Source organism: Solanum dulcamara, chromosome 1 (assembly GCF_947179165.1).
Source record: "Solanum dulcamara chromosome 1, daSolDulc1.2, whole genome shotgun sequence".
In the NCBI taxonomy this organism is placed as follows: domain Eukaryota; kingdom Viridiplantae; phylum Streptophyta; class Magnoliopsida; order Solanales; family Solanaceae; genus Solanum; species Solanum dulcamara.
Window position 1 is genome coordinate 74,709,450 of NC_077237.1, and position 72,089 is coordinate 74,781,538.

At 34.9% G+C, this 72,089-nt stretch overlaps 2 protein-coding genes and 1 pseudogene across 2 annotated transcripts; 1 reads left to right on the forward strand and 2 right to left on the reverse strand.

Annotated features, from left to right (window-relative positions):
- Positions 1 to 2,343, reverse strand: part of LOC129894143 (uncharacterized) — a 2,565-nt pseudogene extending 222 nt beyond the window's left edge.
- Positions 2,344 to 11,719: 9,376 nt separating this feature from the next.
- LOC129900526 (ubiquitin carboxyl-terminal hydrolase 6-like) lies at positions 11,720 to 30,693 on the forward strand. The gene is made up of 18 exons (XM_055975554.1): positions 11,720 to 11,864; positions 13,626 to 13,771; positions 13,934 to 13,969; positions 14,047 to 14,154; positions 14,738 to 14,838; positions 16,082 to 16,208; positions 16,669 to 16,728; positions 16,840 to 16,907; positions 17,117 to 17,167; positions 21,404 to 21,512; positions 22,093 to 22,181; positions 22,461 to 22,530; positions 28,591 to 28,671; positions 28,784 to 28,879; positions 29,043 to 29,091; positions 29,962 to 30,081; positions 30,173 to 30,247; positions 30,425 to 30,693. The coding sequence occupies exons 1-18, from the start codon at positions 11,855 to 11,857 to the stop codon at positions 30,478 to 30,480; spliced, it is 1,452 nt and encodes a 483-aa protein (XP_055831529.1). The 5' UTR covers positions 11,720 to 11,854; the 3' UTR covers positions 30,481 to 30,693.
- Positions 30,694 to 31,737: 1,044 nt separating this feature from the next.
- On the reverse strand, positions 31,738 to 40,066 carry LOC129888855 (putative pectate lyase 2). The gene is made up of 4 exons (XM_055963898.1): positions 39,803 to 40,066; positions 32,543 to 32,898; positions 32,274 to 32,409; positions 31,738 to 32,165 (listed from the first exon to the last, which is right to left on the reverse strand). Exons 1-4 carry the CDS (start codon positions 40,049 to 40,051, stop codon positions 31,932 to 31,934), a joined length of 975 nt encoding a protein of 324 aa, XP_055819873.1. The 5' UTR covers positions 40,052 to 40,066; the 3' UTR covers positions 31,738 to 31,931.
- Positions 40,067 to 72,089: the final 32,023 nt, after the last annotated feature.

Sequence of the window (72,089 nt, forward strand, 5' to 3'; positions counted from 1 at the left end):
CTCTGTTTTTGCAATGCCAAGAACCAAATAGAATTCTAGCCTCCTCCAAGAACTCTAATATAGATTGTCGTGCCTCAACAAGGAACCCATTGATACATTCGGTGATGTTTGAAGTCATTATTCTTCCTCTATTTATTGTTGAATGAACTCTAGACCATTTTTCATACCCAACTACCTCAAGGTACTCCTTAAACCTGTAATCAATTTTTTCTACCTTAGCCATCAATTTTTCAAAGTCTTCTTTTCTATAGGATTTGGTCATTGAGTAGAACAGATCACTGAGTGTGTTTTTTCTCCTCTTGAAGTTCATACACATATTCTCTCAAAGATATCATATGCATGCATAATAAGGAACATTTAGGAAAATAATGCTTAAACTCTTCATTATACTCTTATTTCTATCTGATACAACACACATTTTTTTCCTATCCCCCAAGTGCATTTTTGAATTATTGAAAGAACCATGTCCATGAAGAATCATTCTCGTTGTCGAAACTCCATAAGATAATGGAAATATGCAACCTAATGAAGAAAAATCTATCCAAATGTTAATTCTTTTTTAACAATTGGAAGGTCAAGTATCAAGGAAAGTGTATCAAATTGAATATAACAGAATAACAATGAATAACAATAATAAATAAATTACCTGCTTCATCAAGTGTGCTTGCCGATACAAAGGTCCCTTTATAAGTTGCACTAAGATGTGCACCATTAACCACAACTATAGGTCTACAGAAATCAAACCCCCTCATAAAGTGCCTTAATGATATGAACAAATACATAAATTGATTTTTTTTTGACTTGTGCATCCTTATATACGAATTTGGGTACACATTATTGAGCATATGTATGTATATGATCATCTTTCCATAACCATCGGCAAGTTTACCCCTTATCATCTCTAGTGCACGCTCCTTAGCTCGCCATGCTTGTTGGTAAGAAATCTCAATCCCATATATTGCTCTAATATCTTCAATTACGTCATTTGGAGTATGAATTTTTTTATGATTGAAAAATTTAGGAGTTGTTACACCACTTAAAAACCCAACTGTAGCTCGAACCTTTGTTAAAATCATAGCTCTTAGTGGACATGTATGTTCACTATTGAAGTACCTAATCTTGAATATATTTGAATTTTTTCGACAAGATGCCTTTAAAGTCCAGCCACAGTCAGCAGAATAACAATCTAAAACATAGTTGTATGTATCAGATTCATTAAAACACAAAAAAATGTATCACGTATCATTCAAAAACTACAATATTTCACAAAAAAACACTCAATCACATATACAATAATGTTACATGAACTTTATCATATACAAACAAGATTTTTTGATATTACGTATCATAAATTGTTGCTGATACATCATTGCGATGTATCATTTAAATGTACGAGTGAAAGCTAATGTATCAGAATTCAATGTATAAGACTCAAAATTTATTTTAAAGTCTATGTATCAAAATTTAATGTATAATTATTTAATGTATTTGATACATTTAATAAAATCTTTACTTTTGATATACATTCACTTATAATTCAAATTAAAATAGCCATTTTAATATGTATCAAATACATAAAAAAATCTTATGTATCTTACACTTATTAATATCTCACAATAAAAGGCAGATCTCTAGAATTCAATGAGCATTTTTTGAACAATCAAAATTTTTTATTATACAAGAGGAATGTATCACAATAATTTGTAGTCAATAAACATATATTTGAATCAGATACACAGTAAACTAAAAGTATTACGTACCTTTTTACATCAGATCTCTTCACCTTGAAATTGAAATTGTGCTCTATTTTGTATTTCGTCATAACAGAGATCAGTGTTGATTTATCTTTACACAGTTGCTTCTTCTCCACATATGTACTATTTGCATCACTAATGTAATTAATTATTTCTAATTCGGAAATGTAATATGAATTGCCAATTTTTTATTCAACCACAGTAAGTGCATGTGTATCTTTTCCTGAACCTTCGAGACAGACAATTTCACCTGATGAAGGATCAAAGCAATGTACCTCTTCACCATTTTTATTATTGGTATCAATGCAAAATGAATACAATTCAATTCCAGGCTCGTTTTTTTTACTTTCAAATACAATCTTACTCTCATATCGTTTCTAATTATCAGTGGATATGAATTACCATGAATTATGTATCAGATTTCTATGTTTTTTCTCATCTCATCGATATCTAATTCCGCTGCAATAGCATATTTGAGATTCACAAACGAAATCGTTTGACTAATTACTATTCCTTCTCTTTTGTATCATGCATAACTCACATCACTCTCCCAAATTCCAGAATGCCTCAACAAAATTGTTAAGTTCATCATGTATCAGCCTCTGATTTTGGAAGAAAACACCGTTGTTACGTATTGGGTTTCGTTGGAGGTAGATGGGTAAAAGAATTTTGAATGATTTGAAACTGGTGCGAATTGGAAGAGATTGATATAAATTCATGTCTATGATTTGCTCAAATATATTTTAATTTTTACGTTTTGTTTCTTTTTAAAGCTCAACAGACTCATTAAACTTATGTATCATACGTTATGTATCAGTGCTAAATGGATGTATCCGAATTTGGATTTTTAAGGGAATTTTTGTAAAATTAAAAAGGGTTGGGAAAGAATGAAATTAGGCTTAAACAATATGTGATTCCTAAAATTTTTACTTTAATTATTCAGATTAAGCCCATTGAGTATATTTATGGGCTAATTACACCAGTGGCCATTCGACACTTTTGTTTATAACTAAATTGGCCATTACATTTTGTCTTATCAAAATGGCCAACGGTCAATTTATTTGTAAACAAAAGTGTTGTTCGGCTATTTGCTTTCTTATTTTTTTAAAAAAATAAAAAATTATTGTGCTTTTAAAGAAAAAAATATTGATTTAATTTTAGTTTTTTGCTCCTTTTTTTATTTTATGTTTTTTATAATTGTTTCACTTCTTTTGTGAAAAAAATGAATATTTATGTCATTTTATTTTTTTATTTATTTAAGGTGGAATGCATGATAGTCAAATAAATATTAATATATTACATAATTATTTATATAATATCAATACATGATTATACACATTTATATAAAATCAATATATTACATATACACAACATAATTATTTATCCATCATATATACATGTTTATACATCATTTCTATAATATTGATACACGTTTATACAATATTTATACAATAACAATATATTACATACACACTACATAATTATTTTTATATTCTATATACATGTTTATATATTATTTATACAATATTAATATATTTTATACACGATTTATATAATATCGATATATTACATATACACTACATAACTATTTATACAATATTGATACATTACATATACACTACATAACTATTTATACAGTATCAATATATTGTGTATATACTGCATAACTATTCATACAATATCTATACATTACATAACTAAAGGGCAGCTCAATGCACTTAAGCTCCCGCTATGCGCAGGGTCCGGAGAAAGGCCCAACCACAAGGGTCTATTGTACGGAGCCTTACCTTGCATTTCTGCCAGATGTTGTTTTCAAAGCTTGAACCCGTGACCTCCTAGTTACATGGCAACACCTATATATTACATAACTATTTAAAAAAATTAATACATTACATATACACTATATAATTGTTTGTATATTATATATATACATGTTTTTACACCATTTATACAAAATTGATAGATGAAAAAAAATTAATGAAAAAAGTTTTGAAAAAAAAAAGAAAGGATATTTCGTATTTAAAAGGAAGAAAAATAAATAGAGTTAATTTCATATATGTACCAAAAAGTTATTATTTTACAAAAAATGTAGTCATGTTCCATTTAAACAAAAGAAAGTCAAAAAGATACCATGTGCTGAACACTACAGGGTTCAATTCGATCCAAGGTCATTGGACCTTTTTGGCTGAACACTACATGGCTCAATTCTACCTAAAGTCGTTAACCCTTTTTTGCTTTCTTTCCTTTTCTATTTCATTTTTTCTTTGCAGTGTTGATTTTTAAAAAAAGATTTATTTGGTTTCTTATATAATTTCGCAATGAATAAGATTTAACAAAGTCTTAATACTATTCTAACTCATTTAAATAATATAAGGTTATACACAAATCTTTCACGCCTCCGAGCTTCTCTTATTGACAAAATTTGCACGCCTCTAGCTCCTTTCTCAATCAAAATTTATTTTCCCTTTTAAATTGATATATATATTACCATCTTTACAAATATTATTTCTAATATATTTGATATATACAATATTTTTAAGTATATTGATGTTTATCAAGGACTCTGATGCTACAAATGTTAATTAATTAACTATGACAACAAAATTGTTTTCTTGAAGTAAGTAAAAATTTGTTTGAAATGCGATTTATGTTACATGATTCATAATTTATTTTATATCAAAAAATTCAATATAATTATTCATGTGCAATAAAAGTAGAAGTTCTTATAAAATAAACTAACTTAGCAAATTAATAAGAAAGAGGGAGTAATAGGAAAAGAGAAACTAGAGAGAATTTTTTTGTATTTGTGGATATGTTTTTCATTGTCAAAAACTGGCAATTTATAGCCAGAAAGAAAAGAAAAAACTAGTGGGCAGCTTGCCCACTTTAAGTGGTCCCCACGTAAGAAAAGGACATCCACTTATATCATAAAATTACTCCTGCGATGTCCACATAGAAGAAAAATTCTAGTGAAAGAATATATATATATATAGTTATTTCATAATCATAGATGTTTTGTCTTGTTAAAACCTTACTAGAAAAAATTCAGTGGAAAAAAGCCTAGTGAAAAAAAAAGAGTACAAATATCTGGTAATACGCCTTGAGTGCTCCTCATTAAAAACCTTACCAGAAAAATCTAGTGGGACAAAATCTTGGTTAAGAAAAAAAGAGTACAACGCGTATTTTACTCTCTTTGATGAAAACTTCATTTGATATTTTGAAGACGACGTATTCCAACCTTATATCATACCTTCCAAAAAGTTGATGTTGGTAATGCCTTTGTGAATAAATCAGCAAGATTATCACTTGAATGAACTTTTTGTACATCAATATCACCATTCTTCTAGAGATCACCAAGATTATCACTTGAATGAACTGTATCATCGATTTCAACCACACACATTCTCTACTTGCTTCATTAATTGGTATTATTTCAACATAATTTGAAGAAGTAGCAATAATAGACTGATCGTCATTATATAACATTTCCTCCGTATATAAACAGATAGCCTATTTGCGATCGAGCTTTATGTTGGTCTAATAAATAACTTGCATCTATATAACCAATAAGGTCTGCACAATCTTTGTTAGTATAAAATAAACTCATATCAATAATACCCTTTAGGTATCGCAAAATATGTTTGATACTGTTTCAATTCCTTGCATTGGGGATGAACTATACCTTGCCAGCAAATTAACAAAAAATATTATATTAGGTCTAGTTGCGTTAGAAAGATACATAAGTGCACCAATAGCACTAAGATATGGTAATTTAGGACTAAGAAGTTCTTCATCCTTTTCTAGAGGTCCAAATAGATCTTTTTCCACTTCAAGTGATCGAACAACCATTGGAGTACTTAATGAATGTGCTTTGTCCATGTAAAATCGTTTAAAGATTTTCTCAGTATAGGCAGATTGGTGGACAGAGACCCTATGTGCTAAATGTTCAATTTGCTTACCTAGTCAAAGTTGTATTTCTAAGGTCTTTTATCTTAAATTCTTTCTTTAGATATTCAATCGCCTTTTGGACCTCTTCAAGGGTTCTAATTAGATTTATGTCATCAACATAAATGACAAGTATAACAAACTCTGATTCCGTTTTTTTAATAAAAACACATGGACAAATGACATCATTTATATAACTTCATTTATCAAGTACTCACTAAGACGATTATACCACATGCGCCCTGATTATTTCAGACCATATAATAATCTTTTGAATTTCATTGAGTACATCTCCTGTGACTTAGTGCATGCTTCAGGCAATTTTAATCCTTCTAGATTTTCATGTAAATTTCATTATCAAGTTAATCATAAAGGTAACCTATAACTACATTCATTAGATGTATTTCAAATTTTTTATGTACAACTAAACTGATGAGATATCGAAAAGTTATTTCATTCATAACAGGTGAATATGTTTCTTCATAGTTACCCCGAGTCTTTGAGAGAATCCTTGTGCAACAAGGCATGCCTTGTATCTTATAATTTCATTTCTTTCATTTCGTTTTCGCACAAAAATCCATTTATAGCCAACTGCTTTTATACCTTTAGGGGTTTGGACTACAGGTCCAAAAACCTCACGTTTAGCAAGTGAGTCTAATTCTGATTGAATTATCTTTTGCCATTCTATCCATATTCTTCGATGGATTTAGGCTCAAGACTTTCACTATCTTGCATGAGGTTAATTGCAACATTATATGCAAAAATATTATCCATCATAATTTTCGATCGATCTAAATTTATCTCATCACTAGTAGAACTTATTGAAGGTTTTTCATTCACTTGAGTCTCGGGTTCACTGATTTCTTCAGGAATATCAGGATTACACAAATCTTGATCTTTTTTAGAAGGTTCTTTTGTAGTATCATTTTTATTATTCCTCATGCTTCTCTTTCTAGAATTTTTATCCTATGAACCCAATGATCTACCTCACTTCAGGCATGTTTGGGATTCAGAAGCTATAATACTATTAGATGATCCATTTAGGACATCAATCCGAATAGACATATTCACTGCAGGAATATGTGACTTAATTATCCGTTTCAAATCAATAAATGCATCTGACATTTGATTTGCTATTTTCTGTAAGTGGATGATCTTTTGGATCCCCTACTCACATGTGCGGGTACGTGGATCAAAACGAGATAGTGATGAAATTTTCTATGCAATTTTTTTGGGGTTCTTTTTTCTCTCTCCTTAATTGCGGAAAAGTTGTTTCATCAAACTGATAATCTACAAATCGACCAGTAAATAAGTCTCTTGTTAATGGTTCAAGGTAGCGAATTATGGAGGGTGAATTAAATCCAACATATATGCCCAACCTTCGTTGAGGTCCCATCTTTGTACGTTGTGGTGGTGTTACAGGCACATATACCGTACAACCAAAAATTCTTAGATGGGCTATATTTATCTCATGACCAAATACTAATAATGACGAAGAGTATTTATTATAATTTGTTGGTCTAAGACATATAACTGTTGCTGCATGTAAGATAGCATGACCCCAAACAATAATTAAAAATTTTGTTTTCATTAGTAGGGGTCGTGCTATCAATTGTAGGTGCTTAATAAATAACTTTGCAATGCCATTTTGGATATGAACATGAGCAACAAGATGTTTAATTTTTATCTCAATTGATAAGCAAAAATCATCAAAAGTTTGGGATGTAAATTCTCCAGCATTATCAAGGCGAATAACCTTAATTGGATAATCTGGAAATTGCACCCTTAATCTTAGTATTTGTGCTAATAACTTCGCAAATGTCAGGTTGCCAGATGATAAAAGGCACGCATGAGACCATCTAGATGATGCATCAATTAGGACCATAAAATATCTAAATAATCCACTAGGTGGATGAATAAGTCCACACATATCTCCATATTTACACTCTAAAAAGCTAGAAGATTCGATTCCAACCTTCAGGGTCGATGGTCTGGCAATTAATTTGCCTTGATAACAAGCAGCACATGAAAATTCATCATTTGTAAGAATCTTAAGGTTCTTTAACGGATGTCCAGTTGAATTTCAAGAATTCGTCTCATCATTATTGATTCAGAATGACATGTTCGATCATGACATAACACAAATGAATTTAAATCAGTAAACTTTTGGTTTACTATCAAATGTACTTCAATGACACTAATTTTTGCATAATATAGGTTAGACGACAAAGTTGATAATTTTTCCAAAATATCTTTTTAGCCTGAGACACTCTTGGTTATATCAAGTATTCAATATTCATTCTATTTAGTGTCTCAACATGATATCAATTTCTGCGAATATCTTTAAAACTTAACAAGTTTCTTGGAGATTTAGAAGAGAATAGTGCATCTTCTATAACAATCTTTGTCCCCTTAGGCAGAAAATAGTAGCTCTTTCGGAGCATTCAATCATTTTCGAATTACCAGAAATTGTAGTAACATTTACTTTTTTTAAGCAAGTTGGAAAAATATTTCTCGTCTTTAAAAATGGCATGAGTTGTTCCACTATCAATTACACAAATATTCTCGTGATTGATCATTGATCCAAATAAAATTTGATGCATATCCATATTTTTTGTCAAAAAGAAATAAAGTAAATATTATAATTAAAACATGAATCATTATACGAATTTTATTTATTTACATGGATTAGAAAAATACAAACATATTATTTAGTACAGACAAATAAAAGGAAACTATTTAAATATTATTAGGCTTATCAATATTCATATTTTCTTTTGAAAAATTAAAGAAATCAGCTACATCCAGATGCATAGGCTCAATATTATCTTCAGAGATAAAATTTATCTCTGTATTATTTTCTGCTCTCTTCAAAGATGTCTGATATAGCTGAACCAGACATTTTGATGACCGATAGGTCCGTGACCAGTGTCCATACCTCCACATCTATGACATATAATTTCTGAATTTTTCTTTGGTATAACTTCTGACTTTTCACTCTTCTTTTTATATTGCTGATCATTTCTAAGTGCCAGCCGAGCATTATGATTATAATTTCTTCTTCGATCACGACCATGATCACGACTGGAGTCATGACCTCTTTCTCGTTGGTTATAATTTATCTGTTTCACTTCAGGGAGTGGCAAAGAACCAACAGGCCCACTATCATGATTTTTCATCAACAGTTCATTGTGGCTTTCAACAATAAAAAGGTGAGAAAGTAATTCAGAATATTTTTTAAAACCATTTTCGCGATATTGTTGCTACGGGAGCATATTCGCGGGTAAAAATGTGGAGTATGTTTTTACAAGTTTGTCTTGCTTATTGATTTCTTCTCTGCATAAATTTAACTGTGCTATAATTCTAAACAAAAAAGAATTATATTTAGTTATATTTTTAAAATCAATTAATCTCACATTAAGCCAATCATGACGTGCATGTGGAAGGATGACCAATTTCTGGTGGTCATATCTTTCTTTTAGATTCTTCCACAGTTTAAGGGGGTCTTTTAATGTGACATACTGTAATTTTAACACCTCATCAAGATAGTGACGGAGAAATATCATGGCTTTAATACGGTCTTGACTAGACGTTATATTGTCATCTTTGATGGTGTCTGTCAGACCCATCGATTCTAAGTGTATTTCGGCATCTAATGTCCATGATGAGTAGCCCTTTCCATATATATCCAGAGCAACAAATTCATGTTTAGAGATATTAGACATTTTAAGAAAATAAAATTCTTACCCTCTTGTTATCTTCTTAAAATAGCTCAAAGTGATGGAGGCTCGTGCTGATAACGTGAAATAAACTAATTTAGCAAATTAATAAGAAAAAGAGAGTAATAGAAAAGGAGAAACTAGAGAGAATTTTTTCGTATCTGTGGATATGTTTTTCATTGCCAAAAACTAGCAATATATAGCCAGAAATAAGCAAGAGAAAAGAAAAAAAACTAGTGGGCAACTTGACCACTTTAAGTGGGCCCACGTAAGAAAAGGACATCCACTTATATCATAATAGAAGTTACGTTTTTTTTTAATCATTAATCCATAATTAATCCTCCATGCTGTGATGGAAATATGCTCAATCTTATTATAGTCGTAATTTTTTTTTTCCAATTTTGCTACTGTATTTTTGTTGTTGTTGCCCCATTTGTGAGAAAAAAACTAGAAACTTTATCTTTTTAGTTTGAATGTTTTTTTTAATATATAACATTGTTAAATATATTTGATCAGGTGAAAATTTACAAATAATGCATAGTATGCGTCAAAAACTTGCACTTCGACTTCAATTAATACAAAAAGAGAAAGTATTTATGAGTTTTATATTTTCATTATTTGAAATATTTTTATTGTGTTTAAGCGTTTGAATTTGATATAATTATTTTTTTAGTTAATTATTTAAAATTTTGCTTAGCTGATTGATTCTTATAATTAAAAGATTAACTCATGTTGAATTCTTTAAAAAAATCTTGTTATCTTGTTATATTAATTTTTTTTATGTTGATTTATAATTTTATTTGTAAATCTGATAGTTCAAAATTTTCATCAAATGTAGATATTCAAAATATATTTTTTATCAACAAATAAATTTATTTAGCTGAAATGAAAAATTTATAATTTATATTTTATTGATATAGTGTAATTTCATATGCATATTTAAATTTTAAAAATAAATAATTTTTAATCATTTAATATTCAAATCAAGAAAATGCATATTAATATTTAGACGTGCATTAAAATTCAAATATCAAAATTTTTAATGTATATTTTATATTCAAATACGTATTCAGATTGAAACGTATTAATAAGTGTTTTGCCTATAATTTTCTTTCCCGGAGCTGAATTTCAAAAACTATATATGGCCATAAAGATCTGCAAATTTCTGAAATTCAACTTCAAGCTAAATTTCAGAATTTTTTAAAATTTGAAAATATCAAAAAGTTATTTTTATTTATTCACTCTAAATCATTCACAAAAATTTAAAGCCAACTTTAATTTTTATTCATAGTCAAAAATAGAAGTGGACATAAATATCGAAAAATCGAATCGAACCGAACTAATTTGATTTTTTGGCGGCGGTTCTTTTTATTTTTTTGAAAATTTTGGTTCTTCGGTTCGGTATTCGGTGTAAGAGTCAAGAAACCACGGTGCACCAAAGAACCAAAATTTTATTAAATAAATTTAAAATAATATTTTAAATTATATTAATTATATATTTTGATCCAAAATATTTTAATTTTTACCCAACCCAATGACCCATTTTAAATTTGCCCCAAATTTTAGAGCCCTAAATTAAACGAAATTTAGTGCTCATTGCTCACCCCGTAGACCCTCTGCCTTCAGACTTCACTCACTCGTCACTCTTCACTCTCCATCGCTCTTTTCACCCAATGAATTTTCTTGCTTTCATTACAAAAGACCAGTTTTTCATTTTTGAGTTTTAGTACTTATATTTCTAGTCTTTGTATATTTCAAATTACTCTATGAAATATTGAAATTATTTGAATAAAGTGAAAAAAATATAGATTACTTATATAACTAATTTGGAACAAAAACATAGTCAAAGTAGTTTAATAATATTGTACTTCTAGTAAGTATCCGATAAATTTCACCTAAGCAATATAAATGTCACGCTTGGACTCAATAAATCTCTTCTTTTGACTAATGAGTAAGCCATATATAGAATAATCATAGTTAATTATATTGAAAAATTATTTTAAAAATACCAAAATAAATCGAATCGAAGTTAAAAAAATTGAACCGAACCGATCTAGTTTGGTTTGGAATATGGTGTATACTTTTTCAAAACCGAATACCGAAGAATCGAATCGAACTTTAGCAAAATCGAACCGAACGTCCACCCCTAGTCAAATACGATCTTAATTTTCAAATATTACTTTTTATTTTGTGAACAAAAACTATTTTTTTCCAAAAATTTATAATTCATGTAACTATTTTTACATTTTCATAGTTGATAGTATCTCCGAATATCGGAGGGCTTTCCTATAGGAGTTACGAGTATAAATTTAACTCTTCGGTAGCATTTGCCCTTCTCTACAAGCAAACATAACATAGGCCAAATTCCAAACAGAGGGTACGAGCGAGAAACCTCTGTCGAGTCCCGATCCTGCCAACGCCGAAGCTCCGATAACCATGGTGACAGGTCAGAACTTCCGCCATAACTTCTTCATATCAGTTTACTATACTTTGAATTTCAACTATAATGCCACATTGATGGGAAAATTGACGATTAGCTGTCGATTTTCCAACGCAGAGATTCGTTATTCATGATTTGGTTTGTATTATTGGTGAAACTTGTATTCATAATCTGAACTTCTAGTTTAATAGATCCTAATTTGTGTTAAAAACTCGAATTATTTTGTATTTGCAATGAAATGGACCTGAATATTGTGGACTATTACGTAGCTGATTCCAACTAGTGTTAGATTGAGGTGTAGTTGATTGATTGATAATCTCGAGTATAAGAGCCTGTAGAGATGGTGGTGGAGCTTATACAGGCCTATCTGATTGATTTTCTTAATGGTTTGTCTAGGGTTAGAATATAAAGGTGGCCTCTTTTTTCTTTTTTCAGAGCATGCTAGAACTTTTCAAGTTGGTGATTGTTTTGAGTTTTCTTTTTCTTTGGCAAAAAGTTTTTTTTTTTTGATAAGAACTATATTTTGAAGTAAAGGTTTGAGAGTGTTTTCCAAATATATTTTGTATAAAAAAAATCTCTATTTTTACTCGCAATGCAAAAAGAAAAAATTACAGTTATCCAAACATTGGAGCAGTCTGATGGTGTTAAGTTTCAAACATCATTTTTTTTTTCTAGGAGCAGATTTTTTATATTTTGGGTAAGATAATTGATGTTTGAGAAATACTGTTGGTGTTTCAGTTAGGTATCATCATTGTAATAGTTTAATGTTTGTTATGTTTAATTCTTGGTGGTTCGTTCAGACAGCACCCCTATGGCTATGGTGTTGATGTTTATTTGGGATTTTTTGTAGGAGTATTGGAGAAAAACAAAAGTATAATGGACTCACTCTTCACTACCATACAGAGTAACATTACTCATGCATAGTATATAGACAAGTGATCAGTATCTTAAGATAGAAACTGTACTTTTTGATGTGCAGTATTTTCTCACATTAGCCTACTAGATTGTAGACTCCTAACTGTAACTAATTTAAGACACATCATTTATCAAAAACTAATTGTACCTTCACTCTTGTTTCCATTTTTCAAAATGACTAGTCAAGTGTTGTTTGAACTTCTCAAAGGGGAAAAAGGAAGATGCTTTGTTTGCTTCCTTCAATGCAACATAAATATTCTTGAAGTCTATTGAAGCTTTCAGGGCATTATTCTTGCTATCTTTAGTGGTTCTTGTACTTGTAATTTTTTTTTGGTTCTTGTAATCTCAAGTATAACTTGGTGAGGATAAAGTTGTTTAGGTCAAACTTATCCGGTCTAGGATATCAAACTGAAAGAGCTGTTAGGAAGCCAGTTTCCGTTTGAAAATTTATTACTCCCTCCGTTTCAATTTGTTTGGCCTATATTGACTTGACACGGAGTTTAAGAAAATAAAGGAGACTTTTTAATCTTGTGGTCTTGTTGTCTTAAATTAAAGATATGTCAAAGTATTAAAATGCCCTTTAATCTTGTTGTGTTAAACATGCCATGTGGAAAGTTGGAATTAAAGAGTTGCTAAAAAGATAAAAGGTCATTCTATTTGACACTGACTAAAAAGGAAAGTAGGTCAAACAAATTGAAACAGATGGAGTAACTAGTTGTGTTTCACGAGCAACTCTGTGGAGGAAACTGTTTTCCTCCCATTCAGAAACCTGTTTCTCGTTCTCTTTTTGATTGTGCACTTGGACTAAAAAGGCTCTAATTTTCTCCTTGTAAATCTGGTGTTTGGTTGCAGTAAGTGTAAAGTGGCAAAAAGAAGTCTATCCTGCCGTGGAAATTGACACTAGCCAACCTCCATATGTTTTCAAATGCCAGCTGTATGATCTAACAGGGGTACCACCTGAAAGGCAAAAGATAATGGTCAAAGGTGGTTTACTGAAGGTATTAAATTTTAGTGCTGCTCTTTGTTTGCTATACCCTATTCACTCTGCAGATGAAGCACAAAAGTCATTTGTGTTTTGAGGAATGCTGAAATTCTCTGCATGTAATGCTTGGCTTGTTTATTTTGTTGGTAACTCTTCGATGATTTTTACGGTTATTTAGGATGACGCTGACTGGTCTAAAGTAGGAGTAAAAGAGGTACATGGGTTCTCATTGCATCTCTCTATTTTCTATGCAATGAAGTGTCAGCTATTAAGAAGCATGTGTATTTCTAGGGTCAAAGGCTGATGATGATGGGAACTGCAGATGAAATTGTGAAGGCCCCTGAGAAGGGCCCTATTTTTGTTGAAGATATGCCTGAAGAAGAGCAAGTGGTTAATGTAGTAAGTTTTCTTTACACAGCTCTCGTTGTATCAAATATACAATTTTAGAGATGCATAGATCTTGATGTTTATTGTTGCATAGTCTGTCTTGTGGCATATTTATACCAGCAGATATACACTATTTGATTCATAGGTAGAACTTTTGCAGAACTTGTTTTGTTCATTTTAGTTTTCAAAAGCAGTGGTAATATTTTCTGCCATCCACTTCTTTAACCTGTGCACCCATTGCCATTTTTACAGAGGGGCTTAGTAACTCTGTGTAATTTTTTACTAGTTTCCTGTTTAAGTTATATGTGTGTGGATCAAAGATAATGGATGCTTAAGCACCTACCTTTTTGCATGTAGACCCGCCATTGAATAACGTTGCTTTGTCCAACTTCTCTAAATGCAATTAAGTCTTGCTAATATGTAATTCTCTGTTCCAGTTCCGCCAGCACAAGTAATTTGGGGGATTCCTAGTTGTGATCATATGCATGATTTCTTCATTTGCACATTTTGTATGAGAACTGCTGTTTTTTATAATAATTCTATCCTTTAACCCTTAACTGAGTGATGAGTGTTCTTATAATTTTGTTTGCTCCAGGGTCATTCTGCTGGATTATTTAATCTTGGAAACACTTGCTACATGAACTCCACAGTGCAGTGCTTGCATTCAGTTCCGGAATTGAAGTCTGCTCTGACTGAGTGAGCATTTCCTTCTTGCACTCTACCTTTTTTCCCCTTTTGATAATGGTGGTGCTCGGTCCAGATTGTGTAGTTTCTACCTGTACTGTCTACCTCCGAGTAGTACATGTTTGGTAGCTCTGTCTACCAAGGCTTGGGAAAATGAGAAGAAATCATTGAGTGTTTTTGTCTCGGCTAGGATTTGAACCTTGATCATTAAGGTCTGCACCCACTTCATTGACCACTAGACGACACCCTTGGGTGCATTTACCCCTTTTTTGGGAGTCTTTTGCTTTAGGCTCGAGTTCTTAAAACTCGATCAGATTCAATATGGTCATTTTTACTTCTGGATCAGAAAAAATTTAGGTCTAGTTTGATTCTTTTGCACTTTCTTTGATTAGGTAATTTATCTATTTGCATCTTATCCTTAATTCCTAATTTTGCTAATAGTTATAAATAATCAATATGTTACTGTTTATAATGATGTTAGTCAAATCACTAAATCCCAATTGTTTAATGTAATTTATGTTGTATGGCATCACACCTAAAGAGTATGTATTTACAAAGAAAATGTGGAAAAACCAGTAGTTACTAGAGAAAAATTTGGGGAAATAATGCCTATCTAACCGTAGCTCAAGAAATAGCACTGATCCAGCCTCCCCTATTTAAATGTGGACTGGTTTTGTGGTACATGCTCCTTTGAATTAAATCAATCCCAGTTTAATCTGGTTTGAATCAATTTAAAATTCCGAAGCAGTTGAATTTCCCCCTGAATATGACATGACAATAAGATCAAAAATCTATCATCCCTATTTGTATATGGTGTATAATTTGGACAATGAGAAATTTGAGATGTTTTGAAGACAGTGCCAACTCAGCTTAGAAAATTAATTTTAACTGTATTTTGCCTATTTTTTGTTGGTGTAAACAGAAATTTGAGATGAGGCAGAATCTGTTTTAGAATTCGTATATATATATATATTTTTTTTTTCCCCATAGAATTCATATATTTCCTCCAAGGACTTTTTGGGGCCATTGCTGTACACTGTATATATTACTGCACTCTCTTAGTGTTGATTAGTTCTTTAATAAAATCTTACCATTTCCAAGAAGACAATAAGATCAAATTGGCTCCTACTAAGTACAAAATATCAGGCTTTTGAAAACACTCCAATAAAAAATGATCTCTCACATGCTTTTCATACATGATTAGTTGGAATTCTCGTGTGCCTGAGATTTTGAGCTTATTTATTCTTCTTGCTAGGTATAATCAGCTGGGTAAAAGCAATGATTTGGATCACTCATCTCATCTCTTGACAGTTGCAACAAGAGATCTATTTAATGACCTTGATAAAAATGTGAAGCCAGTGGCACCAATGCAATTCTGGATGGTACTTATATTATTTTCTTTATTAATTTTCCTGATTTCTTCTTTGGTTATGACTTTGTAACCTTGCAAGATGTGTTTGGATTTCGGACAAAGTTTTATACTTCAGGAGGTTATGCATGCTGAGTAGACACTATTTGCCCGATAAACCCCGGTTAACAGACCTAAGTTTTACGTGCATTGGGGTTGAACACTTGAACTTGATACATTTTTTCATGACTTTTGTGTGCAAATATAAAGTATCTTGGTTGGATGTGACTAGAATAATTAAAGTGGTGGTGGTGGTGGGGGGCTCTGTTATCTACTTGATCAGAGTTTTGTGCAATGTGCGTCACTTATTCTTGCCCTGGTTACTTGAATTTATACGAGAATTATAGGTGGCTAATGTTCATCTGTTCGCTGTTTTTGTGTTTTCTCCATGTTAGCTGCTCTTCTACTAGCATTTGATTATGTTTATGCCACAGGTTTTGCGGAAGAAATATCCTCAATTTGGCCAGCAGAGCAATGGAGCTTTCATGCAACAGGTTCCAAAATACCTAAACCTACCCCAATGCTTCCTTATCATTTTAAAAAAAGCTTACCACCATTCCAATTGCTATATAGTGGTCCTACTGACACTTCCTGGATAATCACAGGATGCCGAAGAATGTTGGACCCAACTACTTTACACCCTTTCCCAGTCTCTTAAATCACCGAGTTCGAGGTACTATATCTCCTCTCTGGATATTTCTTGCAGATAAAAGTCCCATTTTTGATAATTTCCATGTTTTATTTCGCTAGTTGTTTTGCTTGCTTCAGGTTGGGACATATGGCTCACCCTTTTTTTTTTGAAAAACGTGAAAACAAACCATCTTACGTGTACATTGTTCTTTATATCATGATTGTGATTGCACTTCATCTTGATACTTGCAGTGAAGGTCCGGATATTGTGAAGGCTCTCTTCGGTATTGAGTTTGATAACAGGTATATCTGCATTCAGATGTTGTTTACCTTCTATTTAACGGGAATGTGTTCAGACATTAGTTTTTGATATTAAAGTTGGCTCCAGTTATTTTCTGACCTTTTCTGTTCATGGAATTAGTTATGCACCTAAATATAAGAAGAGGCAGGTGAACTTACTGGTGTATGTGTATTGAGATTAGAAGGAATGCAGCTAGTGGTTCTAGGATGTTTTTTATTCTGATTATCTTCTTGAGCAATTCTAATGAGAATAAACATCCTCAACTTTTATCAGGCATTGTGCGTCATGTAGTTGACAATACGAGATGAATTACTTAAGTTGCATTGGAACTTAAAGCTAAAAATCATGTTGATTTTAACTGATTTTAGTTACTCCTACTGTTAGTTAAGTGCACTATAGTGCTATTGTTGACTGAAAAGGTTAAAATTGAGATTGTTTCTAGTTTGCAGTCCTCATAAAGGAATCAACAGTCTAAAACTGGCAGTCATTGGCCTGCTGTTCTTTTGGGCTATGTAGTGTAAACATCGAACCTTCTCCTCAAGGAGTAATGAAATATTGGATAAAACGTTTTAAGGCATACAATTAATTTTCTATATTCCTCGAGAAAAGATGAGAATGGAGAAATTTTGAATAGTATAAGAGGGCTAAGAGGGAAACTAGGAAGGCTATTAACAAAGCTCGAGGTGAAGTCTTAGATGACTTGTAAAATAAACTAGGGACACAAGAAGTGGAGAAAATGAGAAAGATACTTCAATTCCTTGCCTACCTCGGTGTCTTTAGGGAGCCAAATCTTGACTTTACTACACTTTCTACAATTTTGCTTAAATCTTTCGATAAGCAAATGTTGGTCAAATTCCAATGCCTCGACAAGTACATAGTAAGTCTTGGCCCTTAGCAAATTGCTACGCGCTAGGATTTTCCTAAAACCAAGATAGGTGTGTCAGAGCCAACCAATACAATTGAGAGGTTGTCATTGAGCATTCCAAGTCACATTGGAAAGGAGGTCAAATGGAAAGCAAGGGGAGGAAATAGATTTAGTGGAGACTCAAGTCATGTGGTGGATCACTATCACTATTTGTGGATGCTTTCCCTGGACTGTGTTCAATAGCACTTGTATGCCAACAAGGATGAGAGATCTTATATGATTTTCATAAGAAGAAGCATGAGTAGATCTTAACAATGATCTCTGCTATGGAACAGATGCAAAAACAGAGCTGATGTAGTGAAAGACGCTGCAGACTGTGGTTGGTGGCGTAAAAGATATATCGACAGCTAACAGATTGTTTTTGATTGTATTTCCCCAACATTATCTAATGTATAAACTAGCACACTTGAGAGAGGAGAAATAAGGACTTAAACCAAGTGATATATATTAAAGACGATTTTACAATTATTGACGGGAGATAATTAGATAATTGAGTGATGAGATGCTATTTTGATCAGTTGTTCATCCTAATGGAGAGGATGAAAAGGGTTATTAGCAAGCTGGTGGATTTTCAACAGATGATTTTCACGGAAGAAAGACAAATAATGGATGTTGTTTTAATAGCTAATGAAGTTGTGGACTCTAGAATTAAGCAGGAGAAGCCAGGAATATTGTGTAAGCTTGACATTGAAATGACATATGATTATGTCAATTGGGAATTCATATTTAAGATGCTCTCATGTATGGTTTTTTGTGGGAAGTGGATTAGATGGGTTAGATACTGTATCTCAACAGTCAAGTTTTCCATTCTTATCAATGGATCAACTGAAGGAAATGATTTCCTGCTCAAAGAGGTCTAAGTCAGGTTGATATATACCCTTTCCTTTTTATCATAGCTATGGAGGGTATGAGCAACATGATTAAGGTAGTTAGAACCAACGAATGTCTCAAAGGTTTTGAGGTGGCTAAAAACTCAAATGCCAACATGGAAGTAAGCCTCTCATACCAAATCAATGCAGTACCTAATATGGAGATTTTGACTACGATTCTGGGTGGAAAAGTGGGCAAATTGCTTACCACTTATCTAGGGATGCCTTAAGGTGCCAAAGCAAAGTCCAAGAATAATTGGAACACAGTGATTGAGAAGTGTGAAAGGAAATTAACTAGTTGGAAATTAACTGTCACTAGGAGGTACAATCACTTTCATAAACTCAGTTTTTGGATGCACTCCCAACATTTATAATGTCTATCTTCCTCATTCCAGATGAGATTATTCAAAGGCTAGACAAGCTCAGAAGAGATTTCTTTTGGCAAGGAAATAAGGACAAGAAAGTATTCCACCTAGTTGAATTGGACAAGGTTCTTATGGGATAAAAACATGGTGGACTGGGCATTAGAAAATCTAAAGTCTTAGAGTAAGGCTCTTAGATTGAAATGGTTGTGGAGGTACTCACAAACTCCTCAGTCCTACTGGGGTAGTATCATCAAAGCAAAGTATGGTGAGGAGAACAAATGGGTGACTAAGGAGGTGTCTTCTCCTAATGGAGTTAGCCTGTGGAAGTCTGTAAGGATACTTAGGCCTTTTATGAGGAATCACACAATCATAAAAGTGTACAATGGGTGCAACACTTCCTTTTGGGGGGACAAATGGTTGGTGCTGGAAGTCTAAAAGATCTTTTCCCCGACATTCATGGGCTAATAGTTCATCAACAGAAGAAAATTGATGCATTATGGACCCCTCAAGGGTGGAACTTCCAATTTAAGAGGAATATAAATGATTGGGAAATAGATACACTTACTATGTTCTTTGGCAAGCTGGAAGAGGTCAAAGGCACACAGGAAGGAGTAAGTAAATTATGGTGGAAAGAAGATAGCAGAGGCATGTATAAGGTGGGCTCCAGTATTATCAACGGCGAAAAGCGCAAAAAATCTCTAAGGTCCATTGGGGCTTTAAGCGCAGAGTGCAAATAAAGTGTGGGCTTTAATGAAAAAGGCGCAAAGGGAGAAAACGATACAAATATATATGTTTAGTCCAAGACCAGTAATTATAAACATGAATGACAACTATATGACCAAAGAAATTGAAAAAAAGGTATGATAAAGTGAAATATCAATTGTTTAGTGTCACTTCTTCCAAAGAGGCTCATTGGAAAGGAAAATTTTGCCTTAGAACCTTGATGGCCACACTGAAGCACACATAAAGTGAGGCGAAGCGCTAAACACATTTTGAGCCTCGCTTCAGGGCTTAAGTGAGCTTAAAGCGCGCCTTTGACAACACTGTGGGCTCTGCCTACAAGTTTTTGAACCAAGGTAATCAACAGATCCATCATTGGCCATGGAAGCATATATGGAGAGTGAAGATACCTTATAAAGTTGCATATTTAACTTGGTACTGGCAAAGGAAGCTGTTTTGGCTCAAGAAAATATCAAGAGGAGGAAGATCTCTCTCTGCTCTAGATGCTATTTATGTGGTGAAGAGGCTGAGACAGTCGGTCATTTTTTTTTTATTGTAAGATAACAGTCCAGCTGTGGAGGACATTCGTTAATCTTAGAGGAATTGCTTGGGTAATGCCAAGCAAGATTACTCATTTGCTTTATAGCTGGGAAGAGGCTGGAATAGGAGCTGTTGAAAGAGATAGATGGAGGATTGTCCCAGATGTAGGTTGCATCTGTTGGGCAATATAGAAAGAAAGGAACTCTAGGTGTTTTGAAGACAGCAACAATGAAACACATAAGATCAAACTGAATTGTGTGGGACTCTTTTTCTTCTGGTTCACACATATACCAAGAAGACACTGATTCTATCACAGATATCGTAGGCTCGTGTTAGGATTTTGGATCAGGTTTTCTTGTTTTTTTTGCTATGATTGTAAATATGGTTTTCAGTACCACCTATGTACTGTTTTAGTCAATATATACAAATGTTACCTTTTCAAAAATAAACTTGTATTTTTTTAATAATAATTAAAGGTCTGGCTGGTCTATACGATTCAAGGGTATTTTCAGTAAGCTATTCTTTTCTTCTGTAGCCTAGACCTATGGGCTAATATTTCTTGCCAGGCCCTAACCCACTGCAGTGAAGTTGGGAAAGATCCCAATCATCTAACTCATATACAAAATTTTATTTCAGTTAGTGCGGAAGCTGTTTAGGTTTCGTAGTTAACTTGTGGTGTCTTTACTCTTTTTGATCAAGATTTTGGTGTGTGCAGAGGCCACTCTGCACCTATGCTTCATATGTGATATTAATTGTGCTGGATACCGAAGAAAATGACTTGACTCTGTCTCTTATTCTTATGGCACTGATATGGACCAGGATTCATTGTGCTGAAAGTGGTGAAGAAAGCACAGAAACAGAAACCGTCTATTCCCTTAAATGCCACATTTCGCAGGAAGTGAACCATTTACATGAGGGTTTGAAACGTGTAAGTTTGGTTCTTTCCTTCTTTGTATGCTCTAATTTCTAACTCCTGTCCTGTTTATTCCCTAGTGTTTCATATTACTGCTAAGTTCTGTTTCAACTTCTTCCATTGTGCCAATGTGGTATTCATTCAACTTGAAAGAGAGCACAGTCCCCAAGTGAAAGATGCCTTATCTAATTCATAAAAATTTATTTGGTAGCTGTAACCGGTAAGGATAGCTAATGGTTAGTCCTGAAATGGTTGGTTGGATGGAGAAAGTCTCATATAGGATGCCTTAGAGCCTCCACATGTACTTCAGGGGTGGGGTCTTTGTCTATTGAATTTTTCATGACCTCTTATCAGTTGTGGGGCCTACGCGTTGAGGTTCATGCAATTGTTTCACGTCAGGTATGGGCTGAGCCATTGAGGAGAGCAAAATTCAGTACCATGCCAACTCAGAATGCTCTAGGGTGGGAAAAGATGCTTTGGAGATTTTGTTTAAGTTGGTGCTACCAATCTTCGATGATGTTTATAGTGGAAATCTGGTATTTATCCCTCTGAAATGATTTGATTGCACTCATATGCTCATTGCTTTACTGAACAGGGTCTGAAATCAGAACTGGAGAAGGCGTCTCCTTCACTTGGACGCAGTGCAGTTTATGTGAAGGACTCCCGAATCAATGGCTTGCCAAGGTATGAGCTGGCTTGATTAAATTCCATTGCATGTAGAGACTTATGTATGATCTGTTGACTATCTGAATCCATGTTCCTCACATAATAAAAATGTCTTTTGATGTGTTGAAGTAGTTCTCCTCATTTCTAGCATCACTTTCTTTCACATTCTCCTTTCTTGTGGGCTCTTTTCGTGCTCACACTTTTCTGGAATTTTTCTTTACCATTAGCGCTGATTATTGACTGTGTATAGGGCAGTCTTCTCATGATTTTACTATTTTCTTCTCTTTTGATGAATAGATACTTGACCATTCAGTTCGTCCGGTTTTTCTGGAAAAGGGAATCAAATCAAAAGGCAAAGATTTTACGGGTATGTTGACTTGCTCCTCTTCTGTTTCACATTGTTCAGATAGTTGGTCTCCTTGAAAATAATCAACAAGTAGGTGGAAGAGGGAAAAGATCATTTACCATGGCATAAACTAGGGAAAGGAAGTTCCATGTTTTACTTTGTTATGTGAGGGTGACCGGCTCTGTCACATTTAAGTTCTTTCAAGTCTTGTCTACTATGAAGGGAAGCTTTAGAGTAACTGGTAAAGTTGTTGCCATGTGACCAGGAGGTCACGGGTTCAAGCCTTGGAAACAACCTCTGACAGAAATGCAAGGTAAGACTGCGTACAATAGACCCTTGTGGTCGAGCCCTTATCCGAACCCTGCGCATAGCGGGAGCTTAGTGTACCGGGCTACCCCTTTTTCCCAAGTCTTGTCTACTATCTGGATTGTCAATTCCGAGCTGTATATTTTAACTTTAGACTTGTTTGTGTGGTGTAGGTGTGGGAGCCTTGATTATAATGACCTTCCAATAGAAAATAACTGAAACCTCTCTTAAGTTTCTGTTTTGATATTGGAGTAGGCGTAACTTGGAAATAATTACACAGAGGAGTTTTTATGCTTCAATGACTACATTTCAGCAACTAGAAATAAGAAATAAGACAAAGATGTGATATTAATGCATTTGTTATTCTAGTGGGATATTACTTGTGGAATAGAGTTCTGGTCAGGAATGGATATGCTCTTATTTTTCTTTTGTATTGACACAAGATCTGTAGAGCTTCTTCCTAGAAATTCATCTATTTTATAAACCACCCATTGCCATAAGTTCTGGGGTCTATTAAGTAGTTCTACTGGGTGTTGTAGATATCTTATATTCGGGATGTTGGGTTGAACATGGGTAACTCATGGTGGGTGGGGGATCCTAACGTATTCCAAAACTGTAGGTGAAAAGGAAAGCAGGTTTGTTAGGTTCCACGTTTTTCTCTATATGAATTCTTATATGGCCCGACCTTTTGTATGCATGTATTGCGATGTACATCGCATCACTTTCCTATCAACCATTTAAAGAGTGAAGATACAAGGAAGTACATCGCAATACATTTTTTTTTGATAATGGTAATGCTGTATTCTTCAGCATATTGACCTTTAGAAAACAGAGCGGAACCAAAGAAAAGAACAGAAAAAAAAATACTTACAAGGATCCTAATAATTCCACAATCTGCTCTATTTCCTCTGAACCTTTCTCTTTACACCAACAATAAAAAGATACAATACAATTCCATTTAACCTTCTGAATGGAATTGGACATATCTTTAAAGTTTCTACTATTTCTTTCTTTCCAAACCGCCCACCAAATGCAATGTGGAATTATCCTTCACCATGCTTTCTGGCTCTCCTCCTCTTCTTATCCAAGAGCTCAACAAGTCTGCAGTATGCTCGGGCATGGTTCAATTTGTCTTTGTGAGACTAAGGAAGATGGCCCAAATTTGTGTTGTAAAGTTGCAATGCAAAAATAAATGCTTTACATGGTTGGTTTCTAGAAGGGCTTGTCTGACACATGAAGTGTTGAAGAGAAAAGGAAAGATTATAGTATCTTGGTGTTCATTATGTGGGAAGGTAGAGGGGACCAACAAACATCTATTCTTGCATTGCAATTTTACAACACAAATTTGGGCCATCTTCCTTAGTCTCACAAAGACAAATTGGACCATGCCCGAGCATACTGCAGACTTGTTGAGCTCTTGGATAAGAAGAGGGGGAGAGCCAAAAGGAATGGTGGAGGATAATTCCACATTGCATTTGGTGGACAGTTTGAAAAGAAAGAAATAGTAGAAACTTTGAAGATATGTCCAATTCCATTTAGAAGGTTAAATGGAATTGTATTGTATCTTTTTATTTTTGGTGTAAAGAGAAAGGTTTAGAGGAAACAAAGCAGATTGTGGAATTATTAGGATCCTTGTAAGTATATTTTTTCTTTTCTTTTGTTCCTTTATATTTTCGGAAGGTCACCAGCATATCCTTAATGCTGAAGAATACAACATTACCATTTTCAAAAAAATAAAATGTATTGTGATGTACTTCCTTGTATCTTTACTCTTTAAAGGTTGATAGGAAGGTAATGTTTTTTTTTTACTTTATGCCCAACATAAATTTATTCCACTTGGTGAAGTTTGTGACTCTATTACCTTTTTAGTCTGTTCCATAAGAATGTCCCTTTTTGAATTTGGAAACAACTTAACTTATAACTTCCTATTTTATAGTTAATGATTTTTTGTTTTTTTGATAACTTTGGTGCTGGGCCACCTTGTATTCACTAGCAAAGGTATCGGGTGTCCTCTAATGTTTGAACGGATGGGAAGAATTCACTTAGTGGTTTTTGTCTCCGTTAGGGATTTGAACCCGAAACCTCATGGTTCTCAACTCACTTCATGGATCATTAGGCTACACTTGGGTGCTTAATGACAAGCTTTTACAGTTTCACATATATTATGACATAGTTAAAACTACAAGTTGTAGAAGTTATATATAGCTACATGAAGTTATGGAATATTTAAAGACCACATGTTTCAAAAGTCATCTTTTCTTAAATTCTATGCCTAGTCAAACAGAGTCACATAAAATAAACAAAGGGAGTACTATATTTGAGCATGGAGTCTCATCTGGTGGTCTTTCTCTTAAGAAGTTTTTTTTTCTTTTGATATTTCTTTGATGTCTGGTCAACTTGTGCGTATCTTGAGTAATTCCATGGGGTAATTGCTATATCCCACCAACAAAGCAATCAAGTAACTCTATCCACCAATGCTTGAACAAATGAGATGAAATCACCTAGTATTTTTTGTCTTCATTAGAATTTTTGACGACCAAATCAGATCTAGACTACGACAGGGCATCGAATAAGCCACTACACATTAGGCGAACCCTCTAAGCCACAACATGCACATATCGTAGTAAAAGAGAAGAAAGGTATGACTAAAACTATCTTAATTAAAATAATAGAAAACAAAATACAAAGTAGAGATTGTTAGCCCATATAATCCCAAGCACTAAGATCTGAATACAATTGATTCGAGATGCTGCTCGATAAAAGGAAACATTTTGACATAAAAGGTGGGAGGTGAAGTTGCCTCCGCGGTCTAATGGTGGCTCACTTGAACTAACTAGGACCGACAACTAGAGTCATTGGTCAACAACCGGATCCTCGCTTACTGTACTTGCGACATGTAGTAACTATGAGTCCAAAAGACCCAACAAAAATCAGCGACTTGCTGTCCTAGCCTACCCTTCGGGCCAGTCTTTATAAAACGCTAGTAGTGCCTACAGTCACCTCATCATAGTAGTACAAGTATTGATATGAAATATAAGTAAAGGAATTGAACATAAATCATGAATACATATAAGGAAAAACATGATGTACAACTTCTAATTTGAGGCACCCAAAGGTGTGGCTCAATGGTCAATGAGGTGCGTTGAAAATCATGAGTTCTCAAGTTCAAATTCCAGTAGAGACAAAAACACTAAGTGATTTCTTTCCATCTGTCCTAGCCTTGACGGATAGAGTTACCTAATATCTATTACTGTTGTTGGTGGGAGGTGACATGTATCTTATGGAATTAGTCGAGGTGTGCAAGCTGGCCTAGACTCCACATTTATTAAAAAAAATTGCTAATATGTAATGGTGCCATGAGTCATAGCTTAAGCTCAAACTTACTGTGGGGACAAGGGTACGCATACCTAGGCTCAAGGCTCAACACCCATTGTGGTGCCATGAGTATGCCCACTCAAGCTCAACCTCATAGTGATGCCACGAGGACGCCACTCAAGCTCAACCCACACGATGCACTTACCGGCATACACCGTGCCCAGTCTGTTGGTGCCACTATTATAGCTAACAAATATTACAAGAAAACATAAATAACTTCTTAAAGCTAATTGAATGATAAAACTGAACTCTCCAAAAATGTTGAGCTTAAGCTATGACTGTACTATTTTTGAAGGATCTGGCACGCACCCATCGACATTTTTGGAAGAGTCCAAGCAACATAAAATTAAAGCATGCTAAACAATTAAACAATATCAAATCATATAAAGAACTGCTAGACACATCAAATCCTGTGAAAACACCTATTAGGACCGTCCCGGTCAAGTCTAGATACTTCAAACTAGATGATTTGAATGCATACAAGCAAAACATGACCTTCTTTAAGGAAAGACCAGCAAACTAAGAGTTGAAACCTTTCTTCAATGTTGATCTTCGCTCAAACAATCTTCAATGGCCTCAATCAATTTAAAATCATGAATAATGGGTCAAGTTAGTCTTAAGGGAATTAAATTCCATAATTTAGGATGTCTAGGGGTAAAAGTCAATTCTTGGTCAACTCAAACTTGCCCCTCGGGTCAATGGTTCAAAATTGGAAATTCATTGCATCAATGCAATACCTACAAGCTATGGTTTCAAATTCAACTAAAGTTAAGCATCATCTTAGATTCAATGCTAGGAATCATTACCATAAATTTGGGGTTGAATCTCCACCCGTTTGCGACCCAAAATTTAGAGCTTTGCCTAAAATCTCACGTTTTCCACTTAACCTTGTTGCTGAATTTGAGTAGAAATTTTTATGCTGCTACGTGCCTTTTATCACCATCTCTATGGTGGCAAGAGGGCTCGCGTTCATGATGCATAATGTTCCTAGACCTACGCAATCTCGGTCAATGCCTTCGTGGTCACTAAGAAGGCTTGACCCGGGGTTGACCTAACTTAGCCTTCGCGGTCACGACCCCCTATTCCACGTGATGCCCATTCCCCATGTGCTACGTGTTCGCAATTGGTGCCTTCGCGATTGCAAAGAAGGCACTAACAAATAATGAAATTCAACTAACAACCTATGGCGTCGAAGTTATAGCTAATAACCTATGGAGTAACGCTAAAGTTGTCCCCGCTTGACCGATAGTTCACGAGTTCTAGCCGTGGAAGAAGCCACTAATGCTTGCATTTAGGGTAGGCTATCTACATCACACCCATTGGAGTGCGGCCCTTCCCATGGCTTTGTTAACCTATAGCGCCCAGACACCCCAAGCTCCTTGGGTCTTAACCCGAGCATGTCAAAAAATCCAAAAACATTAGATGAACCCTTATGAAGCCTCAAATCATACAACGACTCATAAATACTCAAAAAGAGGTTAAGTTGTTATAGTTTGAACCTAAGACCTCATGGTTCTCAACCATTAGGCCCCACACCCTTGGGGGCTTAATGACAAGTTTTTATAGCCTCACATATGTTATGGCATGTTCAAAACGGCAAGTTTCACAAGTCTTATATACACAAATGTTGTATCATATTTAAGACCACAAGTTTCAAAAGTCATTTTTTCTTTGTTGAAACCCTGTGCTTAGTGAAACGGGGTCACATAAAGTGAAATGGAGAGAGTTCTATAATTAAGCATGGAGTCTCACCCGATGGTAGTTTTTTTAATGTCTCTCCTTTTCTTAGTAGTGGGTGCATCGAGCCTTAGGGTCAGTTGTTTATAACTAATAAAAAGCTAAAAATCTTCTTCAAGTAACGCTTTCAGGAAAATGATAGTCCTTGTGGTTAAGATTCATTGAATGTGGGACATGTCAAAAAAAGGAAAAGAATAATGCATTGGAGAAGAGATCACAACCATTTTTAGCCAATATTGGCTGGGATGAGTTATGACCAACTCTTTTTTGGGAGAAAGATAATAGAGGATGCATTAATTAAGGTTTGTATTATTCCCACTCGTATCCAACCTAGACCACACATACACCTTTGTGCACAAGTATAGAATGGTCCCTTCCATTTCCACCCAGGGCTAGTAATTATGTGACAACAAGGATTTATAAATGGTACATGATTGATTTTAGATATATCAGGAACTCAAATGATAATGTAGGAAGCACTTCGAAAAAGAGTGATAATTTAGGAAACTAAAATTTTTTAACGCTTCAAACAATAGTCATGTCTCCTTATTAAAACTCAACAGTTCTTGCTCTCTTTAGTAATATAAGTTTCTGCATGTATTGGATTGCTCATTGCTCTAAGATATAAGAAACGGTAATCTTAAACTATGTCTGTGCCATCAGAAAGTGGATTACCCATTGTCGTTGGATGTATATGATCTTTGTTCGGATAACCTTCGCAAGAAACTTGAAGGTCCTCGCCAGGTATTTTCTCTTGCCCATTATTGATCATTTGTCTCTAAGAAATGAGGAAAGATCCTCTTGGGCCCTTTCTTTCTCTTGCTGTGTAGTCACATGACTCTAAATTTGCTGCTAGGTTTTGAGGGATGCAGAAGGTAAGAAGGCTGGTTTAAAAACCAGTTCCAAAACTTCAGTCTCAACTGACAGCGACACTAAAATGACCGAGGCTGAGGTATAAAATTGATCCTTCTACTGTAGGAGTAACTCAAGGGGCTAAAGGGGGGTACCTTTGGTGCCCATTTATGGCGGACTTTACTAGGTGGTTGAAATGGGATACTTACTATGCCTAAACGTAATTTTGCCTTGCTTCTTTTTCTGTTCTATTGTTTATACAGGAATCATCCAGTGGAAGTGGAGAAGCATCTAAATCTACATCCCCAGAAGGTAGCAGAAACACTTCCTTTCTCTTATAATTGATGACATAATAAGCATATGGTGTTGCTGTATTTTAATTGGTAAAAATGGCTGGCGTTAAAATTGTATTATTTAGGGGAGAAATCATTTTCATGATCTCTTCCAACTCACATAGCCTTTTTGTTTTTGCTTTGAAGAGAACTCTATTCGCTAATTGTCGGTTATAATTCAGCAGTAATATTAGAGTTTCCATTAGTTTTTGGGGTTCTTATGACGATGACGTTCAGCCTTGGGTATGGAAACTTCTTTTTGCAAGGTCATTATCAATGTTTTTGATTCCGAGCAAGTGACTTTCTGTTGATAATTTTGGGATCCAATAGAGATTATTAACTGGATCAGATTTATTCCTTTTTAAATTACTATGTCCCCCTTGATGCCTGATGACGTTTTCACAAGTTTCTGGAAGGGGGGGACACCTTTGAATTTATAGAACAATGAAAGTCCTTAGGTTTAGCTCTGTTGGTTTACTTCTGCTAAATTGGTGTTTTCTTGGAGTCCTTTAATATGTTTATACATTTGTTTGTGTGTAGAAATTGTGAGATGTTCTAGCATTATATAACCCTGTAACTTTCTTAAAAGACGAATTTCTGAGTATTGAAATGAAGTAGGCCCAAATGGAGCATCAGAAATATAGAGGATTTTATGTGAGTGACTCACTAGTTCCAGATTGGGGTGCAGTAGTTGTGAATGATCACTTTTTATCAACAGTTCATTGTTTCAAATATAGAAGGGAAGCTAGTCTAATAGCTCAATTTTGGAATTCAGTTATGAATGAAGGGTTGCAGTGATTAATTTTTTTTCCTTCAAATAATGCTCCAATTGAATAAAACTCCATTTCAGGTGTTCTGCCTGAGAAGGAACACCAGTTGACTGGAATATATGATTTGGTAGCTGTGCTGACTCACAAGGGAAGAAGTGCCGACTCAGGGCATTATGTTGCATGGGTCAAGCAAGAAAACGGTCAGTTTAACTGGGAATAGATTTTGTTCTTGTAACCATTGCTTTTGGACTACTATCTGATACAATATGTTGGAACTTTCATTGTAAACAGGAAAGTGGGTTCAATTCGATGATGACAATCCAATCCCGCAGCGAGAAGAGGACATCACTAAACTATCAGGGGGAGGTAAGTCAAATCAGTTGTTTATTAATAGCCCATTGGTAAATTTGCTATGCCTGGCATGCCTATCTGTTCTCGTAACATCAAAGATACAAACCAGACGGTATATTTAGTTGTTTGTGCAGCCTTAATGTATTGATCTCTTTGTCAGTTTATTGATAAAAGTGCCTTATTTGGTTTCAGGTGATTGGCATATGGCTTATATTTGCGTGTACAAGGCCCGTGTTGTTCCCATGTGATTTAAGCCTATCGTTGGGTTGGTTTCACATATTGGACACTGATGTATTTGAGTTGGTCACATTATACATGATTATTCTGTTACTTTTACTTCGAGTGTAATTTATTACATTTAGCATTGAGTTGCACATGAGCTGCCTTGGAAATTCAGTGGGAGACCTTTTCAGACTTACTGAATGGTGGATTCAGGCAATATAGACTATTACAACCGACTACATCCTTGGATAAAAGTGCTTTTGTTCTAAGATATCCATTTTTTGTTATTGGTCCTTCCCTGAAATTGCTGCAAAAATGATTTTCACAAACTTAACGTAACAAATCCTGGTAGATGTTGGTCTATTTATATAATGTTAAATCTAAATTTATATAGACAAAACAATTTCCAAGTTGCTCAACTTGTGTTTACTAGAAAAACCTTTTCTTTAATACGAGTTTTGGAAGTCATCTGTCTGGTGAATGCGTTGCAACATCTCTCATTTTATTATCCAAGGGTACTGTTCTGTCCTCGTTTTTTAGACAATCCAAGTATATAAATGTGTCAGATTCGTGAAACTTGGATGTTTCCTTCACATATTTATGCTATGGAACGTAATTTGTGCTGCAGAGATTTCCTTTAAAGGAAAGCGAAGAGCGGAAGTGCACTCCTTTAGGAGAAAAATAAAGAGCAAACAGTACGGATTCCACTTTTTCTTTCGCATTCAATATGTTCTAGATACATCGTATCTAAATTATATTTGCATGTATTTGGGATATCGCTCTACTCTCTTGCTTGCCTCTCTCCCTTTCTTGCTTCCCTATCTCCCTATTATCTGCACATATACATGAATCTAGTATCAAAAGATATATGTTGACTCTCTTGCTTGCCTCTTTCCTCTTTCTTTATGTATTTATATTTCAGAATGTATCTGATATCAAAGATACATGTATCTAGTATCAAAATATGCATTGATTGAGACAATCATCAGTGTATTGTGTGTAGAGAGAGAGAGAGAGAGAGTGAGGGGGAGAGAGAAGAAAGAGGGGGGAATTTGAAGGAGTTGTGTGTGTATGTGACTTGAAATATGGTATGAAATTATAAATTAATGAGACAATATGTAATTATTTCAAGGTATAAAGTGGATTAGTATATATGGTAGGAATTAATGTTTGTGTAAGTGGATAGTTTCTCCAAAAATAAATAGTAAAAGAAAGAGTTGAGCAAATTTTCCTTAAGTATGAAAATTGTACTAGGAAATTACTACAAACTGTCTCACTCAGAAGTACCTGGAGGTAAATATATAAAGTCGATGCAACATAGCTTAAGACAATAATAGTATAAGTGCAACAATGGTTTTCCCTTGTTGATTATTAGAAGAGTTATGGAGCATGCATGTCCATTTTCCAGTATAAAGTATTAAATCATCACTGTTTTTATGTGGGATTCTCCATGGAGGTTGAGGTATGTGTAGAGTGATCAGCATGTAGAAGAAGAGGTAGAACATTTTAAAGCACCTGCATTCCTTGTCAAGTCCTTGACATTATGTCCATCTTCCACCGGAAAAGCTTGCTCTGGCGAATAGTTTGGCTTCACAGACTCACGACCAGAACCCGATCCACTGAAAGATGCTCCGTTCGCGAATACGTCTTCAACTGACTCATAATTCCCTTCCACTTCACCAACTACTCCACTCTCTTTTTTCCATGTCACCTGCACCATCGTATTATCATATTTAATTGTTAATTGAAATAAATAAATGATGAATTACTAATTGTACCATGCATCACTTTTATTAATTGAGGAAAAGATGGATGTGACCTCTTTCTTTCCATCTTTTCGTGCATAGAAATAATTGGCTTGGCTCTTAATGCTTGGGTTCATGCTTCCCCCTATTGCGTAGCTACCCCATCCTTTGTATACATTGTTAACCACATGTGCGTATCCATGACGAACCCTACAAAATTAATCAATCCATGTTTAATTAAGTCCAGTGGTTAAATACATAGAACAATTTATGGGTTCACGGGAAGCCACTAGCTTTTGTCCAAATCCTATCTATAAAGAAATTATCTAAATTTGTAGGGTACCTTGGCATTCTCTGGTTGCAATTAGGACCAAAATAGTTGAATGCAACAGTAACCTTCATGTTTTTGTCTCTAAGGAATCCATCATCATGACCTAACAACATAACCTTATTTTGTGTCCTAAACCAATTGTTGGATATAGTAATATTTGTTGAACCACGAGTCACATCAATCAAACCATCTTCACTATCATAGAGGGTGTTATGATCAATCCATATCTTAGAAGAAGACAGCATTCTAATTGCATCCCCATCCACTGCACCCACATTTACGATTTTCCTATCAGGTCCCATGACTCTTGAGGCAGGTTGTGCCTTGCAATGGTGGATTCTTAGACCATGAATGATCACATTTTTCACCTACAAAAAAATCATGTCCAAACGCCATAATTATTTACTTAAAAACAAAACAAAACAAAACTCGACAGTTAATTACAGATACATATAGTGGTCAGAGGCGGATTCACTACAACAGGGATTTTGCGATAATTATTTAACAACAATAATATAATTGTCTTTATATTATATTAAGTGGCAATAATAAATATGCATATTTTTATAGCCAGTTGTCTATATAAATGCCGCTAAAGACTTTAATGACTTTGAATACAATGACATTAACTCAATTGTCGCTAAACATTTTTGTGACGGTAAAAGAAAATCTATTGCTATTAAATGCCTATTTTTGTTGTAGTGATCCTGAATTTAAAACTAATGAATTTAGAGTACATGCAATTTATTACACCCTTCGGTTCATTTTAAATTTCATTTAAGGTTTTGAACATTCCCATCAATAAAATCACTAAACGGACCCTATGGTTATTCAAGGACCCTTTCATCCATTATGTTAGGTATGAAGGAAAATCAATTCTGGCTTCAAAAGGGACGTTTCTTTTGATAAATAAATGGAAATTTTACCTTGTCAATTTTTGGCAATGTCGTTTTTCTATGTCCTTTCACACAGGAAGGATCCATATAAACCAATTATCCAACCATTCCCGTGACTTTCGTGACTTTATGGGCTATCTTTCAAGTGTGCGACTAAATTATGCTTGCCCACTTGGTACTTAATCAATATATTGTGCCTATATATATGTGGGCAGTGGAAAGAAAGAAAAATATATAGAAGATCAATACATATACGGCAACAAGTTTTTCTCTGCTCTGCTTTTTCTTTTTTCTCCATGAATTTTTCCGTTCCATTTTGTTAAATTGAATTTATTTTTCATAATACGTTATCAGTACGAGGCTTCAGCTATTTTTAGAAGGTAACAAAAAGGGTAAGAATTTTCAGAATTTTATTTTCTTAAAATGTCTAATATCTCAAACTTGAATTTGTGGCTCTGGATATTTCTGGAAAATGCTACTCCTCATGTGCACTAGATGCCGAAATACATCTAGAATCGATGGGTCTGACAGACATCATCAAAGATGAAAATACAACATCTAGTCAAGAGTGTACAAAAACTATGATATTTCTCCGCCACCATCTTGACGAGGGGCTAAAATTACAATATCTCACATTAAAAGACCCCCTTAAATTGTGGAAAAATTTAAAAGAAAAATATGACCACCTGAAGTTGGTCATGCTTCCACAAACACGTCATGATTGGCTAAATTTGCGATTAATGAATTTCAAAAATATAACTGAATATAATTCTACCTTGTTTAGAATTATAGCTCAGTTAAATTTATGCAGAGACGAAATAACTGAGCAAGATAAACTCGAAAAAATATACTTCACATTTCCACCCGCGAATATAAGGCTGCGTACAATAGACCTTTGTTGTCAGGCCCTTCCCCGGATCCTGCGCATAGCGGGAGCCTTAGTGCACCAGACTGCCCTTTTTTTTACTATCTCACCTTCTTATTGCTGAACTCCATCATGATAGTCGACCCGTTGGTTCTTTGCAACTCCCTGAAGTGAATCAGGAAAATTATAACCAACGCAAAAGAGGCCATGGCCCCAGTCGTGGTCGTGTTCATGGTCGAAGAAGAAATTATAATCATGATGCTCGGCTGGCACCGATAAATGATCAACAATATAAAATGCAGAGTAAAAGGCCAGAAGCTTTACCGAATAAAAATTCAGAAAGTGTATGTCATAGATATGGAGGTATGGGGCACTGATCACAAATTTTTCGATCATCAAAATGCTTGGTTCAGCTATATTAGGCGTTCTTGAAAATAGCAAAAAATAATCCAGAGATAAATTTTATCTCTGAGGATAATATTGAGACTATGCATCTGGATGTAGCTGATTTCTTTAATTTTTCAGAAGAAAATATGAATATTGATAAGATTAATAATATTTAAATTATTTTCTTTTTATTTATTTTATCTGTAGTAAATATTATATTTGTATTTTCCTAGTCCATATAAATAAATAAAATTTGTGTAATAAACCATGTATTAATTATAATATTTACTTTATTTTCTTTTTGAAAAAAAATATGGATATGCCTCAAATTTTGTTTGGATCAATGATCAATCAAGAGAATATTTGTGTAATTGATAGTGGAACAACTCATGCTATTTTTAAAGACGAGAAATATTTTTCCAACTTGCTTAGAAGAAAAGCAAATGTTACCACAATTTCTGGTAATTCAAAAATGATTGAAGGCTCCAGAAGAGCTACTATAATTCTGCCAAAAGGGACAGAAATTGTTACAGAAGATACACTATTCTCTTCTAAATCCCCAAGAAACTTGTTAACTTTTAAAGATATCCACAGAAATGGATATTATGTTGTGACACTAAATGAAATAAATACTGAATATCTTGGTATAACTAAGAGTGTCTCAGGCCAGAAATATATTTTGGAAAAATTACCAACTTTATCGTCTGACCTATATTGTGCAAAAATTAATGTAATTGAAGCACATTTGATCATAAACCAAAAGTTTACTGATCTAAATACATTTGTTCTATGGCATGATCAAATAGGTCATCCTGGATCAATAATGATGAGACAAATCCTTGAAAATTCAACTGGACATCAGTTAAAGAACCAGAAGATTCTTACGAATGATTAATTTTTATGTGCTGCTTGTTATCAAGGAAAACTAATTGCCAGACCATCGACCCTAAAGGTTGGCATCGAATCTCTTGGCATTTTAGAGCATATACACAGAGATATATGTGGACCTATTTATCCACATAGTGGATTGTTTAGATACTTTATGGTCCTAATAGATGCATCATCTAGATGGTCTCATGTGTGCCTCTTATCATCCAGCAACCTGACATTTGCGAAGCTGTTGACACAAATAATAAGATTAAGGAAGTAATTCCCAGATTATTCAATTAAGGCCATTCGCCTTGATAATGTTGGAGAATTTACATCCCACGCTTTTGATGATTATTGCCTATCAATTGAGATAAAAATTGAACATCCTATTGCTCATGTTCATACTCAAACATCTACTAATGAAAATAAAATTACCGATTACTGTTTGGGGTCATGCTATCTTACATGCAACAACACTTGTACGTCTCATACCGACACATTGTAATAAATACTCTCCATCACAATTAGTATTTGGGCATGAGCCAAATATAGCCCATCTATGAATTTTTGATTGTGTAGTATATGTGCCTGTAGCACCACCACAACGTATAAAAATGGGTCCTCAATAAAGGTTGAGCATATATGTTGGATTTGACTCACCCTCCATAATTCGATACCTTAAACCGTTGACTGGAGACTTATTCACTGCTTGATTTGCAGATTATCGATTTGATGAAATAACTTTTCCGCCATTAGGGGGAGAGAAAAAGGAATCCGAAAAAGAAATTGCGTGAAAAGTTTCATCACTATCTCATTTTGATCTATGTACCCGCACATGTGAGCAGGAGGTCCAGAATATCATCTACAGAACATAGTAAATCAAATGCTAGATGCATTTACTGATTTAAAACGGATAACTAAGTCACATATCCTTGCAGTGAATGTGCCTATCCGAATTGATGTCCCAAAAGGACCATCTACTGGTATCATAACTTCTGAATTCCAAACACGCTTGAAGCGTGGTAGACCATTGGGTTTAAATGATAAAAATCCTAGAAAGAGGAGCGTGAGGAATAATAAAGATGATACTACATAAGAACCTCTTGAAGAAGGTCAAGATTTGAGTAATCTTGATATTCCTGAAGAAATCAGTGAAGCCGAGACTCAAGGCATGCCTTGTTGCACAAGGATTATCTCAAAGACCCGGGGTCAACTATGAAGAAACATACCCACCTATTATGGATGGAATAACTTTTCGATATCTCATCAGTTTAGTTGTACATAACAATCTTAAAGTACATCTAATGGATGTAGTTACAGCTTACCTTAATGGTTCACTTGATAATGAAATTTACATGAAAATCTCAGAAGGATTAAAATTGCCTGAAGCATGTAATAAGTCTTGGGAGATGTATTCAATAAAACTGCAAAGATCATTATATGGTCTAAAACAATCAGGACGTATGTGGTATAATCGCCTTAGTGAGTACTTAATAAATGAAAGTTATATAAATGATGTCATTTGTCCATTGTTTTTATTAAGAAAATGGAATCCGAGTTTGTTATACTCTCCATTTATGTTGATGACATAAATCTCATTGGGACCCCTAAAGAGGTCCAAAAGGCGATTGAATATCTAAAGAGAATTTGAAATGAAAGACCTTGGAAAGACAAAACTTTGTCTCGGTCTGCAAATTGAATATTTAGCAAACGGGGTCTTTGTCCATCAATCTGCCTACACTGAGAAAATCTTAAATTTTTTTACATGGACAAAGCACATCCATTAAGTACTCGAATGGTTTTTCGATCACTTGAAGTGGAAAAAGATCCATTTCGGCCTCCAAAAGAGGATGAAGAACTTCTTGGTCTTGAAGTACCATATCTCAGTGCAATTGGTGAACTTATGTATCTTGCTAATGCAACTAGATCCGATATAACATTTTCTATTAATTTGCTAGCAATGTATAGTTCATCCCCAATACGAAGGCATTGGAACGGTATGAAACATATTTTGCGATACCTAAGGGGTACTATTGATATGAGTTTATTTTATACTAACAAAAGTTGTGCAGACCTTATTGGTTATACAGATGCAAGTTATTTATCAGATTCACATAAATCTCGATCTCAAAAAGGCTATCTATTTATACACGGAGGAACTGCTATATCATGGTGATCTACAAAACAGTCTATTGTTGCTACTTCTTCAAGAATGTGTGTGGTTGAGATTGATGATGCAGTTCATTAAAGAAAGATGCGGCTTGGAAAATGATGTCAAAATACCTACAATTATATTTGAAGATAATCCCGCGTGCATAGCTCAATTGAAAGGTGGCTTCATAAAAGGAGATAGAACGAAACATATTTCACCAAAATTATTCTTCACATATGATCTTCAGAAGAATGGTGATATTGATGTACAACAAGTTCGTTCGAGTGATAATCTTGCAGATTTATTCACAAAGGCATTACCAACATCAACTTTTGAGAAGCTAAGATATAAGATTGGAATGCGTCGTCTCCAAAATATCAAATGAAGTTTTCATCAGGGGGAGTAAGATACGCGTTGCACTCTTTTTTTCTTAACCAAGGTTTTGTCCCACTGGATTTTTCTGGTAAGGTTTTTAATGAGGCAGCACTCAAAGTATATTACCAGATATGTGTACTTTTTTTCTTTCACTAGGCTTTTTTTCACTGGGTTTTTTCTAGTAAGGTTTTAACGATGCACAATATTTAGGGATATTTACGATAACTATGTATATATATTCTTTAACTAGAATATTCTTGACATCCAAGGGGGAATGTTAGGTATTAGATGTCTTACAAGTGGGCCCCACTTGTAAGTGGACAACTTTTTCACTTGGTACTTAGAGCCCGTTTGGACGGGCTTAAAAAAGTAACTTTTATGTATGAAGTGCTTTTAGAACTTTAAAATGCTGAAAGTTATTTTTATAAATAAGCAGTTGAGTGTTTGGATAAAAGTGCTTAAATGAGGAAAAATTATGTGAATTTTAGGGTTAAAAGAATAAAAAGGGTAGTTTGGGAATTTAGTTAAAATATAAGGGATATAAAAGTAATTTCCATGGTCAAAGAAAATGACTTTAAACATTTAGAAAAACAAAAGTTAGGAATCCTAACTTTTCATTTTTGACTGACTTTAAGAACTTTCTGACTTAAAGTTAGCATTAGGCAAACACGTCCAAAAGCTGCCAACTTAAAGCCAATCCAAACGGGCTCTTAATCAATATATTGTGCCTATATATATGTGGGCAGTGGAAAGAAAGAAAAATGTATAGAAGATCAATACATATACGGAAACAAGTTTTTCTCTACTCTGTTTCTTCTTTCTTCTCCATTATTCTCTCCATCCCATTTTGTTAAATTGAGTTTATTTTCATAACAAGAAGTTTTTTTATTATTATTATAGAGAAGTCACCATTTATTTCTCCTCAAAATGAATATTTTTTCTGTACTAATTTATGTGGTACTCTTTTTTTTTTAATCTGTCCTAAAAAAATGTCATCTTAAAAATTTTAAGTTCTTCTTTTACCTTTAATAAAATGATTTATAACCATCCAAATATATTTAATGTTTATTCTAACCACAAATTTCAAAAAATATCTTCTTTTTTTTCTTAAACTTCTCTTGTTCCATGTAAATTTCTTCCTCCAATTCTCCATTTAAGAAAGCCGTCTTGACATCCATTTGATGAATTTCAAGACCATATACGGCTGCTAGTGCCATTAACACTCGAATAGATAATGCTAAAAACTTGTTATAATTGTGGAAAAGCTGGCCACAAAGTCGAAGCCGAGCCGAGCGAGCGACGACGACGACGCGAGGGGAGACACTCTTCTTGACCCTTTAGCAACATGAAGGAGTGCTTCTACTTTTAAGTAGGAGACTTTTTCTTTCCACCACATATGTGGGACAAATGCTTATTTCATAAAGTAAGAGGGAACAACTCATTTTTTCCTCCACTTCTTTTCCCTCCATTTTCCGTTCAACCTATCAATTAAACCTAACAGGTAGTAGTATATGTATCTATTTCTTTTATTTTGAAAAAAACTTATTTTGGATCAAATTTATTTGCCTAAAATGACATTTAAAATGACCGGAGATAATATATTATATGGATCCAAATAGCCTGTTGTAACAAGTAATGTGTATATTTTTCAAATTACTCATGTACGATCACCTATTTTTATTTTTTAAATGACCTAATGTCGTAAAAACCGTGTTAGTATTACATACCCTTTGAAGCATTAGACAAGCGCCACCAGCAATGTTAACCTTAACTCCGCGGCCATCAATGGCAGTAAAGCTGCTGACTAAAAGGGGTTTTTGGAGCCTAATTTTCATGTTTCGTTCGAAAGTTACCCAAATCTTTCCCTTAATATGCGTCATTGCATATCTTAGGGTTCCAGGTTTAGGATTTAACGGGTCGTCACTTTCATCAGTAACCTTATATTTTACCACATCGTCTCCAATATTATTAGTCATCTTTCCAGAATAACCAACAGAACATTTAGCTAATTGTTGCCTTTGACTCCTCCAATTTGGATCTGTTCGCCAACATTTATCAATCACGTTAATTCCAAGCACAAAACTTGTACTTGAAGTAATTGTTATAATTAGTATAGTACACAACATGAAATTATATGAAGGCTTGTAATTAGTTTTCATCATTTTCTTGTGTTTTGGCTCAAATGTTGTTGGATATTTTCAATTGGAAAGTGCAAAGGGAGATCGGAGGTATTTTATAGTACATGAAATTTGTTTGTTAGTTTGCCACATGGATGAGGAGGTTTTGGTAAAAAATAAAAAATAAATTGAATGGAAGAGGAATAGAGTTTACTATATACATACATTAACGTAAATATAGTAGGGTTGCTATATTTAGACATTATTATTATATAAATAAATATAGTAAACATTACTCCTTTTCCATTCAATTAGTGAATAGGTCTGCGCTTCACGCATTAAATTTGTCAAAACTAATACGATGAAATTTTTCTGTGTATATGCATAAAAACATTAATTATAAATATTTATGAAATTACAAATGTAAAATTTCAACTTTTAAAACTAGAGGCTGGATGAATTGTACTTCCTCCGTTTTTAATTACTTGTCAAATATTTTCTAATTTGATTTCCTTTTTTACTTGTTAATTTTGACAAATCAAGAAAAGACAGTGTTTTCTTTTTATTATACTCTTAATTTATTAATATTGAGTTAATGTCTTTAAAAAATGTAGTAAGTAAGAGCCTGCTTGGATAAACTTTTTAAAGCTGTTTATAAGCTGAAAACTACTTATTATAAGCTAAAAAAAAGCTGGGGTAACCCAACTTATTTTTTTGGCTTATAAGTTGTTTTCAACTTATAAGTTGTTTTAGATAAGTCAAGACAAATAAACCCAATTATTTTTGGGGCTTATTTTAAGCACAAAATGACTTTAATTGGGCCAGTCAAACACTCAAAAAGCTGAAAACAACTTATAAGCTAATCCAAACGGGCTCTAAATATGTTTAAAACTCTATCAATTAATTGGGGTAGAATGATAAACTCAATATACCATTTTTTTTTAATAGGTGTGTCAAGTCAAAATTTGACAAGTAAATAGAAACGGAGGGAATATGTTTTATTATTATATCTTCTTCAAAAAATGAAAATATATAGAAATAGATTTTCAAGAAAAGGTTTTCACTTTTAGATACAATATAATGTCCGTGTATGTTTTAATAGTATTAGATTCCTCACATTAGATAATATATACTTTTTGTTTTCCAAACACGCACTTCATTACAAAACAATCTTATTTGTAATGGTGTAAATTAAATCTTAATAATGAAATTAACGATGTTTTTCTCCTTGCTTAATTATTATGGAGATGCAATTTAATTTTTATTTTGTGAAACAGTGTCTTTTCTTTTCCTCATATATTTATTGTGGAGCTGCAATTAAACATTAATTTTTAAAATTATGTAGTAATGAGTATTGTATTAAAATGAGAAAGAAAATCCAAAAATCTTTGAAATTAGATAAATAATAATCTTAGAAAATTTAATCGTGAAGCACCATAAGACAACCTATATGCTCCTAATTTATTACTATGCACTATAGATGGTGATACCAAAGATAAATGAAGTTCAATAAATGAGCAGGCAAATACTAAGCAAAATATAACTTCTTCATGCACAATAAAATTTCTTCACGTGTATCCGAGGGAGCATTTAGGCTTTCGATCAGTTACGAGTTTAACAGAATTCTGTAATTTTTATCCAAAATAGTTTTGGAGCCATAATGCTTGACGTGCTACTAAGTTGTTGCCGTATACTCTGCCCCAAATAATGAGAAAGCTATTGTCTCCTGCTTCTTTTAACTCCATGTCACCGCTCCACATTCAAAGCTGAAACAACTATCGAAAGTACTTTTTCAATCATCCAAGCAGCCTATATAATAACTGTTAGAAAATCCAATCAATTTGAAATTTGACGCTTTAGAATACCAAATACAAAGTCTGTTGTTCCAACAACATAGCGAAAAATTCTTTTTGCAGCACCAAAGTGTTGCTTTGTCAGACTTTGTAAAAATCACTAATAAAAAAAGTAATGTCAAGTCTAGTGTGCGTTAGATAATTTAAGCCACCAACTAGTCTTCTAAACAGTCTAAAATATGCTTTCTCAGTTCCATCTGCACGCTGCAACTTTTCATTGATACTAGCTCTCTGAACGTGTGTGTTGCATGTTTATCTCAAAATATTTTATATAAATTTTGTGTTGCAAATGATATATTTTATTCCTTTCAAATCTATTGGTACTTATTTTTTTTTTTTTTAAAATCCTTCATTTTAACAATAGAAAGTAGAGATAAGTGTCAAAAACATAACTGAACCATTCCTCTTTTTTGAGTTTCATACCTAAACTATTGGGAGTGTGAGTTTTATACCTAAACTATCACTTATTAGTTTGAGAAACACACCTCTCTTTTATTTCACTCTCATCATGATATATGTATTACACTTTCTCTTTTATTAAAAAAAATTGTCATATCACACTCCACATGCACCTTAATAAAAAATAAATAAATTATTAGAATTAGTTAAAAATAAATATTAAAGTATTATTATCTCCCGCCTAAAAAGAGATATAAAATAAAATATAAATATTTTTATTACTTCACTTCACCACTTTCTCTCACCATAACCAACCCCCCTACCCCGCCCCTAATTTTTTAGTTTTATTTTTACTTATTAAATTTCTTTTGTAAAAGTTTTTTAAAAAAATTCATACTTCATATCCCCTTACCTTCAAACAATAATTTAGATATTTTTTATAAAAAACAATTCTACTCTGCCCTACCTAACCCTCCGCTTTCAATTTTGTTTTCTTGTTTTGTGTTAGATATATATATATAATTTTAGAAAAATATTTTTTTACTTGCCGCAAAACTTTTCTTAAAATAAAATTTTTATTTTTGTTATATTTGGTGCGCAAGTAGGAAAAAAAATCTCCCTAAAAATATATGTACATATCTAACCTAAGAAAAGAAAAATATATTAAATAAATATATATAAATTAAGATCGGAGGGTTAGAAGGAGTGGGTATAATTGTTTTTAAAAATAAAAATAATAACATTTTTTTAGGAAGGAGTGGGGGAGGGGATAAAGTATGAATTTTTTTAAAAAATATTTTATAAAAGAAATTTAAAAAATTTAAAGAATAAAAGGACGGGAATGGGGAGGAGAGGGGGAGGGTGGAGTGCCTGAGCAAAATACTTTAAATTTTATTTTTTTAAAAAATAATTTCTTTTTTAAAAAAAGTAATTTCTTTTATAAAAAATAATTTCTTTTTTTTGGAGATAGAAATACTTAGTCTTTAACTTTTAAGTAATACTAATAGTTTATTTAATTTTTATCAAACAGAAATATTTTATTCATGTAGAATGTCATGTGACAAGTTTTTTCCAAAAAATAGAGAGAATAGAGAGAGTGTATAACACAGACCACTGAGGTGTGTTTGTCAAACTAATAAGTGATAGTTTAGATATGAAACTCACACTTCCAATAGTTTATGTATGAAACTCAAAAAAAAGGGATAGTTTAAGTGTGTTTTTGACACTTATCTCTAGAAAGTACTTATATCTTCATATTAAAAAGAATACACTCTTAATTATAAAATTGACTAAAAGTGCATTAAGTAAAAATAACTAACTATTGTGCAAATACAATATTCAAATGAGGACGCTAAAATACTACATGTTGGCTAGTGTATAATATGTGTAAACTTCGTAAACTTCTATTGGCAGTATAATATATAGATTTTTATATTTACCTTCTTAAACTCTAATAGGAAGAATTAAAAAAGGGTCATATGCATTCTCAGCTAACACAACTAACGATCTAAGAATATTTGATAAATGAAAGAGCAAGAGTTGAGGAAAATGATTTTTTTTTTCTTATACAATTTTTTTCTTGGATGTGTCTTTTTATCTTCTCTTTGATATATTCATTATTTGTAAATGTTACAATATAATGTCTTAAATTCTACCAATGAAGCGGGTGACAAATGTTACAATATAATACATTAAATTCTACAATGAATGCACAATAGAACTACAAACATCCACTTTTTAGAAATTTATTAGCTTGTCATCATTTTAGCAACTTATCAAAATTCATTTTAGCTAATTAAAACCATATTTTAATAGCATTAACATAGTGTATTAATTGAAATCGTAATGTACAATTACGCATAGATAGTTCTCTTGAGGTATATATAGAATATGTAAGTAAAAGGAGTTTGACCCATAATTAATGTAAGTAAAAGGAGTTTGACTCATAATTAAGATTCAAGAAAATTAAACAGATTAATTTAAGAATATGAAATATGTATCAAGTAGAACACCTCACTTTTCAATATTCATACTTATACGATAACACTTGCTAAGAAAATTATTATAAGACTTATTTTATATTTATCCTATAAAATAAAATGGAAACATATAATATCCAATCATGTAAAACTTGATGTAAGAATCATTTTTTTCATATGGATATCTTAAACTAATTAGATTTTTAAATTGACTACAATCATAAATTCTGACACTAAAATTCATAAAATTGTATTTAACTCAATTTCTTCTTCATAACAAACTAATAGCCTAATATAGTGTACGTTATTGCAGCCAAAGTGAACACTACATAACAGACAATTAAATTAGGAAAAGAAAAATGTGGCCAACATGAGGAAGCATAAGGAAATACTTCATCTCCAATAGCTCTGTTCCAAGAAATTTTCAACCTCCTATGCTTGTTTTCTCTTCTTTCCCCACAAGCCCATTATATAGTCCACTTTTATAGGAGTAACTCACAAATCACAACTCTGTATTTCTATAACCTTTACTAAATGGTTAATGAATTTATTATGATTAATAGTTTCTTTCCATTTAACATGATAATTTTATTTTTTTTGCATGTGAATGAGTGAAGAAATAACATATGAAATCTGAGTGAAGTTAAAAAGGTATTATTAACTTCAAAACTAGCGAATACTATATCAATGAAGAATGTCTATTCATTTATTACTTTAATGCATTATTGAATATATCAAGTTATGTAGAATGACCATGAAGATACATTCAGGTGAATTTGGTCTACACAGAACGATTTTTGCAACTTTTTAAATTCTCCATAATTTGATCATCATGACAAAATGAAACTGATGATTAATGCATATTCATTTAATATAAAAAAATATCATAAATCCAATAAATAACTGTAGAAAGAATTATAAATTCTTTGTTTTCATCTTGTTTTCGATATGCTTGTCCCTATCTGACCTTTTATCTTGTTTTCCTCTCTTGAGCCGAGGGTCTTTCGGAAATAGCCGTCCTACCTTTCAAGGTGGGGGTTAGGTCTGCGTACACTCTACCCTCCCAAACCCCACATGGTGGGATTATACTGAGTTTGTTGTTGTTGTTGTTATGTTTTATTAATGGTATTATCGTAATAACTCAATTTCATAGGATTATTTTGGTATTTCAACTTTCAACTTTTTTTGCTCTATTTTTAGTAATATACATGATACATGATGATTCATAGATGTAGCTGCTGCTTCACATTAATTCATCATATGGATAGTTTTTCTTTTTTTATAAAAATCCTCTTTATATTTCGTTTGAGAAATAAAAATTTCATCTTTACCTCAGATCACCTCATGGCCCAAAAAATATTCCAATAAGCCCTGATCAGTCATCTCAAAGTTGCTCATCGTATTAGACTTAAAATCATCAATTAAGACTTTGAGGAACCAATATAAATCATATCATCAACTCAGAGACAAACCACCAAAAATTCGCCATTACCTTATTTCTTTAAGTACAAAACGGGTTCATTGTCACTTCTTGTTAATCCGCTATCTTGAAAGAATGAATCAATTTTACTGTACCATGCATGTGCTGCTTGCTTTAGTCCGTAAAGAGCTTTTCTTAACTTTTAGACTTGTTCTTATAATCCCATTGCCATTAGTAACAAAGCCCAAAGATTGTGAAACTTAAACCTCCTCTTCTAGCTTGCCATTCAAGAAAGTAGACTTCACATCAAATTGATACACATGCAAATACAACTGTGCAGCCAAAGTCAAAGTAATTCTCACTTCCAAATCGAGCAATAGGAGAAAATGTTTCTTGAAAATCTATATCTTGTTGTTGTGAATATCCTTTCACCACGAACTGAGCTTTCTGCTTTTGAAAACTTCCATTAACTTTGTTCGAAACACTCATTTGAGACCTATTAAATTCTTTCATCAGGTGCGTCAACACACTCCCATATACAATTTCTTTCAATTGTTGGCATTTCTTATATCATAGCATTCGGCCATTCTGATTGTTCTGTTGCTTCTTCATAAAAAAAAATCAGATCTAAAAAAGCAAAGAAAATTGACAAGAAGTATTTACTATTGGGGGAGGAAGCACCATAACTAAAGTTTGATATGATGATAAATAATGAAAATAAATTGGACACGAGAATTTTACGTGGAAACCCTCAAACAAATAGAGGGGAAAAACCACGGGTAGGTAAGCCACCAGTAGGTAAGCCTACTATTAACCCACCAGTAGGTAAGCCTAACCCACAGTCCGGAACTATAGACAACAAACCATCACAGAGGAAAAGAAGTGAATAATAATAATAATAATATTAATAACAAGAAAATAAGAATAAGATACATTCAACAAGATAACTGCGAAGACTTGGTATCAGTTGGTAGTCGAGCCACTAGACCAAATAAGGGAGTACAAGGTTTATACATATACAATAAAAAATAATAATAATAGTACAAACTGTCTCTGAATACTAATTAAAGACTAGTCCAGGCAAAAATAGAAGGAGATAGACAACTCCGAACTCCAAGAGCTCACCCTAGTCTCCAAAGTCCAAGAGCTGTTCCGCACGATATTCAAATCAGTAGTGAAAACGCGTACTATGATCTGCAGGGTGCAGAAGTATAGTATGAATACCAACAAGTGGCACTCAATAGGCATCGACTGACTGAGCTCCAAAAATAAAGCAAGTATAAACAATATGTAAGCAAGAAGTATATATCTCAAATAACTAACAAGAATAATATGGAAGCCTGCAATAAGAAACATCAGATATAAGGAGGAGAGAGAAAATAGAAAACAAACAAGGACGTACCTGGTGATGACAGCCCAAGACCTAAACACGACAACGCACTATGAAGGAGGACAACTAAGTGACAACCTACTAACAGAACTAAACACAGATATCACATAAAAGTCCAAAAGACCGTATCACTAAATCTCTGCACAAAAAATAGATAAATAAGAACAAGGGTAGTAACTACCTTCAAACAAGAGACCACCCTTTATACCGCCACAAGTTCGCAAATAGTAAGACAATACCTCCCGAGTCCCTGTGTGCCCAGGAAGTTCACGCACAAACAGGTAAAACCATACGGCATCCCATACTACCGACAGATATAAACAGCTATGCTGATGATAAGAAATTCATATATGCATGAAAGTAATGCAGTATAACCAGTAGTACAATCTGTGCCAAGTGCATCATACCAAGATATATACACCTACTTCCAGTCCCGACCAGGAAGTAGGACCCATGAGCCTCAATGGGATCTCCATGGAGGGCTCGGGAGCGTCCCTATATACCGCATGATCCCCATCCAGATCTTATATCAATCTGTAACATGAACGCATCCTCAATGTCTCAAATGAATATGATAAAATAAGCACGTCTTCGATGCCTCGAATCAGTTTAATGAAATGAGCTCATCCTCGATGCCTCAAATTAGTATAATAAAATGAGCTCATCCTCGATGTCTCGAATCAGTATAATAAAATGAGTTCATCCTCGATGCCTCGAATCTATATCATAAAATGAGTGCATCCTCGATGCTCCCACTTTACAAAAATTGTAGTAATAAAGGGAGTACGACCCCTATTCGAAAATCAGTATAAAATAGTTTGGGTTATAACCCAGATTTCTTAAATCAATGTCAAGAACCAATGCATGCACCGGGGTCGACTACATTCGTGAGAAAAAATAATCCAATGCAATGCATGCCATCACCAATACCCAAACAATACGCACAATCACATACAATAATGACTCCACCAGCACCTTACCCTCTCAAGCATACAAACAAGGCTCACAAATACAACCGACCTCTAATCAAAGGCCTAAAGCTCAAATCTACTTCTCTAACTCAATCACAAAGCCCAAAAGAGACCTAAACCCTAACTGGGTAACAAGGAGGAGGAAATGAGGAAATAGGTACTCAGCTAATCAATCAATACCTCTAGATCCATATGGGAAAATCACCTTGAGATTCATAACCTCAGATAACCCCGCCAAACGACAACCAGAAAGCATAGGGAATTTTAGCTCTAAACCCATGAATGGGATCCAATAGTAATTCACTAGCCTAACTGGGTGGAAATCACTACACCGAGGCTCCAAGATAGGTGCTATAATAGTGAAGAGTACTAAGTCTCATAACTTCCGGTCAATAATGGCTACAACAACTAAGTTTCATCTAATATGAATTCTAAGGAAAACAACTCTGCCAACCACCATAACATCAATCAAGTCACCTAAAATAGGCTAAACAAGGCCAAACTACGGCATAATTAATAAGCTTACCAACTAGACGAGAAATCTCATAAAGGCAAAGTAGTCTAAGGCTCATACCGGAACGCAGAAACAATAATTTAGGAGTCAAGCCTAACCTATCACAAAAATCCAAACCACAAGAAAATTATACTAAACAATACCTATTGAAGTTCAATCAAAGAATAGGAGACCGTAGCCTACCTCGAAGCCGAACACACGATCTCCAAGTCCACTTCCCGGTAGTTTTTCGCTCCAAAATCAACTCCAATTGTCTCCACGCTAACAAAATGTCGATCACCTCATTAATACAAACTTTTTGACACTAAAATTATATTTTTCAAAGACGGACCCAAACTTGGGTTTAAAATAGGATTGTGGGACCCGCAATGGGAATCTCAAAAATGATTTTGTGAAAATATTCTAAACGCATTATTGAGCTTGAACCCAAAATGGAGCACAAATCAATGATCAAAACGTCCTAAATCAGCCTAACATTTAAGAATTCCATTAAAGCTTAAACCAAGCTAGGGCATCCCCTTTGGGGCAGAATATACCTCACACCGATGTCCTTCATGCTCCCCCGAACACTCCACCACGTAGCCACAACTAAAACGAAGCTCTAGGACTTAGAATCACCTAATTTGGAGATTCCTAGCTCCCAAAATTGCAAGAAGAATTGGAGGGGTCGGGCTGGAAAAAGGGTTGATCCTTAATTAAAAGGACCAACCAATTGACTATCACAAACACGAGAACCAGGTTTTCGATCGCGATGGATAGCTTGATCATTCTTTGTGATCACGAGAACCAGGTTCGTGAACATGAAGGTCTGCTGGACCATTCCTCGTGATCACAAGGACTAGGTTCGCGAACGCGAAGAACTATCCATGATGCACCAGCAAAGGCTGCATCAGCTGAAATTGGAATTGGAAAAATACTCTGAGGGGTTCTCAGGATTTGTTTGGAATCGCCAAATGGACTATGCTACCCCAGTAAATTCGACGTTTCAGACTCAATGGTGCAGTCAAAATTTCTATCTGAGGTTGTCTTGACAAAATGTAGGTCCCACACCCGAGAATAAATTTTTCCAATTCTACAAAGAGTCTCAAAATAAGATCAAAAGCCTCGAGACACGAACGAAAGGTCGTTCCAGACTAAACTCGATATTTCAGAGCTAACCGCATTGTTGGAATTTCAATCTAAGCATGTTTTCCATAAATATTGATCAAGGTAAACTTTAGGCTAGAGCCTAAAGTCTAAAATGACTAATGGCCTCAAACTCGCACCGATTATCTAGATACTCATGCCGACCATGCTACTAGTCTAATTTGGCCATTTTGAAGCTTATGAAATCGTCAAAATTAGGTTCTGAGTTATCTTCCTAGAGTTTTGACCAAAGTTAACTATTTAAACTCCAAGGGCTTTAAAGTAGGGAAACGGGCATAAAATCCAAACGAACGACCAGGCAAATGAACTGTCAGTGTTAGTAAGTAATCAATGGCTTGGGGTCGCTTTAGGAAAGCTCTAAGCGCTGAAAATATCGGAAAAGATGAAAATGACCTTAAGGGTCATTACAATATGCACTACTAAAAGGACTTTCATCCTCGAAAGTCAAGGATAGAAAAGAACCCAAAGGCAAGAAAAGAGTAAAAAGCAAGGCCCGCAAGCTCCGCCAGACCTAAAGGTATCTTCTCAGGTCGGGCAACTCCAATCTTGAACTCAAGCCAAGGGAACACTCCCAAATTCACTTTCCTTCTTCATAACTCAATCCAATTTCCAATTTCTCTCTTTTGATACTGACTTCCTCCCAACAAGAACAAACTCAACTGAACGCAACAGCCTAAACCGAGATAAACCAAAACCATACAGATTTGTCAGAATTGGATGACCAACAGCCATGAGAAGATGCTAAATAACTCCCAAGTTGAATTCTTTGCTTTATAGTCCAAACTCAAGACTCTTTAGTCATCATGGGTATCTACCCATCCTAAACCATAGTAAGAGCTCCCAACACTATCTGACTATTGCCCAAATAGCCACGAAGGGCATACAAGCACTACCTGAACATCGAAGAGCTACAAGAACTTAGAATATATAATTCAGCCCAAGGCTCCAACCCAAAGTTCTAACCCAATGACTCTTGAAACCAATAACTTGAGTCTGGATCTATCTTTCAAAATTAAAAAGGGTACTCCAATTAACAACCAAATCGACGTGTTAAAAGAAAAGTTGTACTGAGACCAACTCCAATGTCGCTTTACTACCAATGGAACTTCTAGAAAGATGAACCAATATGAGAATCTGGCCCAAAAGCAATAGAAATTGATGCCATGAGTCCATGTACCACTCCCCGAGTGCAAAATTAAGGTAACCACCCTAATCCAAGAGTATCTGAGTTGGCAGGTAGCAAGTAAGTAGACCACCCCTCCAAAAGCGACTCAAATAAGACTGAACCATGGCAAGGTACACCACAAGGAGCACTGCCAACTAACCACAATGGCATACATGAACATTGCACCCTTAATAAGAAACCAAGAGGTGATCCCACGAATTGCTTTGACTCCATCCTGAGGGAGAGTCATTTGAGAAATTCCATTCACCCATGGAAGCAAAGGTCTGAATTAGCTAAAGCACACCACAATAAAAGACCCAATTCAAAAATTTGACTTTTTGAACCATCGACACACTCATTGTAGTTTATCCATAGTACCAAGGCAAAACATGAAATCACCGAGATTGAAGGTAATCCTGGTTGTAAGGTAAAATTAGTTAGTGTCTGAAATTTCCAAAACGCATTAACTAACCACCTCAAAGTCCATAAGTCACAAGAGCACACCAAGGCAATCCTGATAAATCAAGACTCATCAATATGAACACTTTCTCTCCACAACCATCCTTTTCCTCTATTTTTTGGTCGGTCACAAGCATAAGAAGACCACCATTTCCATGAACCCGCTGGAACTCTATTTACATGATGCTTCAAGTTAAAATATCACCATACTTAGAATAAACAAACCAATTCCATTTCCATCCCTTTCCAACTCCAACATAGCCATCTGACACCATATTATATAACCAGCTAAACCAATAACTTAACCATCGAACTCCCCATAGAGAGACAACTCGATCATTCTGAAGAATCAAATCTTAACTCGGTCATCCAATGAACTAAGAATATGAAGTCGAACAAAGAAGGAATTGATGAACGAGATCTACAGTAGACCACAAGGGTCAAAACTACTGACACATCCTTCTCTCGGTAGAAGCCTCACATCTGCTAAGCACACTAGGGGTAAACTAGGAAGGGGAAAAGACCAATCCAAGAAAACCCTAGAATGGCTAAATGGATACCCATCAGAGTAATCAACTAAGCCCAACATCCACAAGGTATAATTCTATCAGTACTGCCACATCACAGTAAAACCAATATGATCCACTACTAAAAGAAATCACCTAGGAAAGATAAACACATACATATACCTCAAGTAAAGTTGTCGTAGCAAATAATAGACAAGTAATCAGGCTAAATAAGCATGCTCACATAAGTCCATGTAAAGTAATTACTAGAGTCCCTAGATGAATCTAATAAGCCAAGTAATTACCGATGGGTACGAAGACCCCAACATCCAAGCACTACAAGCAACAAAAGTCCTAGAAACAAAATTTACACAAATTCGATTGATACCTAGAGCCTCATCCTTTGTCTGACCTGCAGAAGCATGGAGTGGAATGCGCCTGGCCTCAAGCGGAACACTTGTACCCCTAACTACAACACTTGAGGTACCATCTCTAACCAACTATCCCTGAGCTCTACGAATTTGATCCTGTCGAGCCTGTCTCCTACGATGTGTGATTGTAGGGCACTCCCTAGCCAGATGTCCAAAATCACCGCACGTATATCACTTCCCGCCAAGCATAGCCCGATGAGATAAACTAGTTGAATTAGTATGAGCCCCAAAACCTGAATGCCCAGATAGAAAACCCTGAGATATCTGTCATGAACTCTATCCACCGTGGGTACCATAACCTATCATACAACCGCCTGGAACTTGAGGTACTCCCTCCATGGGTCTAGTAGGACTAGAGTGAAGTTGACCCTCACTAGGATGATGCCTACCTTGGAGCGAGGTGCTATCTTTACTGCAGTAATGGTGGGATCCCATATCTCAACCTTTGTAAGTTTCCATAGATGCATGCTCCTTAGCCCTCACATACCCGACCACCTGGGGAAAAGTAGACCCCATTGCTATCAAGTGTTGTGATGCTAAACGGAGAGGCAAAACCAATCCCTTAATAAATTGCTGAGTTATGTCTCGCTCTATAGGAAACATTGTAAGAGCATGCCCTATCCAATCTAGGAACTCCATCATATTCTCAGAGACTGATTAAGTACCCTACTGAGGATGAGAATCGCCCAATACACCCAAAACCACACATGCCTGTGGTGTAAGCTCATCGAGATGCTGAATCTCCAACACTGGATCTAAAGAAGCCGAACTGGTCATAGATACCGCTGAAGCTTGGGTAGTATGTGCGGATACTCCAACCATACCCGTCTGAAAGTTTGCACTATCCATCTAAAGAGGAATGAATTCTAAGAAACATTTAGAGGTTGATTAAAGAAATTTATATGATAAGAAATCAAGAATGGAGTTTTCCTAAAATGCCCTATAGCCTCCCGAAGATAGGATATGGACGTCTCTGCATCAATCTATAGGACTCTACTAGGCACTTTCTCTTATACCGACATTATCGGCGAACCTAAGCTCCGATACCACTCTATCATGACCCAATTTCTCAAGTCATTATGGCACTTACTATCAACCCACCAGTAGGTAAGCCTAACCCCATAGTTCGGAACCATAGGATATGAACCATCACAAGCAGAAGAAAAGAAGCAAATAATAATAATATTAATAACAAAAAAATAAGAATAAGATAAATTCAACAAGATAACCCTAAAGACCTGGTATCAGTCAGTAGTCAAGCCACTAGACCAAATAAGGGAGTATAAGGTTTATACATATACAATAATAATAATAATAGTACGGACTGTCTCCAAATACTAAGTAAAGACTAGTCCAGAGAAAAATAGAAGGAGATAGGAAACTCCGAACGCCAAGAGCTCACTCTAGTCTCCAAAGTCCAAGAGCTACTCCGCATGATATCCAAATCAGTAGTGAAAATGCGTACTATGAGGTGTAGAAGTGTAGTTTGTGTACCAATAAATGGCACTTAGTAGGCATCGACCGACTGAGCTCCAAATATAAAGCAACTATAAATAACATGTAAGCAAAGAGTATATATCACAAATAACTAACAAGAATAATACGGAAGCCTGCAATAAGAAACATCAGATATAAGGAGGAGAGAAAAAATAGGAAACAAGTAAGGACGTACTTGGTGGAGCCAACCCAAGACCTAAACACGACAACATACTACGAAGGAGGACAACTAAGTGACAACCTACTAACAGAACTAAACACAGATATCATATAAAAGTCCAAAAGACCGTATCACTAAATCCGTGCACAAAAGATAGATAAATAAGAACAAGGGCAGTAACTACCTTCAAATAAGAGACCACCCTTTATATTGCCACAAGTTTGCAAATAGTAATAACATGCCTCCCGAGCCCTTGTGTTCCTGGAAAGTTCACTCACAAATAGGTAAATCCGCATGGCATCCCATACTATCGATAGGTATAACAACTTTGATGGTGATAAGCAATGCATATATGCATGAAAGCAATGCAGTAAAACCAGTAGTGCCATCTGTGCCAAGTGCCTCATACCAAGATATATACACCTACTTTCAGTCTCGGCCAGGAAGTAGGACCCATGCGCCTCTATGGGATCGCAATGGGGAGCTCGGGAATGCCCTTATAGACTACCTGGTTCCGATCTAGGTCTTATATCAATCTGTAACATAAGTGCATCCTTGATGACTCGAATCAATATCATAAAATGAGCGCATTCTTGATGCCTCGAATTAGTATAATAAAATAAGCGCACCTCGATGCCTCAAATCAGTATAATAAAATGAGCGCATTCTCGATGCCTGGAATCTATATCATAAAATGAGCGCATCCTCGATGCCTCTACTTTAGAAAAAAATATAGTAATAAAAGGAGTACGACCCCCATTCAAAATTAGTATAAAATACTTTGGGTTATTACCCATCTTTCTCAATTCAATGTCAAGAACTAATGCATGCACCAGGGTCGATTGTATTCATGAGAAAACAATGATCCAATGCAATGTATGCCATCACCAACACCTAAACAACACGCACAATCACATACAATAATGACTCCACCAGCACCTTACCCTCTCAAGCATACAAACAGGGCTCACAAATACAACTGACCTCTAATCAAAGGCCTAAAGCTCAAATCTACTCCTCTAACTCAATCACAAGGCCCAAAAGAGACCTCTACCCTATTTGGGTAACAAGGAGGAGGAAATAAGGAAACAAGTACTCAGCTAGTCAATCAATACCTCTAGATCCATATGGGAAAATTACCTTGAGATTCATAACCTCAGATAACCCCGCTAAACGACAACCAGAAAGCATACAGAATTTTAGCTCTAAATCCATGAATGGGATCCAATAGTAATTCACAAGCCTAATCGGGTGGAAATTACTACACTGAGGCTCCAAGACAGGTACTATTATAGCGAAGGGTACTAAGTTTCACAACTTTCAGTAAACAACGACTACAACAACTAAGTTTCATCCCAAGATCAATTCTAAGAAAAACAATTCCGCCAACCACCATAACTTCAATCAAGACACCTAAAATAGGCTAAACAAGGCCAAACTAAGAAATAATTAATATGCCAAACTAAGGCATAATTAATATGCCAAACTAAGGCATAATTAATAAGCTTACTAACTAGACGGAAAATCACATAAAGGCAAACTAGCCTTAGGCACATACCCGAACAAAGAGACAATAATTTAGGAGTCAAGCCCAACCCATCACATACAATCCAAACCACAAGAAAATTATACTAAACAATACCTATTGAAGCTCAATCAAAGAATATGAGACCGTAGCCTACCTCAAAGCCGAACACGCATTCTCCAAGTTCTCTTCCTGGTAGTTTTTCGCTCCAAAATCAACTTCAATTGCCTCCATGCTAACAAAATGTCGATCACCTCGTCAATACGAATGTTTAGACACTAAAATTATATTTTTCAGAGATGGACCCAAAATTGGGTCTAAAACAAAATTATGGGACCCGCAATGGGAATTCCGAAAAAGACTCTGTGAAAATGTACGCATTATTGACCTTGTATATTAAAATGGGGCAAAAATCAATGCTCAAAACGTCCTAAATCAGCCTAACAAGCTTAAGACTTAAACCAAGCTAGGGCAGAATGTGCCTCAAACCGACGACCTTCACGCTCCACCGAACATTCTACCACGTAGACACAACCAAACTGAAGCTCCAAGACATAGAATCACCAAATTTGGAGCTTCCTAGCTCCCAAAATTGTAAGAACAAATTAAGGGGTCGGGCTGGAAAAATGGTTGATCCTTAATTAAAAAGACCAGTCAATTGACTATCGCGAACGCGAGAACTAGGTTCGCGATAGCGATGGACAACCTGGTCATTCTTCATGATTGCGAGAACCAGGTTCGCGAATGTGAAGGTCTATTGGACTATTCCTTGCAATCGTAAGGACCAGGTTTGCGAACGCGAAGAACAATCCATGATGCACCAACAAAGGTTGCATCAGCTGAAATTAGAGTTGGAAAAAATACTCTGACGGGTTGCTGGAAATTCGTTCAAAATTTCGGAACCAATGGTGCAATCAAAATTTTTATCTGAGGTTGTCTCAAAAAAATGTGGAACCCACACCTATGCATAAATTTTGCCAATTCTACAAAGGGTCTTAAAATGAGACCGAAAGCCTCGGGACACAAACGAAAGGTCATTCTAGACCAAACTCGATATTCCAGAGCTAACTGCGTTGTCAGAATTTCTATCCAAGCACATTTTCCAAGAATGTTGACCAAATTCAACCTTAGGCTAAAGCCTAAAGGTTAAAACGCCTAATGGCCTCAAACTCGCACCAAATGTCTAGATACTCATGCCGACTATGTTACTAGACTAATTTGGTTATTTCGGAGCTTATGGAACCGTCGGAATTCCGTCTTGAGGTCATCTTCCTAGAGTTTTCACCAAAGTGAACTATTTGAACTCCAAGGGCTTCAAAGTAGGGAAACTGGCATAAAACCCAAATGAACGACCAGACAACCGAACTATCAGTGCCAACAAGTCATAAATGGCTTAGCGTCGCTACTGGAAAGCTCTAAATGCTAAAAATATAGGAAAAGATAAAAGTGACCTTGAGGGTCATTACAATATATCTTTAATTTAATACCACAAAATTCAAAAGTTTTTCTTATTTTCTTAACTTTCGTGCCAAGTCAAAAGCCAAACAAATTGAAAGGAATGGAGTATAAAATTCCCTAATAACTAATCTCTGTATTACTAATACTTGCATAATTCTAACCAATGACCTAACAACCCCTAAAAGAGTAAGGACTAACCAATTTTACGTAAAAGGGTCAAAAATGATCTTGAACTATGCAAAATTGAACAAAAATTTTCTCAGTTAATAGTTTGGTCTAAAAATGCATTTGTTGTCAATAGTTTGGCCCAAAAATGCTGATGTTGTTACTTAATGGGTCGAAAATACTCTTTCCTCAATAAATATATTGTTTTATTTATTTTTAAACACACTCTTTTCTTAATAATAATTTTTTTTATCATCAAATTCTCTTCATAGTTAATTCGAAAAAGATTAAGAAATACAAATATTTTTTATTTTATTAGAATTTTTAATCGTTATCAAAATGAAATTATAAATATAGTTACTATGTTCTTATATATATGACCTATATTATCATATTATCATCATATATTACTAAAAGTGGAAAGAATCTAAGTCAAAAGTTGAATTACGAAAATACCCCTTAACTATTAATTGATTTTCTTAAAATCATTTTAAAAAAATACTGTTTCATTTAAAATCAACTCCATAGCCAAATCTCTTAATTTTAATAACTTATATTCTAATAATATTCGTTAATTTTGTGCCTTTAACTCACACATTATCATCTTCATAACTCTTATTTATAATAATCTCTAATATTCTATGTCTTTTCAAACTCATAACCCAAATAATATGTTATAATATTATTGAATGTCTTAAATTCAATAGATAATAAAGGAATAATACACAAGTACCCCCTCAACTATAACCGAAATCGGTAGGACACACCTAAACTAAACTAAGGTCCTATTACACCTCTGAATTACTTTAAAGTGTAATAAACACACCCCTAAAACCTATATAATCACTCACATGAAGGGAGGTTCTTTACACTCGCCTTCATGTCGGCATCACATCACTAAATCGTCAGATCTAAAAAAAAGTCCGATAAAAATATTAAAAAATTTTTGTCAGACTTAAAAAAAGTTTAAAATTATTATTATTATTATTATTTAAAAAAGAAATTAATTTAAATTGTGCTCACCATATATTGCCTAAACTAAATCTCTAATATGCAAAAAAAATTCCGAATTTCATGTTAAGTGTTTGAGTAAAACAGAAAAAGAAAAAGGAAAATTCTTCCGATATTATACAAATTGATGAAATATCTAAAAAAAGATCATCAACAATTTAAGTATGTTGTGAAAAAAATATTTATATTTCTAAAAATGATAAAATTGGGCTCTATTTCATAATTTTAAAAAAATTAATTAAAAAGATATCAACTTAAGTTTTTTTAATATTAACTACTTATGTATAATAATTAATAATAAAAATATCCAATTGAAAATGGACATGTGTCCAAATTAGTTAGATTTTATACTTATTTTTCATCTCTCACTTGCTTCAAAGAGAATGAACACTCTCTGTGTCACCTCAGCATTGAAGGGTGTGTTTATTATACTTTAAAATAATTCAGGGGGTAATAAGACCTTAGTTTAGTTTAGGTGTGTCCTAGCAATTTTGATTATAGTTGGGGAGGGTACTTGTGTATTATCCCAATAATAAATTTAATATTCATTATTTAAAACCACATGAATTGAAGCTTAATACATTCAAATTCTTTTTCAAAAAATATTCGTATGTCTTGTGTTATACATTTGTTATTTGCGTTATTACATTTGATATTTATTAGTTTTTGTATTATGAAATTTATACCCTTTCATTTATTAGTATTATTTTTATTATGTTCTTTAAATATGCACCTTTATATCTCATATTTAAGTGCCTATTCGATTGTAACTCTTTATATTTATAACTCTCATACTTTTTATATTCACAACTTCCAAATATTTAATTTAAAATTTTAAGATATCTTTTGGTATTCCTTCATTTTTATCTTATAAATCCATTTGTTTCATGTGATTCCTACCCAAGGTTATCCTTTTCATTTTATAGTTAAAGTAGTGAAGTGCTTATATCATTATTGTACTATTTGATTCATGCTTTAGTTTGATCGATGAAGAAGGCTATATGGGAGTATGTACTGATTTGATATTTCTCTTTTCATCAATATTGTTATGATTACAGTCTTAAGAAGAATGTGTACGTCGTATTTTTTCTCTGTTTTTTTGTATTGTCTCCCTATTAGACTTCTTTACTTTGTATTTTTATTTGGGCTCAAATTAGTCATTTGTGACTTTATTGAAAGTTTGCTAACTACTAACCAAAATTTAAAATTTACAGTTGGTTGTTTAAAAGAAATTAATTTTCAAAAAATTATTTGTAGCTATTGCTTTTATCACTCATTACATGTATGTTTTCATAGAATGTTTATCGTTCTAACAAATCTATAAAAATTCACACGAAATACACGTGTCCAGAAACTAGTCTGTTAAAAGGTATATGTAGTTATTCTATTTTAATTGATAAAATGAAAAAAAAAAAAGATTAGTTCCAACTTATTTATTGGTTAAAAGATTTTAAAAGACAGGGATAATGCATAAGTACCCCCACCAACTATGTCCGAAATTCCAACTACACACCTCAACTTCACTAAGGTCCTATTACCCCCTTGAACTAATTTATTTTGTAATTTCGTGCACTTTATTTGCATATGTGGCACACTGAACCAGCACACGCGCCTCAACTATGTAGATTCACGGAGTGTGCCACGTATGCAAAATGGTGCACGAAATTACAAAATAAATGAGTTAAGGGGGTTATATGACCTTAGTAAAGTTAAAGTTAAGGTGTGTAGTTGAGATTTCGGGCATAGTTGGAGGGGGTACTATGCCTTTTCCCAAAAAAAAAAGAAACAAGAATATGGTTCTTTAAAAATAATTATTTTATTAGGAATAAAATGTGTTTAGAAAGAAAAAAAATATTTATTTATTACCAAAAGGACATTTTGACCCATAAAGTAACAATAAATACATTTTTGAACCAAACTATGATAGGGACATTATTGGACCATTATTGATGACACAGGCATTTTTAGATCAAAGTATTAACTGATGATATTTTTGTTCAATTTCACATAGTTCAAGGGCATGTTTGACCGTTTGTAATAAGAATGGATAATTATAGAGACTAATTGATTTTATTAAATAATTCTCATATATTGTCGTACTTCTCATATATAGTCTTACTTTATTGAATGCAGAAATATTACAAACAGTTGTAGTCCCGCATGGTTTTCCGACTGTAAATGATCTCCTAGCTTGCTTCCAATAAATATATCCTTCACACAAGTCAAGTTCATTGATATTTGGCAAACCAATAACCATATCTCTTTTAACCAAAAGTTTCAACCCATTAACATTCAAGTGCCCATAACGTAAGTGCCACGAGTTAGTCTCATTCTTTTCTTTGACAACCAAGGTGGTATTTACAACATTTGAAATATCAAGGAGAAACATTTTGCTTTGAGTTATAGGCACATGAGCTATGCGCCCAAATTTTTTGTCGCTAAAATCACATGCATTATCATAAAAAATAATTGAGTACCAACTAGTCATCAATGTGCTGACACAATAGGTATGAGCCAAAGTAGGAACTTATTGCACATCATATAAAGTTTCAAATGTGCACTTGTTTGTCATCTCCTAACGCACTAGCTTTTCTAAATAGAGACTTTGAACTTGACATGATATTCGAGCATCCACTATCAATGAACGATATAGCGATCATACTTCCAATTACTAGCTAAGGAATAGGCCATAAACAAGTTACTTTCTTCTTCCACTTTTTGTGTGAAATTGGCTTCCTTCTGCTCATCTTATTGCTTCGTCCAACAATCAGCTTCTTTATGGCCGAATTTCTTGCAATATCATCATTGAATTGTGCGCTTGTACTGACGTGATTCACCAACTTATTTCCTACCTCTACCACCAACATAACCTCTACTACATAAATTGTCTTTGCCATGTCCCAGTGCTAATGAGTTTTCTGCTTTTCCCTCGTAAGTAGTATAAATAGAGGAGGCATTCATTTGTAACAAACCATCCAGAAATCAAGCATTCTTCCAAGTTACAAAGCCTTCTTCATAAAAGCTCTCTTGTCTTTCTTAATATCTAGCCTTCCCTTAGCGATCTAGTCTTAAAGGCTTACTTGAGCTTACAAGATCGTGAAAGATTCGTGAGTAAGTTGTCAATTATAGCATGGAGGTCTTAATTGAAGTCTAAGTCTGTGACAATGTGGTATCAGAGCAAGGTTCTACTAAGGGATATGGCAAGTGAGGGAGACATCAATGACACTACCGCCACCAATGTCAAGTAAGATGTTGGAAAGAAGCACCGCAAGGGAAAGAAAAACTCTAAGAGAAATGAAGAGGTGCCGCTTGAGCCTACACTGAGCAAGACCATAATATCCTACTCACCCTTGGCCACTGAGGTGAGTCACGATGAGCGAGGCGAGGAGCCCGTAGATGTCACGCCCGACATAGAGTGGATCGCAAGGGTGGATGCTGCCCGACAGGCCGTAGAGATATTTGGCAAGCACTTGAACAAGTTCGATGGCAAGTTCAGTCTCTAGAGGAATTCACCCTTGAGAATAATGACAACATCCGAAAGGAGTTGGATGTGCGCAAAGCGGCCGAGTATGAGATGAAAGAGGTGATCATTTCCTTGAAGTGTTGGCTCATGGATGCGCTAAGCATGATAGAAACCATGAAGGCCAAGATGGCAGCACTCAAGGAAGACGTGGAAGCGGAAAGATGCGTGACATCTAGTGCGGACAAGGAGGCCAATATTGAGGCTCCCAAGACACCTATGTACAAAGGTATCTGTGATGCACAAGAGGTGGAGAACTTCCTTTGGAACTTAGAGAATTACTTCAAATGTAACAAAGTGAAGAATGATGAGACGAGGATCAACACAGTCGTGCTATACCTTTTGGAGATGGACATATTATGGTGGAAGCGCAAGGAGTCCAAGATTGGGAAGGATCTATGCACCATCAACACTTGGGAGCAGTTCCGGGACAAGTTTAAGAAGGCCTTTTTCCCTAATAATGTCATCTATGAGACCAAATGCAAATTTCGAGAATTGAAGCAAATGGGTAGCATACGGGCATATGTGAAGAAGTTCACTACCCTTACGCTGCAAATCCCCAACCTCACAGATGAAGAATTGCTCTTCCACTTCATGGATGGGATGCAAAGTTAGGCCAAGACGGAGTTGGAGCATCTCCAAGTCATCACCATCGAGGAGGCCATCACCCAAGCTGAAGCCCTGACGGACTTTAGGCATGACAGGATCAAGGGCAAAGAAACAAGGAGTAGTCATGCCAAAGGTGGGGAAGATCGTGTCAAGGGTAAGTAGAAACACCCTCCACCAAGAGCCATGATGCCAACAATTTCGATGGTAGGAGGTTCGAACGATAGGGCTATGCTGAGAGGAAGGAGCAGACCACAAAGAGCAGCGACTGCTATATATGTGGAGGCCCTCATGGCTATGCTAGGTGCCCGGAGATGAAGAACTTTGGTTCCATACTGCGGGAGCAAAAGGACAAGGAAGTGGACCAAGGAAAAAGTTCGGGCACGACCCAGCTAGGCATGGTTGGGCTATGTGTAGCCATCACAAAGCAAGTTGAAAAGATGGGAGATTACTCTAGGCAATATGTTGACATATCCATCAACGAACGGCCAGCTCATGCTATGGTGGACTCTGGAGTGGAAGCCAACATCATGACCAAGACGGCGATAATAAGGTTGGGGCTAAGTTATGGGCAAAACAACACCCGCCTGAAGATGGACAATGCCCCATTAACTCCCGTGTGTGGAGTCGTCATAGAGTGGACATCACGTTGGGCAAGTGGCAAGGTAAGACCAGCTTCACAATCGCCCCCTTAGATATCTTTGATATAATACTTGGGCAGGAATTCTTCCAACGGTACCACACGATGATCGATCCCTATATCCAATAACTCTTGGTGATGGAGCGAGAGGGACCCTGCATGGTACCTCTAATCAAGATGCCGAAGAAGGAAGGACAAGCCCATTTATCGGTCATGCAGCTTGTGAAGGGCCTAAAAAAGGGGGAGCCAATGTTCGTAGCCACCATTGCGAGTTTGGATGAAGAAAATATGCTAAAGAGACTTTTCCACCTTGCATAGAGAAGGTGCTTGAAGAAAATAAGGACGTGATGCCCGAAGAGTTGCCAAGACACCTAGCTCTGAGGTAGACCACAGGATCGAGCTGGAGCCAGGAGAAAGGCCGCCCGCATACCCTCCATACCACATGGCTCCACCCGAGTTAGAGAAGCTGAGGAAGTAGTTGAAGGAGCTCCTCGAGGCCGGTCATATCTGTCCATCCAAGGTACCTTATGGCCAGTTTTTTTTCAAAAGAAGAAGAATGGCTCATTGTGTCTATGCATAGCTACCGGGTGCTCAACAAGGTGACCGTGAAGAACAAGTATCCCATCCCGCTCATTGCCGACTTGTTTGATACACTTGGACAAGCCAAGTATATCACCAAGGTGGATCTAAGGAAAGGCTACTACCAGTTATGCATAGCGGAGGGAGATGAATCGAAGACGACATGTGTGATACGGTACGGAGCTTACGAATGGTTGGTGATGCCCTTCAGCTTAACCAATACACCCGCCACCTTTTGCACACTAATGAACAATATCTTCTACCCCTACTTAGATCAGTTCGTGATAGTCTACTTGGATGACATAGTCATCAATAGCAACACCTTGGAGGAGCATGTGGAGCATTTGAAGAAAGTGTTCCAAGTCTTGCGCAAAAATGAGCTCTTCATCAAGCAGGATAAGTGTGAGTTCGCTTAACCTGAGGTGCACTTCTTGGGACATGTTATAAACCAGGGAGAATTACGGATGGACGAGACATAAATTCAGGCCATCAAAGAGTGGAAGGCGCCCACAAAGGTAACCGAACTTAGATCTTTTCTTGGACTTGCTAACTATTACTGAAGTTCATAAGTGCCTATTCCGCCAAAGATGCTCTACTTACTAAGCTATTGAAAAAGAATAAGCCGTGGGTTTGGAGCGAGGAGTGCAAGAAGGCCTTTGAAGACCTCAAGGTTGTCGTGATAGAGGATCCAGTCCTAGCATTGTCTGACTTCTCCAAGACATTCAAAGTGCATACGGATGCCTCTGACTATGCCATTGGAGAAGTATTGATGTAAGAGAGGCACCCTATTGCCTTTGAGAGCCGCAAGCTGAACGAGACAGAATGATGGTACACTATGTAGGAGAAGGAGATGACGGCCATCATCTATTGCCTACGCACGTGAAGGCACTACCTACTTGGCTCCAAGTTCTTGGTCAAGACCGACAATGTGTCCACTAGCTACTTTTAATCACAAAAGAAGCTCACACCAAATCAAGCTAGGTGGAAAGACTTCTTGGCCGAGTTCGACTATGAGTTGGAGTACAAGCCAGACAAAGGCAATATTGTGGCTGATGCCTTGAGAAGGAAGTTCGAGTTGGCTGCCATCACTATAGCGTATTGTGACATCCAAGATGCAATCAAGGATGGTCTGAAGCACGATCCAGAGGCAAAGAGGCTTATGGAGTTAGCCGGGCAGGGCAAGACAAGGCGCTTCTACATAGAAAACGGACTCCTTCTTACCATTGGGAGAAAGATCTACGTGCCAAGTTAGGAACAATCAGGCAGCGGATCATGAAGGAAAGCCATGACACATTGTGGGCCGGGCATCGAGGGAAGCATAGTATAAGGGCATTGATTGAGGCAATTTACTATTGGCTATGCATGCGGGATGATATTGAATGCTATGTGTAGACTTGTCTTGTATGCCAGCAAGAAAAAATGGAGCAGTGTCAATCAGGAGGACTCTTGGAGCCTCTGCCCATAGCGAAGCCTCTGCCCATAGCGGAGCATCCATGGGAGAGCGTGACCATGGAATTCATCATTTGTCCGCTGAAGTCCGATGGGTACGGGACGATTATGGTTGTGGTGGATAGGTTCTCCAAATATGCTAGCTTCATGCCTGCCATGGCAGGTTGCACCGCTAAGGAGACTGCCAAGCTATTTTTCAAAAATGTGATAAAGTATTGGGGATTGCCAAGGCACATCATTAGCGACAGAGACCCACACTTCACCGAGAACTTTTGGAGAGAATTGTTTGAGATTATTTGCATAAAATTGCATTTCTTCACTAGTTTCCACCTGCAGACAGACGGCCAGACAGAACGAGTCAATGCCTTGCTAGAGTGATACTTGAGGCACTTTTTGAGCTCCCATCAGAAGGATTGGGCGAGGCTATTGGATGTATCCCAATTATCATACAACCTGCAGCGGAGTGAGGCCACAGGGCGGACACTGTTTGAGCTACCAACAACCATAAACTCTATATTCACTATTGGCCGCATTCGAGGGCAAGATTTTAGGGGCTTATCACATGACCAAAGGTTTTGAGGAGCAGCTCGACACTACCAACTCTTATTTGGACAAGGCAATGAAAAAGATGAAGAAGTTAGCTGACCGCAAGCGTCATCCCACGGATTACAAAGTTGGAGACATGATTTTGGTCAAGTTCAACCCAAGTCAATTTAAAGCATTGTGAGGCATGCATCAAAACTTGGTGTGAAAGTATGAGCGCCCGTTCAGGATCGTTGCCAAGGTTGGCAAGATCTCATATAGGTTGGAGCTACCACCACATCTTAAGGTTCATCCTGTCTTTCATGCCAATGTCCTCAAGCCGTACCATGAGGACAAGGATGATCCTAGTCGAGGAAAATCAAGTCGGGCGCCACTCATAATTACCGCCTTCCATGATCGAGATATCAAGGCCATTATGGACTATAAAGCCAAGAAAAAATAGGGAAAACAGGCCACTGCTATATTCCTAGTCCACTAGAAGGGACAATCCATAGAGGAGGCCACCTGGGAGAGGTATGAAGACCTATGGCAGTTTAAAGATAAAATTCGGGAGTACTTGCAGCAGCAATAAGTCGCGGTCGTCACCACATCAGGTGGTAGAGAATATTATGACCCGCCACTTGATCTTGAAGAAGGAGGAAGAACCTAGAATCTTAGATAGGCTTGTAGAAGACTCTAGATTCTTATAGAGAAGTCTTGAAGGACTTAGAGTTCTCTAGAATTCTCTAAAGTGTGTAGAGAATTCTAGAGTAGGGACTTCTTTGTAAATATGGAAAGACTTGTATAGTAATTATTATTTACACGTAGACTCCGTAGGATTAGTATAAATAGAGGAGGCATTCATTTGTAACAAACCATCCAGAAATCAAGCATTCTTCCAAGTAATACAAAGCCTTTTTCATAAAAGCTCTTTTGTCTTTCTTACAATCTAGTCTTCCCTTAGCGATCTAGTCTTAAAGGCTTACTTGAGCTTACAAGATCGTGAAAGATTCGTGAGTAAGTTGTCAAGTGCCGCACGGAGGTCTTAGTTGAAGTCTAAGCCCATGACATTAGTCTCTATTAACTCTCTAAAATTAGACAAAATATTTAATTTTACACTAACCAATCACCCATCGCTCCACATAGTGAGTAATAAAATTTGTCTTGATAACATATTCATTGATATGAAAACTCATTTTCATGCTAAACTGTGGCATGTGTTGTTATGATGAACAAAATAGGATTGGTTGTGAAGTTGATGTATGGCACTAGTTGGGTGGAAAAAGAGAGGGTTGAAGTGAAAGACGAGAAAATGACAAATATTGTGTGTTTGGTATGAAGAAAAATGTTTTTCATGAAAAATATTTTTAAAAAAATATCTTACTTATTTTCTTGAATTTGGTATGTCAGTAAAACAATATTATTCTAAAATTATTTGTATATAATCTAGATAAAAACTATGGGAGGTGAGAGTAGGGTGGTAGTTTGGGGTGGTGGGATTGAAGGCTATGTGTAACACCCCGGATTTTTTTTCCGCCAAAACTCGAGCCGTTCTTCTTGTGCGTGTAGGATCGAACTCAATGACTTATAGTTTTATAAATAAGTTAGGATCAATTACTAAATATTTGAAGTGTATTAGATATTTTTTAGGATCATAAGGGATCTCTAACACCAAACCAAGTCTAAGGAGTTTCTATCGATTAAGTTTTCGGATAAGTTAGTATAAGAGTCAACTTCAAACGACCATATCTCTTTGAATATAATGAACTGAGTAGTGTTGACACCCAATTTTGACCGACCTATAATTATTTTTTGAATCACTATCTTAATAGATAGGCATTTTTAAAAAAATATGTTCTTGTATTATATATATATTTATAAAGTTAATTTTTTTAGTCTGTACCCAAAAAAAATCATATATTTTGGATTTTCATAGCTTATAATATTTTTTTATTTTTTAATATTATTAACATCATTTCTTATCGTTTGTGAAAATAACAAGCTTTGTACATTCAAATATTTTTTCACATTATTTAGTATATATTATATGCGTGGGTGTGTTTTCTTTGTAATATATTACTTAACTAAGTATATTTTACCAATTTACTTATTCATATTAATTTGTGCATATTGCATACCTATTTTAATACGACTTATATGCACATACATATAAAGTTGTTACTTAATTAAGTTTATTATGTATTTTAATTAATATATATGTCATACATCTATTTTAGTATGCATTATATACATATGTTGCATCACGTGTATATATATATATATATATATATATATATGTCACTTAACCGAGTCCTTTTTATAATTTTACTTATTCACATTGGTATATACGTATTACATATCTATTTTAATATATTTATGTGCATATGTATATAAAAAGGGTTATTACTTAAGTTTATTATATATTTCTACTTGTTTATATATGTATGTATATATATAAATATTACACATCTATTTTTGGTATGTATTATATATGGGCGTTTATATGTATATATGTATATATACGCATATATTTATATTGTATGTACATGCATATTTATTTTATATATATAATATTAATACTTGATAAATTTAAAATTTTACTTATTCAACATGTATTTGACAATTAATTAGATGACATTTTTTACAACTATTTATAATTATGTCCTAATCAATTTTAATATAGTCTATTTTTATACTCAATTTTAATCTTAACCGTACATTACATTTTTGATCCATGGCCATAATTAATTCTATCATTTTTTATTATTATTACCCAAATCCTAAACCTAAACTAATTTTTTCTTTTCATTTTAGATTTTTTGGGTCATCTTCTCCAAAGGAGAAGAAAAAGAACCGCCGCCTCTTCTACTCTCTCCCTCCGCCACTCTCTTCTTCTCTCCCTCCCATCACCACCATAGCAACCTCTCTCTCCTTCGATCTCTTCCTCTCGCCGGCGAACAACCACGTACAGCAGCGACACACAACAGCGTCGACATCGTCGGCGAGAAACGCAGCAATCAGCTGCTGCTTCTCCTCCACAGCGTCTCCTCCGAGCTGCTGGCCGTCGAGCAGCAACGCAGCAACCTACGCAACGACAAAAGTGGACAGCAGCTCCTCAGCGGCGACCTCACGCACAGACGCCGACGAGATGAACAGCAGCAGCGAGCTCCAATTCGAAGCAACAGTGGCGACGATCTCCTTTGAAATGGACAGATCGATCCAAAACTAGAGGTCAAGCTCATCTTTTGTCAAAGACGGATCTTTACAGATCCGTCCGGGTACATTTTAACTCAATTTCTAAGCCTAGCATTTCAAATCTTTGGTCACTGTTAAATGATTGTGAGAATGGATTTTGGGTTTGGTTTGATTTTCTTTTATTTGTCAGTATCTACTGTTTTTAGATTGTATATTATGTGCTTATCTCATTAGATGTTTTTGTAGGTTATTATTGTGAACTGCTCCACAAATTTTAGGTTGTTACATGTTTGTTTCTATAGATGATGATTTGAAAGATGGAGATTTTGATTGAAAAGATTTACTATCCTTGGGAATTATTTTGTGAACAAGGTTTTGTCCTTGATTGATTTCTTCTTCCTTGCGAAATTTAGGATAGCTTCGTTAATCTCCTGTTCTTGGTATACTATACACTATTTTTGTAAACTCCAGCATGATTGACTGATTTTGGTAATAAATAGTACCTATCCCCATGCTCGATTTGATCTTCTTCCCTTGACTGTCTGGACATCCTTTACTCTTCTAACTTATGAAAATTTAGCATGATTGATCTTGCTCCCTTATTTGATTGAAATAGATTAGCATAGATTTTAGTAAGCTAATTGTTTATTGTTACCTTATTTAGTTTGGACAAACTGGTTACTTGCTTTATTATGGTGGATTTATTCTGATTGTGAAAAATCTCCTTGATTGATGCACCCTCTCTTTGGCACTATTAAACTAATTTAGGTGATCTAAGTATTAGCCTACTTGTTGGTTAATTTGAAACTTAATCGATTCACTTGTGTTAATTAGGAAAGTTCTTGTAACAACCCCTAAAATGTTGTATGTCGGTATTTCAATTCTCGACAAAAATAATACAGCCTCTGTATTTTGGGCATAACTTTTCATAGGTTGGTCCAAATTAGGTGATTCAAATTTCTGGGTAATCACAACATCCTTACCTACAACATTCATGAAGAACATAACTTCAAATTCGGAGTATAAGTAGGTCAAATAAATTAATCTTTGCAAGATATAGTGCTGTGACGAAATTGAGTGTTGATAAAAGAAAATTCATATCTCACTGTAGGTTGCTCCAAATTTGTTGATTCTTGAACTATATGAAACTAGACTTCCATATCTACAATTCTTATGAAGAAACCAAATCCTAATAAGGAATTTATCTTATTCAAACGTAGCTTCGAAAATGAGTATTCTGTTAAAAAGAACTCATCTTACCTACCATGGAAACATCTAGATGCATTTGACATCATGCATGACATAAATTGTCCTCCATTTAACATCATCCATGACATCAATATATTCCATTAAATTTTCAGATTTTTCTTTATAATTATTTTATTTATTGTTAGGTCTCTCTTTCCCACCTATAAATACCCACCTTATTTCCTCATTTTATTCATCAAGCTTTCCTAAGCATTTCTTCTCTCTATATACTTCTTCTCAAATATAGTTTTAGTTTTAGTAGTATAAAAATACTACTTCGGTTATTCTTATACTCCGGGTAGTACACAAAACGCTCCGGCGAGAAGAAAAGGCTAGGGATCCAAGAGTATTCCAATTCGGAGTAAACCTTCGGATTTAAGGTATGTAAGGCTTTCATAGCATCGGATTGAGTTCGTCCATGCGCCCAATATTTAAATTCATTATAATTGAGTTATAGTTGAGTTTTACCCAAATCTTGAATTCTAAATGAATTAATTCTTCTTCTATTGAGTTAGATATATTTATGCATTAATATTATTATTATTGTTATCTCTCATATTATTGGAATTATTGTTCATGGCTACTTTCCCATGAATCCTAATGGATTTGATGTTCATGAATATTTTTACACATGTTTTGAGTAAAGATGTTGGCTTTTTATTATTTTTTATTGATAAAAAGAGAGTTATATGAATTAATACTATATATGTATTTTATTGAGTTTTGAAAGAGCAAAAGAGTTGAATTTGAATGAATTTGAGAAAATGATATTTTGAGCAAGATGTTTTGATGAGATGAAAATGATGTTTTTGGAAGTATAATGATTGATGAACATGAAATGAGATGAGTTTGATGATTTAAATTAAAGTCCAATGAGACTAGATGATGAGTTTAATATGAGCACATATTTTGGGAGTAGTATTGAGCACCGAGTTGGGTAAGAGTTTAATTTACTCAAACCCCAGAACTACGTAGCCAGCGTAGGATGGAGGCTATGCCTCTTAAGTCCCAAAAAGAGGACTTTGATGAATGGATCCAAGATGGTGATGTCATTTACCCTGGCAAGGTATTGGATGGATGTGGCAACGACATCGCTTCGTTGTATCATCGCTAGCTCATAAGTGATGGTTGTCGGTTAGAGAAACTCCCAACTGAGTAAGCATTGCTTATTACTATTATTTTTATTATTATATTTTAAACTTGCATTACATATTCATGTTGAGATGATGTTGAGTTCTGAGCTGAGTTTTCTTGAGAGGAGCTTCTTGATATCTGTCCTTACCTTCCTGCCATTTTACATACTCGTACATTCCACGTACTGACGTCATTCGACCTGCATCGTTTTATGATGCAGATACAGGTGTTAGAGATCCTCAACAGGCGCATCGTTGAAGATCATTTCTTTTCAGCTATTTGGTGAGTCCTTCTTGTATTCGAAGGAACTCCTTATCCTTTTATTATTGTTGAGTGTGATGTTTCTTTTGAGGTAGCCATGGATATGTCATTGGCACCATCTAAGAGTATTAGAGGCTTCATAGACAGAGTCTGATGATGTAATCGGAGTAGTTCTCCTTAGAAACTACTTCTTCTAAGAATTATATATTTTTCCTTTGATTATGACAATCCCACATTAGTATTATTAAGTTTTCCGCTGATGAACAAATGAGTAATGAGACCAAGTGGTTCTCTCGGAAGCCAGAGATGGTTTCTGAGTGTCGGCCACGCCTAGGGTACCCTCCCGGGGCGTGACAGTTCTCTTCTTTGATTGCTTTTTAAAATATTGCCCTCATTAATTCTTCGATTTGTTGATATATAATCTGCATTGCTCTTTCATCATTGATCACCGGCAAGACACACTGTACACTTGGACAACTTTGACATTTTTTAAGCTCTATACACTAAATTGACATCATAGTGAACAAACACTTCATATCTGTGAATCACTAAAGTTATAATATTTTTATATATATATATTTGGTTTACATGTTGAAATCTGAAACGTTTCTATACTGATGAAAGTTTGAATTTGTATGAATAATTGATTGAATAATTTTTACAATTATTGACAATGGGCCTTTTTTGGGGACTT

Coding starts and splice junctions, on each gene's coding strand:
- LOC129900526 (XM_055975554.1), top strand. Junction 13,970..14,046: donor CTAAAGTAGGAGTAAAAGAG/GTACATGGGTTC, acceptor GTGTATTTCTAG/GGTCAAAGGCTGATGATGAT. Junction 29,092..29,961: donor TAAATCTACATCCCCAGAAG/GTAGCAGAAACA, acceptor ACTCCATTTCAG/GTGTTCTGCCTGAGAAGGAA.
- LOC129888855 (XM_055963898.1), bottom strand. CDS start 40,051: ATGACTAATAATATTGGAGACGATGTGGTAAAATATAAGGTTACTGAT. Junction 32,899..39,802: donor CTTGTCTAATGCTTCAAAGG/GTATGTAATACT, acceptor ATTTTTTTGTAG/GTGAAAAATGTGATCATTCA. Junction 32,410..32,542: donor TGCAACCAGAGAATGCCAAG/GTACCCTACAAA, acceptor TTAATTTTGTAG/GGTTCGTCATGGATACGCAC.